The following is a 72,089-nucleotide window of genomic DNA, read 5'->3' as shown; positions in this document are numbered from 1 at the left end:
TGGCCTGGGAAAGCAATAAAAGATGGCCCAAGTGCTTGGGCCCCTGCACCTGCATGAGAAACCTGTAAGAAGCTCTTGGCTCCTTGCTTCGAATCAGCTCAGCTTAGATGTAGACTCTGTGTGTGTGTTTCTCTCTGTTGCATAAATGAAAAGAAATAAATTATATTTTTTTAAAAGCTGAGTGAAAAATATTTTTAAAAATAGAAAGAGGGGGTTGGGCTGGCGCTGTGGTGCAGTAGGTTAATCCTCTACCTGCAGCGCTGGCATCCCATATGGGCGTCACTAGTCCCTGCTGCCCCTCTTCCAATCCAGGTCTCTGCTATGGCCTGGGAAAGCAGCAGCAGATGGCCCAAGTCCTTGGGCTCCTGCACCCACGTGGGAGAGCGGAAGGAAGCACCTGGCTCCTGGCTTTGGATGGGCGCAGCTCGGCCACTGCAGCCATCTGGGGAGTGAACCGACAGAAGGAAGACCTTTCTCTCTGTCTTACCCTCTCACTGTCTGCAACTCTACTTCTCAAATAAATAAATAAAATCTTTAAAAACATAGAAAGAAGGGGAAGAGATATCATACCCCAAGAGGGGCACAAAAATTAAGTAAAAGTCACCTTGCCAAATTCATGGCTTCTTCAAGCACCTTTGTATCTACTGTAAAAAGAAAAATATTACATTTCTGACAAGCTGGGCAGCATATGCTATGGAACAGACATCACATGTATCTATATCACTAATTTTCCCAAAGCTTATGCAGGTATACAAACACACAGTAGAGTGAAGACCAAGCAGCAGTTCTGAAAAGAGCATCTTTGTTTGTAGTGATGCTTTCTTTAGTTTTTGCATTTATATGCTAGAATTTGTCTATCTTTCCTAATACAAACATATATCAATGAATCCATTATTTTTCTGATATGCAAATTATGCCAGAAGGCCCCAACAATGACCTTTAGGTAATTATAATATCATTATAAAAATTTACGGTGGCTGGCACTCCCACTTTCATCATATATCTGATGCTGTGACACTTCCAAGATTTTCAAAAAAGGGCAAGAAAATAGTTGGGGCTGGTACTGTGGTATAGAAGGCTAGGCCTCTAGCCTCAGCCTGAAGTGCCAGCATCTCATGCGGGTGCCAGTTCGGGTTCCGTCTGTTCCACTTCTGATCCAAACCCCTGTTAGTGGCCTGGGAGAGGATGGCCAGTGTTAGGGCCCATGCACCATGTGGGAGATCCAGAAGAAGCTCCTGGCTTCTAACTCCTGGCTTCATCCTGGCCCAGCCTTGGTCAATGTAGCCATCTGGGGAGTGACAAGCAAATGGAACATATCTCTCTCTCTTCCTCTCTTTCTCTCTCCCTCTCTCCCTCCCTATCTCTATCTTTCTCTATATTCCTGCCTTCCAAATAAATAAATCTTTAAAAAAATAAAGAAAATGTATAATACCCAAGGCTTTCTATAAACTCTGCATTTTATGCATATTCAATTAAATCCTACCCCAGACACCACTTTTTATGCCTCAAGATGAGATAAAGAAATGGATAGGATCCTTTCTGAGGGCAACTCTCTCCGGAGCACGCCCTCATTCCTAAAGTGGGCACTTTGAGTTTGCATGCAAATAAATCTTGCTTTTCTGTTGACTTTTACCTACAGCTTGTCTGAATTCCTTACATTATAGTCAATAACCTAGACACAGCAACTCTGCTTTTCAAAAATATAAAATAAATAAATAAACTTTTTTAAAAAATAGGACATGTGTCATTGTTTTACATTTTTGCAAATCTGTGTAATGTGGATAGAAGAAACCTGGATTCTTATGTCTGCTTCTGCTTTCAATCTATAGTGAGAAGTTGTTTCATTCAAAATAAATCTGGCCTCACCCAGCTACTTTATTGGAAAAGGGAAAAGTATCTTAATACATTTTTCTGGTGTTTGTAGATATGTTTATAACTAAAACACTAAAATGTGCAAGTGGTCTTAAAGACCAGTTTCTTAAAGGTTATTTTCAATGAGTGTAATATGGGTATTCTTTTTGCTTCTATTTAATTTTTGATATTTTATTTCAGAATACCTTTAAATTTGCAAATCAGGAATTGTGAAGTAACAATACAAAGAGCTCCCATATCCCCCATGTTCCCATATATCCTCCACTTCCCCTACTATTAACAATCTGTATTAGCATATTTGTCACAACTAATAACCACACCCAACTTCGCTTATTTTTAATCCAAATTCCTTCTGTCCTTCTCATGCCTCCCAGCCTGTTGCAATCAGTATTCTGTCTTAAGATTGAACTTTTTTGTTTGTTTCTTTCTTTAGAAAATTTTCACACTCTTTTATATTAAAATTCATGGTTCAATCTTGCACTTTGAAGGCTTACTTTTGTAACTCTTAGACATTGGCCATGTAGAAAATATTACCTCATTGAATTATGATTTTCTTTTATTATGTTACCAAAAACAAACAAAACCTTTATTAATACAATCACCAATCTCAGCAGAAATCCTAGGAAGTTGTCAAATGCCAGTGGGAAGTAAATGTTTCTTAAATTCTAGTTTTTACTTACAATTTTATTTATTTATTTTAAAAATTTATGCATTTAAAAGGCAGAGTTACAGAGAAAGAGGGAGAGACAGAGAGAAAGATCTTTCATCTGCTGGTTCACTCCCCAAATCGCTGCAACAACCAAGGCTGGGCCAGACCAAAACCAGGAGTCAAGAGCTTCTTCCTTGCCTCCTATATAGGTGCAGGGGCTCAAGCGCTTGGGCCACCTTTTCTTTCTCAGGCATAAGCAGGGAGCTGGATAAAAAGTGGAGTAGATGGGACTTGAACTGATGCCCACATGGGATACCGGCATCACAGGCAGCAGCTTTACCTGCTGTGCCACAACACAAGCCCCATTTCCAGTTTTAGCATTTACTTTGGCAAAAATACTATCAACTGTTTTCCTTGAAGCAGCGAGTTCACTTCATTTACTTTCAAGAAAATGTGTACCAAACATTCAAGTCTGAAAATCTATTGTTTGCTGTCAATCTTTTTTGACGCATAAATTACATTTCACAAAATATGGCCTGTTCAGCAAGCTCAAACAACGGTGCAAGTGCTTGAGATCATCGTCAATCTTCTTTATACAGTTCCGTATAAACATCCGCATCTTATCCACACAGAATTTCACAAAGATATGTTCTTACATTCTGAGAATTAATAATATAAGGACTCATACTGCCTCATCAAAAAAATTCAGGAATAAAATTCACATTTTTTTTTTTTTGTCCTTTGAGTTCTTAGTGATAAGGATTACAAGTGGTGGTGAGGAATACAATGATTAGTCATGCAGTTTGGTGCCACTTCCTTGATTTATTTAAGATGCCGGCATTTTCATCTACCATTGTCACACCATCAGTGCAAATATCTACACAGGGAAAAGGCTACATAGCATCTTATTATTATTATTATGAAAACAACTTTAAATGTCCTGGATTACCTGAAAGTTCTGGGACTACCTGGAGATCTTCAGGCCACACTGAGAGAACAGCTGTTTCAATAAAGAAGTGTGGGGCCTGGCGCTGTGGCTTGGTAGGGTAAGCCTCTGCCTCTGGTGCCAGCATCCTATACGGGTGCCGGGGTGCGTCCAGGCAGCTCAACTTCCAATCCAACTCTCTGCCAATGGCCTGGGAAAGCAGTGGAAGATGGTACACGTGCTTGGACCCCTGACCCACGTGGAAGACCTGGAAGAAGCTCCTGGCTCCTGGTTCCTGGCTTCGTATTGGCCTAGCTCCTGCCGTTGCAGCCACTGGGAAGTGAACTAGCAGATGGAAGATCTCTCTCTCTCTCTCTCTCTCTCTCTCTAGCAGCCTCTCAAATAAATAAATCATTAAAAAACATAATGAAGCATGTCCTCAGCTTGTAGGATAGACATTCACCTATCCAGCAACAAATACAACATGACCATATTATTTTAAAAATCCTTATATTTATTTATTTTGCTATATGTGAGATGTCATGAATTTAGGTGTGGCCACTGCTGCTGTTTCTGACAATTTTCTTTTGCTTCAAGCAGCTTTACTGCCCTCAGCTTTTATCTCTAAGGGCAGATTCCTTCAACTTTCCATGGTTGTATTAGTCAGTGTTCTTTCTCCCAATAACTGTGTTATGAATTATCCCTTTATCAATAACATCTGACCCTTCATATCATGTTAATTAATATTTATTGAAATTCTATTTTATCTGATGTTCTCTTTTCACTCTCTCCTCTCCCTCTGCCCCCACTTTTGTTTGCTTAGTATTATATATTAGCTCAATCATTTACGAATGACTTTTCTGAGTCACATTTAAAGACCTATTTCTATAATAATGAAAACTGAGAATTATACATTATTTTAATAAGTTCTCTTGGTGTATAAAGAGTAAATTAATATATTTTTCTTCTGTTATTCACTAGTTTTTATAGGTATAGCTTGGAATTTTTAGCATGTTTATTTTTGTTAAGATATTTTTAATATTTTGCTTAAATTTTTTATTCAAAAATGATATGACATCCTACTATCTATATACAATTCTATATTTAAATAGATTCATTTTTTACTACATTCACTTCGATGCTGCGGCTTTCTTATTTGAGAGTTGTTTATACTGTTTTATTAATCACTTATCTGGGGCCAGTTCTGCGGCGTATTGGGCTAAGCTTCTGCCTGCAGTGCCAGCATCACAGATGGGCGCCAATTCTGGCCCCAGCTGCTCCTCTTCCCATCCAGCTCTCTGCTATGGCCTGGGAAAGCAGTAGAAGATGGCCCAAGTGCTTGGGTCCTTGCAGCTGCATGGGAGACCTGGCAGAAGCTTCTGGGTCCTGGCTTCGAATTGGTTCAACTCAAGCTGTTGTGGTCATTTGGGTGTTAAACCAATGGATAGAAGACTTTCTCTCTCTCTTGCTATCTCTACCTCTTCCTCTCTGTAACTCTGCCCTTCAGATAAATAAATATATGTTTAAAAATAAATAAATAAATAAATCATTTACCTAAAATGAATATTTCTGAATCTTTTAAAATTTTTATTTACTTTCATGAAAGAGAGAAAGAGAGAGAGAGACAAAGAGAAAAAGAGGTCTTCCATTTGCTGGTTCACTTTTCAAATGCTTCTAGAACTAGGGCTATGCCAGACCAACAGAAGCCAGGGGTGCCAGGTTCCATACAGATCTCCCAGGTGCATGGCAGGGACATAACTACTTTGGTAATCCCTGCTGCCTCCCGGAGTGCACATGATCTGGCAGCTGGAATTAGAAGCAAAGGAGCTGGGACTCAAACTAGCTTTGAAATGGGATGTGGGTGTTACAACCAGAGACTTAACCACTGAACCCAACTCCTATTCCATGTTTCCTTGATGAGACAGAACACAGGCATATTTATAGAATTAACATAACTCAGCTTTCTTGTTTTCTTATATAATAATATCGATTTGAATTAAAAGGACATTGCTTCTTTCCTCACTGTCCTTGCAAAGTTTTGCAGTTATTAATCTAGTATTTTGGCATTCAATGTTCAATAGAAGTTTAAAGCCATAACTAACACTTATTCTTTGTAGTATCTTCCTGAATTCTTGAACAACTTTAGTTTTTAATTATTTTGAAATGCCACCGAGGTATGTGATTTCTTTACTCTCTCTCTGACATGGACTGGATAAGATAATATTTGATTCCTGTTCAGTAGTACAGAAATTGCAGGTTCCCTAAAGCTGAGGGAAGCCCCAGCATGCAAATGTTGACCCTCTGGTTCCAGCAGCAGATGTGGTGAAGCTACTGACGTAAACAGCAATTCCTAACTCTAGTTTGGGATCTACTTTGAGCTATTCCATATTTTAAGCATTCAGCCCCTCTCCTGGAGCTACAAAATGAAACAACTTCAGAGAAAGAACCCTTCAGAGTTCAAGAGACAGAGAGAAACCATATCTCTCCCTGAGTTTCCATTTGATGTGGTTATGTTAGTCCCTGGACATTTTCAAGCAATTATATGGCAAAGTCACATGAAATTTGCTAAAAAGTACATTCTGTAGCCCAAGATCAGAGTTTCTGAATCAGAATGACTGTCTAGAACGAGGAGTCTTCAATGATCTTGTTTTAGGTAACTCTGGAATGATGGAATGGAAAGCAGTGCCCTGAGGCTTCATAATACAAATTATTTGGGGAATCCACATTTCAAAATCTACCTTTATCTCTAGTCCTTTGTTCATGAGATTAAGATATTTACAGGTGTCTGCAAAATTCCATTTTGAATGTGCTTCAGCACCGTACCATTTCCCATTAAAGAGACATCAAAATGACAGGCCTTGGAGTCACTCTTGAATTGTGGCTTATCTACAATCAATAGCTGAGAAATAATTAGAAGGAGCACTTCTTTGACAACACAATTTCCAGTGTCAAAACAGAATTTTTTCTATTTCCTTGTTTCTTTCATCATGATTAGTCAAGGTATGTGTCAGTGGGTCATTAATCTGAACATGAGTGGAAACCTTATTCAAAAATCTTCCCTAATACTGTTCCAAAATTTATAAAGTGGATATTGGTTGATTCCTAAGTGAGATATAACTTTCCATGGAAGATGTTGTTTATATTAACATCAAGCTGTTTCTGTACACCTAGTCTACTCATTTGTTATGTAACCTAAAAAAAATCTAGAGTAACTCTTATTCCATTTCTCACTTATAACACCAAATATTGTCATGACTTCCTTAGCTAACAAGTATTTTTCACACATTACACACCTTGTACATCAATTCTATTTGAGCACTAAAAAAAATCTTATTTTTTGAGGGGGTAGGGCTCAATGACATCTTGATGAGAATAACAAGTCCTGATTGTTGACAGAATCAGATGTTTTATTGTCTTGTTCAGAAAATGCTATGAATGGGATATCTAGAACTCATCTGCAGTATCCCCACAATAAATGGTTTGCGGAGACATCCACCCTCTGTAAATGGTACAGATGTTGTTAAGGATGGAAGGAGCAGGAGAGAAGGAGTGCGGAGAGAAATAGGAGGAGAGGAACTGGGATTCAAAACCTATTGGTTCTGAGGGTAAGGAAGAAAAGTGAAAGCTCCAGGAATGCTCAGTGTCTTGCAGCTTCCCTGGATGTGGTGATAGGCAGTCAGTGAAAACAAAGCTAGAAGCTTGTATTAAAGGCAGGCACTCCGTTACCCAAGTCAAGGGGTGGTAATTTCATTATCACACAAAGTTGCAGCATAAAACAGAAACTTTAAGCCTACATGCAGTTTCAACAGAGAACATTTTAAGCAAAATTGTTTTTCTTCAAATAGTTTTCTTTAACATAAAACAACTGAGAAACAATTGACTGAAAATACATGAGAGGTTTGGAGCTCCAATATAGGACCAATTACTTTTCTGATGGGTAATTGCAGGAAGATATTTTGATAATCTATTTCTGCATAACAGATTACCCCAAAACATAGTGGCTTAAAGCAACTATCACTTTTGCCTACGTTCTCATACCTACAACTTGGACAGGTTTGTGGTAAAGAGCTCGTCTTTGATCTGCTGGGCTCTAGGGGCTATGGGCTATCTGGGACTACAGATCCCTCTGTCACTGCAGTTCTTGCTGTGGGCTAGTTTTCTCCTTCTAACCATGTGCTTAGCCTGGTCTTCATTCAGAGTGCCGTAAGCTCAGCACCGCCAGATGCCTTACCTGCTAGTCGTGCTTCTTCAAAGCACAAACATCAACATTTCTTTGTCTTCTCAAGGCTTACGTGTGGAAGTAGAAAATAATTGCTTCTATTACATTTTAAAGCACATTACAAGGCCAGCCTAGAATCTAGGGGAAGAAAGCCATAAATACTTAGAGACAGTTTATTTGGAAAGCATCCAAATTACAAATAATCCAAAAAACTTCCTTTATATCCAACATATATGGATAACTATGTCACTATCTAAAGTCATGTATATATTAAGAGTATGTCTTTAGAAAGACCTGTTTTCTAGAAATCAGAGTCATCAAAATGCAACTTATATTTGAGTACTACCATAAATTTTCTGCAGAAAGAGTAACAGCAAAGGTTTGATATTGCATTGTGAAAGTCAACAATAGTTTAAAATCAGAGTAGCGGAAATTTAAGGATCATCTTAAATTTGATTCATATATCTCTCAGAGAAGTATAAAGAAAAGTAAGTTGGGCATGGTATAATGGCACAGCTGGTTAAGTCGCTACTTGTAATGCCAGCATCCCATATTGGAGCATCAGTTCTAGTCTCCAGCTGCTCTGTATCCAATCCAGCTCCTTGCTAATGTGTCTGAGAATGCAGTGGATGATAGCCCAAGTACATGGGTCCCATCCACCAAGACTCAGATAAAGTTCCTGGTTCCTGGCTTTGGCCTGGAACAGACCAGTCATTTGGGAAGTGAGCCAGTGGATGGAAGATCTATTTCTCTCTCTCTCTCTCTCTCTCTCTCCTCTCTCTCTCTCTGCCTTTTAAATTAATAAATCACTTTAAAAAAAGATAGTGAGTTGATGAGCTTATGTAGATGACTCTATATAGTATGTACAGTAGTGACCTAAAACGGAATAAAATCTAATATTTATGGATAACCATATACTGACCCTAAGAACATTTTCTTTGTTGCCCATCTATTTATATCTTTGCATTATTTATTAGATTTAATTCACAGGAATATACTTGTATTCTAAAAGAGCATTGACAAAGTATTTTTAAGCTAAGAAAAAATAATCTTAACACATAATTAGAATCTTTTGAAAAAGCATCGAATAATTTTTACATATTTAAGATTAATTACAAAATTGAATATATAGGAAAATAGCCCTGGGACCAGGCTATGTCTTGCTATATGTAAGTTAAAACAGTAATTTAGGGGCTGGAACTGTGGCGTAGCAGGTAAAGCCACAGCCTGCAGTGCCAGAATTCCATATGGGCGCCAATTCAAGTCCCAGCTGCTCCACTTCCGATCCAGCACTTTGCTATGGCCTGGGAAAGCAGTAGAAGATGGCCCAAATCCATGGGCTCCTGCACCCACATGGGAAGACAAGGAGAAAGCTCCTAGCTCCAGCTTCGGATCGGCACAGCACCGGCCGTTGCAGCCAAGTGGGTAGTGAACCAGCGGATGGAAGACCTCTCTCTGTCTCTCTCTGCCTCTCCTTCTCTCTGTGTGTAACTCTGACTTCCAAATAAAATAAATAAATCTTAAAAAAAAAAAAACACAGTAATTTGTTGGCCAGGACTGTGGCATAGTAGGCTAAGCCTCTACCTGCAGTGCTGGCATCCATATGGATGCTGGTTTGTGTCACACCAGCTCATCTTCCAATCCAGCTCTCTACTATGGCCTGGGAAAGCAGTAGAGGATGGTCCAAGTGCTTGGGTCCCTGCACCCTCATGAGATATCCAGAGTAAGCGCCTGTTCCTGGCTTCGGATCTGCTCAGCTCAGGCCATTGCAGCCATTTGTAGAGTGAACCAGCAGATGAAAGACCTTCCTCTCTGTCTCTCCCTTTCTGTCTGTAAATCTGCCTCTCAAATAAATAAAGAAAATATTTTTAAAAAATATTAAAAACAGTAATTTGTAAAGAAATAAAGCTTGTATTTTTAAAGGAAGCAAATACAATTTGTAAATAAATAAAATTTATGCTTTTAAGGAAGCCAAAGTATTGAGTATAGGAAAACATCACTCATATTTGTTGAGAAATAGAGTTTCTACTGAACATTCTGAGTTAAATAACTTGGATGATTCAAAAGGACAAAAATTTTTTGAGTAATCATTCAAAGAATTCAGTCAAACCTAGCTTTCTAATTTGCAAAGCAGTATTGATAATAATGTCTCCATAATCCTTACATCTACTCTGTGGGATAGATATTCCCATTTTAGTTTCGATTAACAAATGACATACTCTCTTAATCTCTTAGAAGCTACAGGGTTACTTCTCCGGTTTAGTGTTCATTCACCAGCATGAAAGCTCATTATATGATTGTTTGCTACAATAGATTTAAAGTATACAAAATGTGTACTGTGTCAGTAGCACGATATTATGTGAAGGTTCTGGGAAGAACTTTCACATAAAAGCAGTATTTTCATGACATAATAGGCCGCTGTCACATTGGCCAGATCTTCTCCCAAGTCCCACATGGCAACAACTGATGAAAGTGGAATGCCAACCATTCCTACTTCGAAATGGTAAATGAACTCTTTAAGGGAAAAGTGAGGACCCTCAAATTACTGAAATTTCACCACTATTCAGGTATATCTAGATATCCTGCCTCATTTTTCCATTTATATCACTTGCTATCGTAGACCTACACATTTTACAGCTCCGATAAGCTGTGTGAGCCTAGCGATTGAAAATTCGGGAACGTAGACAAAAGATTCCATTAGAGTCTACAGTTAGTAGCATCAGAAGATTCTGATGAAGGGTAGGATGGATGTAGACTCTAAGCTCAGAGAAGTCTCCTACGTGCAGCAGGCTTCAGAGCACTGTATCAGTTCGGGATAGGCATTGACATAGAAAGCTGAGTGTTCACAAAAGACAGCATCAGGGCATAAAGATCCCTGGAGAAGGGAGAGCTTCTAAATGGTGTAACAGGTAGAGCCATCGCCCACAGTACCTGCAACCCAACTGGGAGCCAGTTCGAGTCCTGGCTGCTCCACTTCTGATCCAGCTCTCTGCCGTGGCCTGGGAAAGCAGTAGAAGATGGCCCAAGACCTTGGGCCCCTGCACCCACGTGGGAGACCCAGAAGAAGCTCCTGGCTCCTGGCTTCGGACTTGGCACAGCTGCGGCAGTTGCATCATTCTTTCTCTCTACCTCTGCCTTTCAAATAACATAAATCTTAAAGAAAAAAAAAAAGATGAAGAGAGAAAAAGACTGAGTGAAGACCTTAGCTCATTTCTGCAGTCTTGCTGTGGTGGCTGTTATGTGAAATGGATAGCCTGAGCAAGGGGTAAAACTGATCCTGGTGTCTCAAGATTTTCCATGTTACAATTCCAGGTTAGGGAGATTTTATGTAAAGACACACATTATATCACATCACTTTCTATAACCTGCTGCTTCTGGCCATGGAGCTGATAAAGCCATGAGCTATATTTAAATAATTTTAAATACAGTGAGGTCTGAGAATTCATTAGAGTTTTTCTCTGAATTACATTTTCCCTCAAACAAGGATATCATATATATGATTACACAATGGACTTTATAAAAAGACTGATATGTTTCTTTCAGAAGTCAAGATCAACAAGTATTTATTTCTGTGAATGAGCTGACAAACTTCATTCTACCAAGTTTCTGTCAAAATCTTTCATTTTTTGAATCTTGCAACTTTTTTTAATGAACTAGTAGATTTTAAAAACAGATTACAAAAATCTGTCTTGATCTTTCCCTCACTCTTGAAGACCAATTTTTCACCTTAAAGAAGGAAAAATAAATGTATTAGATTGTATATCATAGAACTTTGGAGCTTCGTTGGATGTTAACTCTCTTCTTTAAGTGTAAATAAATCATTTTCATGTTTGTATTACTAAATTTTTCCTGGGGCAATTAATGACCTAAAAAACATGTTTGAATAATCTTCAATGATTATTTAAAATATCTGTCAAATTCCATGTTTGTGGGTTTTTAATGATCAAAGTTTAAAAAAGAAATTACTGGGCAGGCGTTTTGGCATAGCAGGAAAAACTGCTGCCTGAGACACTGGCATTCCTTATGGTTTACAATTACTGTCTAAGATGTTCTATTTTTAACCCAATTCCCTATTAATGGCCTGTGAAAGCAGAAGAAAATGACCCAAGTACTTGAGGCCCTGCCTCTCATGTGGGAGACCTGGAAAAAACTCCTGGCTCCTAACTTCGCCTGGCCTAGCCTTGGCCATTAAGGTCATATGAGGAGTAAACCAGTGGATGGGAGATTTTTCTCTCACTTGTTCTCTGTTTTTCTCTCTCTCCCTCTATAACTCCGACTTTTAAATAAATCAGTTAATCTTTTTTTTTTAAAATAAATTATGTTAGAAATGTGCCAGGGATTCCAATACAATCCCATCAAGGTGGCATGTACCAATGCCATCTCACTAGTTCAAGTGATCAATTTCAGTTCACAATTGATCATACTGATAGGATTAAGAGTCAAGGGGGTCACATAAACAAGACTGGTGTCTGCTACTACTAATTGATAGAATTAAAAAGAGAGAGAACAATCCAACATGGGAAGCAGGATACACAGCAGACTCATAGAATGGCAGATGTCCTAAACAGCACTCTGGCTTCAGAATCAGCCCTTAAGGCATTCAGATCTGGCTGAAGAGCCCATGAGAGTATTTTAGGCATGGAAAGCCAAGACACTCTGGAAGAAAGAAAAAAAAAAAAAAAAAAAAAAAAAAAAAAAAAAAAAAACACCTAAATGAAAGATCTCTGTGAGTGAGATCCCAGTAGAATGAACGGGCCATCAAAGGAGGTACCTTTCTCTGAAGGGAGGAAAGAACTTCCACTTTGACTATGACCTTGTCTAAATAAGATCGGATTTGGCAAACTCAAGAGGCTTCCATAGCCCTGGCAACTCATGACTAGAGCCTAGGGAGATTACTGATGCCATAAACAAGAGTGCCAAATTGTTAAGTCAACAACGGGAGTCACTGTGTACTTACTCTTCATGTGGGATCTGTCCTTAATGTGTTGTCCAATGTGAAGTAATGCTATAACTAGTACTGAAACAGTATTTTACACTTTGTGTTTCTGTGAGGGTGCAAACTGATGAAATCTTTACTTAATATACACTAAATTGATCTTCTGTATATAAAGATAATTGAAAATGAATCTTGATGTGAATGGAATGGGAGAGGGAGCAGGAGATGGGAGGGTTGTGGGTGGGAGGTAAGTTATGGGGGGGGGGAACCATTATAATCCATAACCTGTACTTTTGAAATTTATATTTACTTAATAAAAGCTAAAAAAAAGAAATTATGTGTTATTTATTACTGTTATGGAACCTGTCACTTAATTTCTATTGTTTTTCTATTTGTAATATAAAGTCAAGGGTATCTTTTTCCCTAGATTGTTGAGCATATTCAATTAGATAAATATGTGGAACTCTTTTGTAAACTGCAAAATGATAAGCTAATTTGTTATTATCATTATTCCTTGTAAAGCAAGGAAAACTAACAATATGGCAATTAATATTCAATATTAATTGTAATTTATAAATGCGGATATACAAATATATGAAACAGGCTGAGATTAAAGCAACTTCTTGATGTTAGTATACATAACAATAGTTAAATTCCATAAAGTGCTACTGTATATCTGTCAGTCAAAGAAAGAACGATCTTTGCATAGATGTGTTCTCTGGTCAATAAGCAAATATTAAAACAGCAATAAATAAATATAACTCAGTTTCATTCATCTGCTCGCCTTTTACTCTTCTCCCTCCTCAAAATCATGCTTCTTATAATGGAATTTTAAACATAAATTTGTTTGCTATTTAGTTACCATTTCATTTTTTAAATATTCGTCACCTTTGTCTGAGTCAAAGTTGGCTGTCTTTAATCATAATCCCCTGCACAACTACCAAAAATGCCACTCCATAATAATGCAAGTACCTTGATATGAACTCTGCTAGAAATCATATAAAGAAATGAACATTTAAAGAATTACATTAGATCCCTCCCTGTTTCTCTTCTCTGTAGTAGCAGAAACTCAGACCTGATTTACTGATCTAACTAAAATATGTTTGAGTAGAATATACAGATTTTCATATATGTTTCACTATATTATTTTCAACTAAAAGTAATCTTTTAAAAATGCATTTTACTATCCCAGATGGGAAAGTAGAAATGGAAAATAGGAAAGATATTTCACTTGGTTTTGGAAGGAAAGCACATCAATTAACAGATTTTAAATTATTGGCCTGCTTTCACAAATTAATGTATTTTGAGGCAGTGTGTATATGTAAAAAGGAAGTTTCATAGTATCTGTTACTATTCCTTTAAGAACTGTAACTTCAGTAAGAAAGTAATGAGTTGAAAGAATTAGAAAGACATCAGGAGCCTTCTAACAATTAGAAGAATCTGTTAATTAGCACAGAAAATGAATCTTAACTTGCCTTGCTCATCAAATCATTTATTTTAATGAAGCAACGTTGATCAGAAAGCTTACTAACACAAAAAATTAAAAGAGAAATATTAAATAAGCAAAATCCTTATACAAAATACAATCCAGTACTACCATACACAGACTCACTTTAGATTATTGTGTCATGTATTTTCCTCATGAGGGTTCTGTCAGAATTAATTAATTGAAATTCAGTTTTGAAATATGAAGGGACAGTGTGTCCACCTTACCAAAAATGGCACAAATGTCTCATTAGTCCTGCCATTTCTTTAAAAAAAGTTTGAAAAAGGAATTTGAACAGGATCATAAAATGGGAATTTGAGAGTTCATGATTATTGTGAAGAAATAAGAATACTAAATCACCAGCTATTTAAAATTCATAGATTGATATTTCTCTAGATTTTAAAGCATGGAATGGAAAAACAATTGAAGAAGTTTTAGTGATTGCAACAAAAGCTCAGAAAAATATGTGATGGAGCAGAATGCATTTGTTTGAGAGGAAATGAATTGTAATTCCCAATAACAATACTTTTCAAACATTCTCCATACCAAGAAGTGTAATGGTTGTTCTTGTCATTTCTGTTATCCACCATCATATAATTTAAATGGACAATTCATATTTCTAATAGAAACTAGATACTGAAGGGGTAGTCATTGTGGCACAGAGGATTTAAGCCACTGCCTATTATATGGCATCCCATAAGGGTGCTAGCTCATGTCCTGATCCAGATTTCTGTTCATGCACCTGGGAAAGGCAGCTATAGATGGCACAAGTAGTTAGGTCCCTACCACCCCAGTGGGAGACCAAGATAAAATCTCAGCTCCTGGCTTTGGCCTGTCTCAGTCCTGGCCATTGAAGCCATCTCCCTCTCTCCCTCTCCATATTTCCTTCTCTGTAGCTCTTACTTTCAAATAAATAAAATAAACTTTTAAAAAAATCAGGTATTCAAACTTGATGTAGAGAGACACAAGTTCAAATATTAATGCTAAATAATAACTATTGACCATTTACTGTGTCAAGCTTTTGTTGCTTTGTGACATTAGCCTCAATAAACAGCATGAGGTAATGGTTATTACAAATAAACTTTTAAAAAGGGGAACTGAAGTCTAAAGACATTGAAGAGATCTACAGAATCCAACCATGTTAGTCCTCAATTAGGATTATAGGAAAAGCACATAAAATTTTATCATTCAACTTTTTGTTGGGATCCTCAATGCATGTTATTTCAAAATTATAACTTTTTAACCTGTAAGTATCTCTTCCTCTAAAGAATTACATTAAAAAGTTTAATCCTGAAGAAAAGTTAAGGGGCCGGCACCATGGCATAGTAGGTTAATCCTCCACCTGCGGTGCCGGCACCCCATAGGGCGCCGGTTCTAGTCCCAGATGCTCCTCATCCAATCCAGCTCTCTGCTGTGGCCTGGGAAAGCAGTAGAAGATAGCCCACTTGCTTGGGTCCCTGCACCCACGTGGGAGACTAGGAAGAAGCACCTGGCCCTGGCTTTGGATCAGCTCAGCTTCAGTCGTTGCCATTTGGGGAGTGAACCAACCAAAGGAAGACATTTTTCTCTGTCTCTGTCTCTCTGTCTGTAACTCTACCTCTCAAATCAATAAATAAAATCTTAAAAAAAAAAAAAGTTAAAAGCATTGAAAATTCAAGCTGCTGATGACAGATAATAAGTTCCCAAAGAAGCTGCTGCTGGGGAAGTGTATTCACTTATATGAGGTGTATCATGTTTAAGAAAACAAACAGGCCAGCGCCGCGGCTCACTAGGCTAATCCTCCACCTTGCGACGCCTGCATACCGGGTTCTAGTCCCGGTCGGGGCGCCAGATTCTGTCCCAGTTGCCCCTCTTCCAGGCCAGCTCTCTGCTGTGGCCCGGGAAGGCAGTGGAGGATGGCCCAAGTGCTTGGACCCTGCACCCCATGGGAGACCAGGAAAAGCACCTGGCTCCTGCCATCGGATCAGCGTGGTGCGGCGGCAGCAGCGCGCAGGCCTCGGTGGCCATTGGAGGGTGAACCAATGGCAAAGGAAGACCTTTCTCTCTGTCTCTCTCTCACTGTCCACTCTGCCTGTCAAAAAAAAAAAAAAAAAAAAAAGAAGAAGAAGAAAGAAAACAAACAAGTATTTTAAGTCAAGGTAACAATTATTAAACTAAACATTTACAAAAATGAAAGAGTAAGTTGACTGATAAATCTTTCTTGTAGGGCTTGCTAACTTACAGAAAGAATTATCAAAAAGCAAGCAAGTGTGAATTATTCTGACAGGCTTTGTAAAAAAAAATTCCAAAAGTTTCAGTCTAAGGGCAAACTTCTGAAATGATAAATGGTGGTAGAGGGAATTGATTTAGTGAGATAAGGATAAAATCAATAAAGTAGATTAAGACACTTTCTAAATTGTAAAATCTATGAATTTTCTCCCTTTAAAGATTTAGTGATCTATCCTAAACTTTTGTATAATATAATTACAGAATATTTTAAGGTAAAAACTGGCTAAATTGATAGATCCTGACCTGTTTTTACAAAAATCATGGTGTACTAAGGTGACAGTATCTAAGAAAAAAAAAACTAAGAGATTACAAAAGTGATTTTAGAAGTGAAAAGGAAAGAGTATCTCAAAGCTATAAAAATCACTCTTGACAAATATTTATAGCTTGGTAACTCTAAGGAATTTAATGTCTTCTATATTTTTCTAACAAATTTTAGCCTAAAATAAATTAAATCCCTGGTGGGCCCTGCTATGGTCTGCATGCTGCTGAGCAGTCATCAAAGTTATCCAGGAATCTAAGGGTTAGATCTATTATCATGTCCCAATGATTAGGTCAAATCAGTTGGGTTGGAATCCTCATTAGGAATGACAAAGGTCTCTAGGCCACTGCCTCTTGAAGACTTACAATACAGACATGCTGTCGGTATTTAATCAACTTAGAAGCTGCACCTTTGTGGCAGTCCTCTTTCCCCTAAGCACAGCACGTACCTCTGCAAGACCCCTGCCTGGGAGCCATATCTAAATCCTAAACAGAACACAGACTTCTCTTCTGAAAGTATCTCCTAACCAGCTGGCCAAGAAGATTCACATAGAACTACTGGAAGATAAATATACAGAAGCATGATTGGCCTGCAATGTAGGACATACAGTATTACTTTTAGGTTCCCGCATGACATGTCTCTTCTGGGAACCCCATGTATACAAGAAGAGTTACAGATAATCTTACCAAATGCTATTTATTTGTGAAGAAGTAGAGAAGGTAAGCCAACTTTTAAGTGCACAGTCTATCCACCTACCAGCTTTTCGCTGAGGTCTTTATTCTCATTGTGGGTTCAATTTCCATATCCCACAGAAACCCATTATCTCATCATTATTTATCATATCAAAAACCTCTTTTTAATTTTAACTTCAATAGATTTCTTTCTATTTTTTTTTTTTTTTGGTGGAGTGGGGGAGTTACCCTCCCCTTCCACTTTCCTGCTATCTATTTTTATAAAGATATTTACAACCTTTGGGAGAAAAGAAAATTGTTTACACATATAATTGCAGCTAAAAATCACACTACTAATTCAGTGTAAACTGTTTGATCCAGAACATTGTTAGAAATTTAATTACTTGTCAGAAAAGTAAAAATACTTTTATAGTTCCGAGTCCACTAAACAAGCCAGTTCTGCTAGCAAAACATGGAAAACGGAGGGTTTGATGGCAGTAGAATTTTGACAGATTGATACTTAAAGAAAGAAAATGTTCAAGTACCAAAGTAATTCTGCAATGGCTGATGGCTTTTACTGAAAGTTAACTGGTGTACAGAGGGAAGATTGTGTTGAATTTCCTATAAGATTAAAGCTAAAATCTTTATCCTTGAATCAATGGTTTTAAGAAAATGTACCCTTTATTACATAAGACACAGAAATTGCACACACTTGAAGTGCATCACAGTCCTAACTGAAAGAGCTAAAAAACTTATACAATTGTTGTAAGAAACCCTAGAAGTAAATCTTGTAGCCTTGGATATGGTAAAGTCTTCTGAACCATGACATCAAAAGCACAAAAGAAAATGGAAAATAAAATTATTTTAGCAAAGTTAAAAAAATTTTGTGCTTAAAAATGACACCATCAAGAAAGGGAAAAATCACAGATTTGAGGTGAAAATTTACATATTATATATATGTATATATATGCATAAATAAATTTTTGGTTGGACAGAAGAACTGAAGAAGATGTACAAATAGGCACATGAAAGAGATAATCAGCATAAGTAAACATTAGGAAAACAGAGTGAGATATTACCTCACACAAACTAAGCTGGCTATAAGCAAAATGAAAGATAACAAGAAATGTTAGTGAAGGTGTGGAGAAATTGGAAACTTCATATACTGTGAAATGTTGCAACTACACTTTACAAATTGTTTGACAGTTCCTGAAAATGTTAACCACAGATCAGATGACCCCGTAATTCCATCCCTCAGTAAATACCCAAAAGAAATGCAACTACAGCTCCACACAAAAATTTGAAGGCATATGTTCATAGCAGAATGATTCATAATAGCAAAAAGTGGATATAATCCAGTTGTCATCAACTATTGAACAACAAGTAAAATGTGAGCTATATGGTCAATTTATACTATATGTCCAGAATAGGTAAATCTGTAGGGCAGAAGTAGATTACTGATGATTTGGGCTGGTGGACAAAGGTGGGTAAGTGGAAATGTGCTGTGACTGCTAAGGATACAATGTGTCTTTGTGGGATTCTGAAAATACATTAAATGGACTGCAGTCATGATTACAAAACTAAGACTATTCCAAAAACATTAAATTAGGCACTAAAGTATATATCTCAAAAACAGGTGCTAAAATAAAATTCAGTTGTAGAAGCATATTAAGGAGCTACAAATTTCATGGAAATTTTTTTTCTTCTTAATATTTGTTGAATTCTTAGTGGAGGATTAAACTCATCATTTTAAAATAAGCAGAACTTATATCATTGTAAAAATTAGAAGAAAGACTAGGAAAGGAAGGAAGAGAGCGTGGGAAGGAAGGAGGGCAAGGTGGAAATATCACTATGCTCCTAAATCTGTATACATGGAATACATGAAATTTGTTCACTATATTTATATAAATAAAAATTATTTAAAAGAAGAGGAAAATGAGTAGATAAGTTCATTTTGGTGAAAAAAAAAATTGAAATCATGGAGAGATTCCCCACAAACTTTTGGAAATCATGATACAAAAGACTGTACTAGGCATATCTATGTGGTGCTGTAGAAACACAATGAGAAAAACAATTCCAAGTTATTTTCTATACCACCTAGTTCTCATACTGCCTGGGTCATCATAATGTGTGTGTGTGTGACAATGTGTATGTGTGTGCACATTTGTGTTTATTACAGAATGTCCTGGCTAAATTTGAATATCTCTGGTCTGTGCAGTACTACAGTATCACAGTCATGCAGTTACCTCTTTATACTCATGGTCTGGCACAGGATGTACTCTGTGGTGTGACAGAGATAGCTAGTATCAGCTCCAGACAGCCGAAAGTAGGCATGACTTTCTAATTCCTTGTACATGTTGGTACCCAGAAATTGGCCATGATAGGAATATTTACCCATGAAAATCAGCAAATGCTACAAATCAGGTCTTGCTTCCCTCCAGATTGCTGGTGTTAAGCATTTGCCAACATACCACTGGGTCTAACAGTTCTTTTGGAAAATGTCTTACACTCTATCATGTATGGGATTCAGATTCACTTGTGAATGAATACCTACAAAATTGAAGAAGCCATTCAGACGCCAAGTTGCCTGGCAGCACCATTGTGTCTCTGAGGAGGAATCTGTCACAATGAAGTCCAGGATCTGGCATCCTGATCCTGACCAACAGAAGCTGAGAATCTGCAAGACTCAAGTGTTCTGGGTATAACTCAAAGGCACATCAGCCCCTTGGAAGGAAACAGATTTGGAGAAGACTCAAAGGTGCTAGACACAAAATTCTGGAACGATTCAATATTCAAGTACTCCTCTTGCTGATTCTTTGTAAGACACAGAGGAAAGTCTCTTCAGGAAGATAGCCCTGTACTCTCAAAGCCTTAAGGCTGCATGGGATTGCAGAGATCAGCAACAACGCAGCGCAGCCTGCCCCTCAGCTCCAAGGGACTAGGAGCTGAGCTGAGTATCAATGTTGTCACAGTGGCAAGCGGGGGATTTGTTGGGAAGTTTGTGTTTAACAAGTTCCCAAGTCTTTTGCTCTTATCCCCTTATCTCTCTGCTCCCATGTCTCTCCCTATGTCAATCAGTGTCATGGTAACCAACAGGTCCATTTGCTTGACTACCTAGCTACCCATAAGTCTATTATGTAATGGTTTGGCTATTGTCTGTAAGCCCATAAAAGCAACTTGGGGGCATGACTAGATGCAGCTGCTTCTGCATGGATATGGACATGTGTAGGTGGCTATTGGTAGGTGTGTGGCTGTATGTAGATGTTGCTGTGTGTGTGTCTGACTGCCACCATGGACACAAATGCAGATATCTCTTGTGGTTCCACTGCTGTGGGGGGGGGGGGGGGGAATGAAAGTTTAGGCTTTTCTCACTACCAATGTGAGTGAAGGAGATATAAATACACAAATGGTTCCAAGTTGACCTCTAACCTGTCAGAATCTGGACCTGTTTGTCCTAATTCTAAGCCCCGAGTAAAGGGACAAATAGAGCTGGGTTTTCAGAAGAATGGCTGTGCTTAGGGAGGCAGAAGTCACAGCAGCAATGTGTTCACTGTAGAAGGAATTAAGGTAGGGGAACCATTAAGTTATGTGTGAGCTCTGGCTCACTCCTCCTTGGAGAAACCAAGATATTTGATGATGGGAGGACCTCCCACAACAGTCCAAGCTAGTGGGGAAGAAGCTGTCACTGTAAAAACTTGATCACACAACTATCATAAAAATCATACTGTATGTTAGAATTATTTATCTTTCTTTATCTCATTTATAATATATTGTGACTCCAGTAGGGAATAATTTATTTTATTCTATCCTAATTCTCATGGCAATAATCATAAGGCATATGTGAGCAGTCATATTTGTTATTAGTAAGAGCTGATGACGAGTTTTTATAGCATTTACTATGTGCCAAGCAATATTTAGAGAATTTTACATAAACTCATTTGCAGTTTCTAAGAAGGTATTAGTACTTTCACTATTTTCCCAATTAAAATTAGTCAAGCACAGAAAAAATAAGTACTTACTCAAGGTTACTTGTCTGTCAGATACATGACATGTTAAAACAGGGAGACAAACTATAGAAAGGTAGCATAGATATACAACATGATAGATTGATGTATAGGCCATTCAGAGAACTTGGCTTCTAATTCAGTTTCTGCTATTTTTGATAATATTTTTTCAAACTACAAAAAGAATACCTTTATTGGTAATGAAATCAATTTAATGGATAATAACTAGAATCTTTTGGTGCATAGGATAGCATGGGATCAAAGTGCATCACATATAATGAGAGTGAGTTGTGCTATAAAACCACTGGTTGCATAAGTATGAAAGTGTGTTTGTGTGTACTGGTTTTATTTTCTATTGTGGTGTGCTGTCAGGATTTATGAAATGTTAATCTAAATTATATTATCAATATCTCGAGTATTTATTTCATCTAAGTTTTCTATTAAAATCATCTAAGGTTATCTACAATAGGAATGCAATTTTCAATAAAATAAGTATTCTCCATGGCAAATAAAGTGCAGTTTATAGGTTTGAATCTTTCTTACACAATTAAAATTTTGTAAAAAAAAATAAATTAATTAGCTACAGTATTAAACAAATAACACCATGATCAATGTATCTTTCCAAAAGATATGTTATAGACATGGGAGAAATGACTCTCATCTAACTCCACTCCTCCCACCCCCTCAAAAATACAACTAAAACTGCTGAGATCTTTAAAGAGGAAAAATAAATAAATTGTCCAAGCACAAGACTGAAAACAGCATTAGTGTGTGACCATTGCCTAAAATTGTCTGGGATGAAAAAATGTGGATGGATTATGTGACTGTTATTGTCTCATGCTTTCCTGACATTCTGTACCCACCATTTATTATAAAAGAGCAAGAATCATCTATAACACAATGACAGGACTCAGCTCTTACCATTGCATGTTGCTTAAACAAGCATCTGCATTTAGTTGTTTAATAGATTGTAATCTTTATGTTAATATTATTTATTAACTAGAAAATTATTTCCATAAGATGTGCATTCTTTTGTTTTAAATTTTGCTTTCAGTTGTCAGCAATTCTCATGAATTAAAATAGAACCCTGACACAATAAATGCAGTCTAGTTAAAAAAGTAGGAATCCAGTATTAATTGCATAACTTAGGAATTTTGTATATCTTATCTCATTGAAGTTTCATATCATCTGTAAAATAAGAATTATCTTGATTTTAGGAAAGGAATAAGTAGCTATTCAGTTAATAAATTGATAAGTCAAGTTCCATTCTGATGCCTTTATGTTTCCAAAGTCCACAGCCCCTCCATGACAGAGACGAGCAGTGAAACCATCAAACTAAAGGAGGGGGAGAGAAGCATAGATACCATCGCTTCATAAAACACAGCCTTGGGATATTTTGCTCTGTTTTCAGAAGCGATGTATTATCACAGTGAGAGGGGCTGATCCATAAATAGGAGACATTTAGGCACTCGAGTGACATTTCTTTCATTATTTCATTTCATGTCATTTGCCACATGTTTGTCTCTAATCCCGTGCATGTTCCTGTACCTATGTAATATTCAGTGTGAAATTCTGTGTCAGTATATTTAAACTTCCAAAAGTCAGTAAGTTCAGAGTTGTGATTCCCATAGCAACCATAATTCCACCCCTTTGTTTTTATATAGCATTTGTAGAACTGGGGAAGTTGTTAAGTTTTATATCTTAATATAAATATGCAGTCATGTTGAGTGTCTTTTTATAGTTTCTGTGGGAACCACAATTTCAAGTTTTCTGATTTTCTTTGCATTTCAATTCCCAATCAGATTATTGCAATCACCGTCATTCCTCTAATTTTATTGAAGAAGTGGAAATGCAGAAAAGGAATAGTAATTTTATTATAAATTCCCGTAGTTTTTATTTTAAGATACTACTTCACTGCCAAGGGTAAAGTTTTATAAAAAAAAAAAAAAAAGGAGGAAAGAGACATGGCGTTTTTTAAAAGAAAATGGTGAAAAGTGGGACTACTATGACAAATAAATGTAAAGTATTTTAATATTTGTAAATCCTCAAATATTTGAAAATTTTATATTTTCTTTTGGTCAACAGAATAATAAAGGTTAAAAATAGAGATCTATGAAATTGTTAGAACTCTTAATAAGTATCAGTGTGCATGTTACCAGTGAAAAGTTACTTGAATGTATGTGGTTGTGTACTATGTGGACATAAGGCATTTCTGTTTCAACTCAAAGTAAGAATTTAGTAAAATTAACCTCAGTAGACACGATATTTGCACTTGATTCCATACTCTTAAAAGTTCTTTTGAACTATAATGTGAGTGTTTGTTGAAAGCATAAGAAGTTATTGTTTAATAAGAGCTTACAAAATTCAAAAATAAAAGTGTAGATGCTCAGATTGGAAAACGTAGTCTGATTTCAGGATGGAAATGTAGGCAAATGAGATAACCAAACAAATCATAACACTACCTTTCCAACAGCAGCCCCAGTGAGTTTCTGCAGCATTTCCAAAACTCCACAAATCGCAATTTAAAAATCATTGAGACAGACACACTCTCATGATAGAAAATAAGTCAAACTACATGATATGGAAGTATACTCATATTTATTGAAGTCTTCTAGATAGTATCTCTGAGGTCATGAAGATGATATTTATAATAATACTTTGAGTTTATTTAAAATCAGACAGATGAAGGGGTTGAGAAGGATAATGTCTCACAACTGATTTTAAGAAAAGGTTTTATGAATTAAAAATTCATGTACCTTCCCTGTGAAATTCTCTCCATGAACACATAAATAAACAGCTCACTTGAGACAATAGTGACTTATTTGGGAAATATTACACCTACCAGTATAACAGACACTCTTTAAAATAGGAAATCATTCTGTCCACAGCAATCATTGTGGCACTTGCATCCATATCAGAGTGCCAATTCAAGCCCTGGTTGTCTGCTTCTCATCTAGCTTCCTGCTAATGTGCCTGGAAAGGCAATGGATGGCCCAAGTGTTTGGGTCCCTGCTACCTACATGGGAGACTACCAGGGAGTTTTGGACTCCCAGTTTTGGCCTGAGTCAGCCCTCACTGTTGTTGGCATTTAGGAGGTGAACCAGTGGATGAAAGATGGCTCTCTCTCCTTAAAGCATAAAAATATATAAATAAACATTGAAAAGGAAGAGAAAAGAATAAAGACACTATCTAAACAGTCATAATTCTGGACACATTGAAAATTCTGAACATACTGAGAAGTGCAATATAGCATCTATTTCACAAACCCCACCAGCTTGGATACACGGACCATTCTAGAAATACTTATTATACTTTAAAGACCCATACCAACTTCCATGACAAGTACTTTGGCAAACTCTTAACATATCTAAAATCTAGATTAAAATAACTAAATTGGGATTTCTAGATGTCATAATAGGCTACATCCTGCCGTCTGTCATATAAAATTCATAAGCATGCCATGTTTTTCATGATTCAGCTAAGCATAAAATTCTCAAATGCTCATTTGATCAATGTACACAAAAGAATTCATGAACAAATGAAAATTAAGCCTGTGTTCTAGAAGTTTATCTGCCTCATGCGCTCTCCCTGGCTCATTTGACAGAAACACGGCATCAGGTGGGTGGTGATCGGTGATGAGAACTACGACCAGGGCTCACGCAGCGCTGGAGCCGCGTCACCTCGGGGGCCAGGCCATCATCACCAAGAGCTTCGCCAGGATCCTATAGGTAGAAGTTAATACAAACATAAGCATTATAATGTTACTTTTTAAATGTATAATTTTGTCATATATGCAAAATACAAAGAGACGTTTTCACACAAATGTGTTTGGTGAATGCTTTCAAACATATTCTATGTCTCTTTTCTTAAAACATTACTTGAGAGGCAAAGAGATGGGAGGATGGAGATAAGAGTTCCTATCTGCTGGTTCCATCCTCAAATAACTGCACACATTGAGGCTGGGCCAAGGCCAAACCTGGGAGCAAGGAACTCAATTCAGGATTCCCATATGAGTAGACAAAGACCCAAATTCTTTATCCAACATTGCTCTTTCCCAGGGTTTGCCTTAGCAGGATGCTGGAATCAGGAAGTAGACCTGAAAATAAAACTCTGATTATGGAATCCAAGTGTTTTAGCTGGCATCTTAACTGCTATACTAAAGAACCACCCCTCTTTCCTGTTTTTGCCTGACTTCCCCATGTTAACAGTTCTACTTGTGTGGCCTGTATTATATTCTCACCTTTACTATATTCCATGGCGCTATGCTGGAATAGCAGCGATCAATAGCACTGAAAATATAACTGAGTAACAATTAAGATAAATCTAGACATTTGTTACCCTTTGGGAATTTGAAAATGATGTTTCTTAGACTGGTATGATGAGTATCCTAAATCTTCTCTTACAATCTAGAATGAAAGTTGTTAGAGTAGGACCAGACCATCGAGGGTGTGACTGGGCCTTGGAGTGAGATTATCTGTATAATTACATGAAATGGCTTATTTGGATAAACATGGAAATGGTAAGAGTCTCAGCATTTCAAGAAAAAGATAATAAATACTATTTTTAATTTTCCAGTATTAGAACAACCAGGGACATGGAAGAGAAATGTCCAAAGTAAGAGAACCTAGGCTTTTGACATGCTTATAATTGCTGTTTCCAAAAGGTGGGGATACCATTACTGTCAAATAGAACAGACTGCGATAGGGAATGGTGTCCACTCGGAAAACTCTGCCGTGGAATGATAATTTTATACCGTTTTATGAGAATTGTTGCTCTGAGGCAGGAGACCTTATTGCTACTAAAGCACAACCTGTCAAAGACGATGCCATTAGACCCTGGAGTGTGGCTGATTGGAGGGGCCAGTTCAGCTTGAAATGTAAACACTTCTATCTTCATGTTTCCTATTCCATCTTGGGGCACAATTTAAACTGATTGATAGACACAAGAAAAACACTTTCACTCTAAGAAAGCTTAATAATAAAAACAAAGGTAAAATCCCTCATCAATAAAACACCTACAAAAATAATAAGATGGACTCTGTCAAGCAGAAGCCTTGGTGCCGTTTCCCATTTACTTGTATTTACCTGTCATTCTTGTACTTGTACTTTTCTTTCTTTCTTTCTTTTAGCACATTTAAATATATATTAGGAATCAAACCATTGTAGGAAAGTGTTCATGCTTATTGGGATCAGGATCAACAGTATGTTATTAGTAGATTTTGAGATTTGTAAGAGGCATCTTAAAATCAAAACATTTACTCTCTGCTATTTGTAGCTTTTTCCAGGTTAATTTCATAATTATTTCACTTTGTTTCTTTTGTGAGACTTTTTAAAAAAATATATATTTATTTATTTGAAAGACAGTTACACAGAGAGAGAGACAGAGAGAGACAGAGAGAGAGAGGGAGAGAGAGGGAGAATGTCTCATCTGTTGTTTGACTAACCCAAATGACCTCAATGGCCGGAGCTGGCTCAGTCCAAAGCCAGGAGCCAGGGGATTTTCTAGTTGTCCACATGGATGCAGGAGCCCAAGTACCTGGGCCACCCTCTGCTGCATTCCCACGCGCATTAGCAGGGAGCTAAATCAGAAGTGAAGCAGGGCCTGCGCTGTGGCGCAGTGGGTTAACGCCCTGGCCTGAAGCGCCAGCATTCCAAATGGGCACCAGTTCTAGTCCTGGCTGCTTCTCTTCAGAACCAGCTCTCTGCTATGGCCTGAGAAAGCAGTGGAAGATGGCCGGAGCCCTTGGGCCCCTGCACCCACGTGGGAGACCCAGAAGAAGCTCAGATGGAAGACCTCTCTCTCTACCTCTCTCTGTAACTCTTTCATATAAATATAGTAAATCTTTAAAAAAAAAAAAAAAAAAAAGTGGAGCAGCCAGAAATTGAACTGGTGCCCATACAGCAAGACATGCAGTGGCTTTGCCCACTATGCCTCAATGCTGGCCCCTGTGAGACTTTTTCTTCTTCCATTGAGCTCGCTGGTAACTGCTCAGTCAGGACTATACTATCTCAATTGAAATGAATTTATTATTTCCTGGTCCTAAACAGTGATGCAGAAAGGAGAGACAGAGAGAAGAGACAAGTCATTAAAGGCAGAAGAAATCATGCAGATTCACTAACTTCACCTTGGACATCTCCTAAAGGCTATACGGTGTCCTCTGAAATGTGGACTCAGAGATGGCTGCAATTCTAGCAAGAAATGCCAGCACAGACAGACGACCTGAGATTTTCAGTTATTTATGACTACGTTTCCTTCTATTACTTTAGGAAATTGGCCGTTTACTATGTGCCATCATCTCTACCAACATTGCTTAGCCTTCACATTCATATGAATAGAGTCATTCTCCATGTATTATGTCAATAAGAATTTCTGATTTTATATACCCCTCAATCTTCAGCATGCCTAAAAAGTTGATGACTGAAAACGAGATGTAAAGATTCATTCACTCACTCATTGATTCAAAAGGATTTATAAAGCGCATCTTATCAAAACTCTACTAGTAACATAAGTCACATCTATTTAAAAAGAGGTGTGATTCTCGTATTGTGTTATTATAATCTATTGTACCAGAAATGAGAAAGATTAACAAATACAGAATATATATATAGTGAAATCAATCTCTCTCACTCTAACTCTCACTCTCCAATATAAAGACATGATCATGAAAGAAGGAAAATTGAGAGCATTTCTTGGGTCTCTCTCAAGATGGTCCATTTTTTCCTCTTCTTGCTGTTGATATTAGGATGGAGATTTCATTAGACATCTATGTTATAATACAAATTTTGTGCAAAATTTAACAGTTTGAAAATGTGTAATTTCTCTACCACTTTATTTGAAAGGCAGAAAAGGAAGAGAGAGACAGAGACAGTGGAGACGACAGAGAGAGAGAGAAAGAGAGAGAGAGAGAAGGAGAGAATCACTCTCAAAAAGTCCACGACATCCTGGCCTGAGACAGGTGCCTGGAAGTCTAGCCAGATCTCCCTTATGTATAACAGGGACACAGAGACCCACGTTCTTGTGCCATCATCTCTCACTTCCCAGGATGCGTCTTATCAGGAATCTGAAATCCAAAGCAGAAGCAAGAAACGAACCCAGTTACTCACAAATGGGACACAGGCATCCCAAGTGATATCTTAACCACTGCACAAAATGTTTGGCTCAGAATTTATCAGTCAAAAGCAACAACCACACATTATCTTGGTGAGAGCAGTGAATCTGGGAGCAGTTTGAGTGAGTGGTTTTAAGTGGCCTCCACTCTTCAACATGTGAACTCTCCATAGGCTCACTCAAGATGGCCTGTGTGAGTGAATCAAGATAGAGAGTATAATTGAGACAGAAGCTGCAGGGCCTTTGCAACTTAACATTGAAAGTATTTTTCATCACTTTTGCCCCACTGATTGGTCACACGAATCATCCTTAGTACAGCGTGGTGGGAAACTAGACAGCACACTCCACCCAATGTTTTATATTTCTTGTTGCAAAAGGTAAAATGCCTCTTGAAGGGCTTGGGACATCAATTTAGAGGGGGAAAGTGGTGGCTTGAGGTTAATTTATATGCTTTAAATAAGCTTCAATAATACTAGGAACTCCCATTCTTCTTTTTTCTTATTTTACCTCAATGGGACGTGATTTAAGGAACAGAATTAGGCAATCGTAGATCCTTTCTTTAAAACTCATCATAAGCCAGAGAAACCGCTGCCCTGCATGAGAATGACAGAGAGATTTAATTCTAACCAATATTCACTGACTAAATACTCAATAGCTACCTATCGTGCCCCAGAACTTTTCTGAGTGCCTATAATAAAAGTGAATGAGCAAACAAAAATTCCTTTCTTCCTGGTTCTTACATTATATTTGAGGGAATCAGACACACACAAGAAACTGATAAATCATATATTGTGTTAGAAGGTAAGGGCTATGAAAAATAGAACAGTGTAAAGGGAATTGAGAGTGCTGAAGAGAGGGAAACATCATTTTTAAAAGAAGAGGTAAAGACTATCCTGGTCTAACAGTACACATTTGAACAAACCCATAAATGAAGAGAGAAAGCCACATATTTATCTGGAAGAAGGGTTTTCAGGAGAGGGATAATTCCAGTCTAAAGGCCAGTGGGGAATATCCCATGCACTAGACCTGAGTGCTGTAAGAAACAGTAGAGGTAACAGGGAATGAGATGAGACAGTTTAGAGAAAATGGGTTTTGAGAGGGTTATGTGCCATTTATACTGTTGGGTTTTAGTTTGGGTAAAATAGGGATACACTAGATAGCTATTTGAACGGAGGAAAGTATATAAAAATTAAGCTAATAACAAAATGAGGACATACATCAATCAGAAATAAGTTAATACAGGAACAGGTTTTCACTGTTTTGATGTCTAGTGGTGCTTTTGTGTCTTATCGGATGGTATCTAAGCACAATCAATACTACTCCTCCTGCAATATGACACCCACATTTCAACCTTTGAAATTCATCACAGATATCACCAAATAGTTTGCTTGGGAAAGGAGCCCTTACTGGTAATGTAAACAACTTATGTGATAGAAATATTTGCTGCATGGTAGATTTCCAAGATGGCTGATCAGTCAGATCAGTCACTGGTTCTTGGAAGTTTATGTTAGCTCTGAGAGCCTGGACAAAACAGCTCCAGCATGACACTACACAGTAAACACCAAACACAGTGACTTTTATCATAGACATTAAATAAACGTCTCACATATTAATAATAAGAATTACTAGATTCTATTCTTATTTTATGTGAGGCACATATTTCATTCTTTATCAATCATTTCTTATGATACCTCAAAGTTATACAGAGATGCTAACTTATTTTCACATTATAGAATAATGTACTGATGCTCATGGAAGTGAAATAACTTACCCAAATTGACTAGCTCATGCAAATTTCAAAAACTTCTTAGAAAAATGAATTAAAGGATAAATTTATTTTAGTGCAACATTGAAATTCATGCATATAAGGGACCTTCACGAATTTCATGAAAAATACATCTTATTGGGTCAGCTGTTTAGCCTAGCAATTAAGACATCCATATCTTGTATTACAGTACCTGTATTCCATTGCAGTTCCAGCTCCTAACTTCAGCTTCTCAGCAATGCAGACTGTAGGAGGAAATAGTGAAGGGCCAAGTAATTGGGGTACCACCTCCTATGTGAAAGACCTGGATTCAATTACTGGCTCTTAGCTTTGAACTGGCCCACATCCAGCTGTTCTGGGCATTTGGGGAATCATTCAGCAGAATGGGAGTAATCTCTCACTCTTTCTGTATATTTCTCTGCCTCTAAAATAAATATTTTCTTTCAAAACACAAAAAATCCAGTAAACAGTTGATGACATCTGGGTTGATTCCATATCTTAGTTATTGTTATTAGTTAACTAGTTATTAGTTATTGAGCTGCAATAAACATGAGGGTAGTGATAATTCTTTCACATGCTGAATTCATTTCATTTGAGTAAATTCTCAGGGATGGGATTTCTGGGTTATATGGTATATCTAATTTTGCTTTCTGAGAGAAATTGTATAGAGAAAGAGAGAAGGATTGGTTATGGAATACTCTCAGCCATAAACAAAAAGTGAAATCCTGTCATGGATGCAACTGGAAACCATTATATTTAGTGAAACAAGCCAATCCCCAAAAGATCAATACCATATGGTCTACCTGATTGTGGTAACTAAAAGAGTACCCAAAATATAATATAAATGAGTGAAGTTTACTTTTTCAAATGTGATGATTATTTACAGCCCTTGTCTCTGCTGTGGAGAAACAGTGGTTTTTTTTTTATTTCTTCTTAATATTTGTTGAATTCTTTACTTGGGGTAGGATTAGTCTTCATAGTATAAAATAAAATGAAAGTAGATCATTGTGAAAATTAAAAGAAAGAATAAGAAAGGAAGAGGCAGAGTGGGAGCATGGTCAGGAGGGAGGCTAGGGCAACACGTATTAGAGTGATCCTAAATCTGTTTATATGAAATTGTTCACTTTAAAAAAATTAAAATTTAGAAAACAACTCATATTTAAAAAAAAAAACTGCAGTGAGATATCACCTCACCCCTGTTAGAATGGCTATATGCAAAAGACAGAGAATAGCAAATGCTGGCAAGGATGTGGAGAAAAAAGTACTCTGATACACTGTTGGTAGGAATGTACATTAGTGCAGACACATGGGAACAGTGTGGGGACTTCTTCCAAAACTTGAAACAGAACTTTCATATTACCCAATAATCCCACTACTGGGTACATATCCAAAAATACACGAAATCATTGTTTCAAGAACATGACTGTTCCACCATGTGTATTGTAGCACTGTTCACAACTGCCAAGATATTGAATCATTTCATCATAATAAGATGAATGGATGAAGCAAATGTGGCATCTATACACAATGGAATACTCTTCAGCCATAAAAAGACTGAAATCCTATCATTTGCAGCAAAATGGATGAACTTGAGGACATCATGTTAAGTAAAAATAAGTCAGACACACAAAGCTTCATATTCTCCTTCATGTGTGGGATCTTAAAAAACTCAGTAAGAATCCAGAATGTTGATTATAGGAGGCATGAAATGGACAGAATGAATCTGGACTTAAAAATAAGGGAAGCTTGATGTGCTTCACTAATTGTAACTAAGATATTAAAATAAGATCTTAACAGCTGGGCGGGCTGTGTGTTGGGAACACTATAATTGCACAATTTTTGTAACTATAAAATTATTTGAAATAATAAGTTAAAAATAAATAAAGAAATAAAGGAAATAAATGATAAAATAAGTGATAAAAATGAGAGAAAAATCCATTTGATGAAAAACCTATGCACAGATTTCAAGCTTTTTATACCAAAAAAAAAAACTTATTTTGATTCTATTTTCCACAAATTTTTGAAGTGCCCCCATATGTGATAATCATGATTGATTTGAACCCCAAATTATACTAAATGAATTATTTTAATCTGTAAATAATAATATAAGTAGTCACTATCTATCCAATATTTAAGCTTTCTTCATTATAAAATTATTTGTTGACAAAATGTGGCATTTATAATTGACTTCCACAAGATACATAAGTTTATCTTACATCATCCTGTTGATATAAAATGGATTCAGCTCAAGCTTCCTCTATACCAAAAACATTTTTATATCATCCTCTGCACAACCCTCCTCAGAATGAGAATGGCATTGTGGCCCAAAAGATGTCATTTCAAGTATCAGTGAATACGTCCAGCATCACACTGAATCACATTGTGATGTGGCAATATTTCAGTTTGTTTCTCTTTTCTACACTAGAATAAGAATGGTTTTAGTAGAAAGGATTGCATCTAACTCATGTTTCTGTTCCCAGCACCAAGTATTAGATACAAAATGATTTTTGATTGACAAAATGAATGATTAAACAAATGATTGCAGGATTCAGGCAAACATCATTTTATAGTTTGATTTTTCTTTTTTATTGTGATTAATTCCATAATGTCACAAATATATACTAGTTTTTTAAAGATTATGTATTTCAAAAACCAGGATAAAGTAGTGGTTAAATGCTCAGGTTCTACAGTGATATTACCTGGGCTTAGCTTTTAGTTTCACTTTTTACTGCCTGGAAAATCAATTTCATATTTCAAAGCCTCATTTTCTTCATCTGTAAAACAGATATGATTGATATAATTGCTAAATAAATTAATCCATACAAAGTACATAGAAGAAGTAGCAAGACTCAAATAAGCATTAAATGTCACCTTATTGGTAAATATAAAATATACTTAGTTGTTTAAGGCATGACATGCGTTAATGGCCAGGAAAATTGATAATTATTTTGCTTAATAAGAGATTACCATTTGTAGTAAAAATAATAATTACCACCACTAATTTCCCCCAATAGACATGCAACACCAAAGTCTAACTTCACTTTCTTTATCCATTCTGTAAGGAAGCTAACAAGCAAATTTAATGCTAATCACAGGTTGAGTTTGTTCTATTAACTGTCTACCCTTTTCAGACATGGGAGATATATGAGAATTGGCATTTCTTTTTCAGCCGTGGATTACGCCACACTCCCAGTTCTGAAAACCAAGGTCTCCATTTCACAGTGTGGGAGGAAAGAAGGGAATATTTTAGTTCAGAAAAATAAGCTAATTATATCCCACCATATTTCACCTTTTGCTGAAATCATTGGACTGATAGCCACTGTTTACAAACACGACATTTTTTTAAGGCTTTTATTTTACACCTTCTTTTATCTAGTCCCATGTAAACTGCAGCATAAAAATAATAATGTCAATGACAACAAATAAATGTCATCCTCTAATTCTGTATTTAATTACCTTATTTTCACAGATAAAACATACTTTATCTAACTTGGCTTAGTTTCTACAGTTTGTTGTTTCAGTTGGAAAATTGCTTTGGCTCAGCTGTTCTTTCTTCTATTTTCTTGAATGAAATTTCATGTTTTCATGTGAATCATGACTCTAAACTATAGTAATTGTATTTTGTGTTCATAATTTTTAGAGCAAAAATTTCTGTGAGAAAATCTTGCATAATACTTTCAAAATTGGCTGTATCTTAAAAGTTGGTAATTTCTTGAAAGCCTCTAAAAGATAATTCTGACAACCAACCTCACAGATTCTGAATTATTTTTCCCTTTGTGTGGATACATTTATATGTGAACCTCCCAGATAACTAACCGAATACTATATACACAGAAGAAAATTTGGTCTGCATAACATAATAAAAGTTTCACACTTAGAACTTAGGTCAAGTGTATCTATTGATGTTTATCTATTTCTTCTGACATGCAGTTCTCAAAACCAGACTTAATGATTACTCATTACAAAACATATCAAAAATCAGAAATACAAACAAGAAATTTAAAAAATCCTGGGTTTTCTGTTTCCTGAATTCATAGTAACTTTACATGCTCATTTTATAAAAACATTTAAATAAGACATTAACTTGCTTCCTTCCTGACCTGTAGACCCCAAGCTGATTAATCCCATTTGTATACTATTTCTTTTGCAATATGTGTTGTCAGGCCTTTGTTAATGGCCTGCTGAAAGGGAGTGATGAGTAATAGAAAAAAGGAAATATTTGCTTCCATTAATCTCCAACAAAAGGAAAGTTGCTTATGGGGAAAATGGGAAGTTCTGCAATATTCCAGTTTCATTGGAATTCTATAGTAAGGCTCACTTAAAGCACTGTTTAATAGAATTTAGCTTTGAGACCTGTGTCTGAACGGGCAAACTTGTTGAGAAAAACACTTTGTGCTCAGCTCATGGGCCTGCTTCTCTACTATCCTTGCCATTGGCTTTGCACTGGATGTGTGCTGTCACATTAATAGAAGACATCAAGCCTAATAGAGACGTGCTGGGGTTCTGCAGAGTGTGAATTATTAACTCAGGTATATGGGAGAGTATTAAATGAACCTGGGAGACAGAAGGCATTGGTTAATGCTCTGTTTGTATCTTACTCTTTTTTGTTTTCATACACCGATGGAAACCAGGTAGGAATGCTAACAAGAAATTTCAAACAGATAAGAGAGAATTTTAAACTGTTGCCATCAGTCTCAGCTTCTGTCAGTGCATGAAGTAAACAACTTCAAATGAATTAGGCAACAATGAGACAGACAAAGCACACTGCAGAAAGGGGAATCAGTATCAGTATTATTCCTTCCAGTCATTATCAAGACTCAATTAACTAAGTTTCAAATTCTTGTGATAGAGGTCTCCCAGCTCCTTTTTATTTCTATATCACTTGGACAGAAATCTGAGGATGTAGCAAAGGAACTGGCTTGAAAAATATTGACCAATATTTTGATAGTAACATTTTTCTCCTTAAGTACAAATTTCTTTACAAAGCACCTTATTCTTATGGTAGAAATAGAAAGGAAACATGAATAACACAGAAAACAGCATTCGTACTGAGTAAATTATGGTCAGTCGGAGTATTTACATTGTATTTACATTGGAAAGTTACTTAAGCCAGGGATATGCAAAGCTAACTCACATATATCTTAAACATCTTTAGCATTTCACCTTAAAACAAACAAAAAAAATAATGCATGAGAGTTTGTCAGGCTTGTGTGTGTGTGTGTGTGTGTGTGTGTGTGGCGAGGGGGAAGGGGCAAGAATCTTTGTTTCTTTCTTATATCATGGGTCTATCCATAAAATATTTTCCACTATTTTCAGGAATCTACATCAGCAGTTTTGAAGTGGAATAAGGATTTATGTTTTCTTAAGAGTTATTTAGTTATTTGAAAGAATACATAGAGAGATGGAGAGAGAAAAACACAAAGAAAGATCTTCCATATACTGTTTGACTCCCCAGATGACGGCAAAGGCCAGGGCTGAGCCAAGCCAAAGCCAGGAGCCAGGAACTCCATCTGCTTCATGGGTGCCAAGTTCTCAGACCATCTTAATCTGCTGTATCCCAAGTAGAATAAAGATATAAGCATACATAGAGCAAGCAGAATCACAATTTTCTTTTTTTAATGTTATTTAAGATACACAAGTTTCATGTATTTCATAAATGCAGATATAGGGACATAGTAATATTTCTGGGAGCCGGCACCATGGCTCACTTGGTTATTCCTTCACCTGCAGCACTGGCATCCCATGTGGGTGGTGAGTTCTAGTCCTGGTTGCTCCTCTTCCAGTCCAGCTCTCTGCTGTGGCCTGGGAAAGCAGTAGAAGATGGCCCAAGTCCTTGAGCCCCTGCACCCGCATGGGAGACTGGGAAGAGGCACCTGGCTCCTGGCTTTGGATCGGCATAGCACAGGCCGTAGCGGCCATTAGAGGAGTGAACCAACAGAAAGAAGACCTTTCTCTCTCTCTCTCTCTCTCTCACTGTCAAAAAAAAAAAAAAAGAATAATAATAAGAAGAAGGCCTCTCTCTGTCCCTGCCTCTCTCTATAACTCTTTCAAATAAATAAAATAAATCTTTAAAAAAAAAATACTTCCCACCCCCCACTCCTTCCCACCCCCCACTCCTGCCCATGCTCAAACACTTCCTCCTCTATCTCCCATTCCCACTCTTACCTTTTACAAAGATCTATTTTCAGTTATTTAAAACTTGTTAACTCTACACTAAGAGTTCAACAAATAGTAAGAAAAAAATGCTACTCAAGAGTATAGTAACTGTACCAGTTGGGTACCACTCATGCCCTGCTAATTCTTAAAAGTTTATAACATCAACTTTGCTTGAAAACAGTATGAGTAAATGGTTCATCCGGATTTGCAGTATCTTTCTATATTATTCTACAAACATATCTATATTTAACTGCAGTTTTAACAATTTATCTTTGTCAAATCCTTTCAAAATTGTCACCTGTTTTCACAGAAGCACCTCTGTATATTTCCATGTAATCTATAGTGAAACAGTTAATTAAATATTATATCTACAGCTGGCGCCGTGGCTAAACAGGCTAATCCTCTGCCTGCGGCACCAGCACACCAGGTTCTAATCCCGGTTGGGGCGCCGGATTCTGTCCCAGTTGCTCCTCTTCCAGTCCAGTTCTCTGCTGTGGCCTGGGAGTGCAGTGGAGGATGGCCTGAGTCCTTGGGCCCTGCACCCGTGTGGGAGACCAGGAGAAGCACCTGGCTCCTGGTTTCAGATCAGCATGGTGTGCTGGCCACAGCAGCCACTGGGGCATGAACCAACAGAAAAGGAAGACCTTTCTCTCTGTCTGTCTCTCTCACTGTCCACTCTGCCTGTTCAAAAAAAAAAAAAAAAAAAAAACAGAAAAAGAAAAGAATAGTATATCTACAATATAACTAGGACAACCATTGGAAAAAGTTTGAGAAGAAGCCACTGACTATGGGCAAGTACACAATTAAACTTTAGAAGTTTTGAGGTCAGTGTTGTGGAAATAGCTGATAAAGTCACCACCCACAATGCAAGCATCCTATATGGGTGCCAGTTTGTGTCCTGACTGTTCCACTTGCAACCCCGCTCACTGCTAATGGTCTGAGGAAAGCAGCAGCAGATGGCCCACTGCCACTCACATGGGAGATCCAGTTGAAGCTCCTGGCTCATGGCTTCAGCCTGGCCCAGCCCTGTCCACTGTGGCCATCTGGGGAGTCGACCGGCAGAGGGAAAAATCTCTCTCTATCTCTCTCGAAATATACATACAATGCACGATGCAAGCACCCAATAAGTCACAGGCCATACTCAATCAATGTCACAGAAGAATGAGAAAATATCAATTAATCCCAAGGACCCGTAAACTAAGATTCATAAATACAAAGACAAAAATACTTCATATACTGGCACATAATGTAATTAGATTATAAACCCCTAATAATAGGGAAATTAAAGAATGTGATTATCTTCTCCCTTGACTCTACGATATTTGTTTCATACAACTGCAGACATTAAATTATAATACGGATTCCCAGGGCAGAGTTGTGGAGAAGTTTGAAGTGGAAATTGTGCACAAGGAGAAGGATGTGTGGAGTAGGGTTGAAGGTGATGATGCACAGCTGTGAGCACAAAATCCACACACAATCCCCACAGCTGGGAACTGGAGAAGAAGCCAGCTTTGGAGAGTGAAATGGGAGCAGAATACAGCAGTCCATGACACTGGTGATATTGCCTAAGGGAGAGCTTTGTGGACCACACTGTCTTTGAATCTGGCATGGAGTCTTAGCAGGGGCTGGGTACCCACCCAATCCAGATAAAGAAAAGCATGTTTCTTTCTCCTCATTGCTCCACAAGGGTGCCCAGTAACTGACCTGGAGAAGGCATGGACAGAACAGGCTAGTGAGGCAGAGAAGATCCTTTGCACACCATGGCCATGAGAGTCTTCTATGCTGTGACAATGGCCCAGGGTGTAGCTGGGTCTTGGTGCAATCACTTTGTCTGGCATCAGAGTCTCAGACAGTCCCTGACTGTCTTGTGTGGGTCACTGCAGAGGGTTCTGTACAAACACTGAGAACTCCTCAGATCCTTGTGCAGGTCATGTGGAATCATGGGGAAGAGTTGTTCCCACTGTGGGCTAACCCCGAGCATTGATCACCTTGGAAGAGAGGAAGTGAGAGTGTGACTACACCAACAAAGGTGATCAGATCCTCCCCACTGCTGACAATAGAGGAAACCTACCATGCTCAACTTGGGAGTCAGCTGGGATAGTAGCCCCACCCTGAAGTAATGACCAGAGCTCCCAGGCCACACCAAGCACATGCCTGTGGGTATTCACTGAAAAAGTAGACACTCCACTAAGCTACAGAGGAAAAGTTCAAAGATAAAATCCATCAGAGGAAGAAACCAACAAATATTTGCACAAATGTATAAAAATAAAAGCAGAAATTCAAGAAACATGAATAAGGAAGACAACACAACTCTACTCCCAAAGGAACACAACAACTCTTCAATATTAGAATATGAACATTAAGAGATTGATGAAATGCCTGAAAAGGAAATAAAAAAATTGATCATAGGATTACTCAGAAGCAATGAGAAGCAAATTCATGAGTTAAAGAAATCCATACATAACAGAGATGAAACATATTCCTATGAGATAGAAATTTTGAAGAGAAATCAAATTGAATTATTAAAAATCAAGAATTCAATGTATCAAATAAAAATACAGAGGAAAGGTATAATGACAGACTTAGCAAGGCAGAAGAAAGAATATCCAAGGTAGAAGACAAATCTTTGGAAATAGACCAAAACCAAAACAAAACTAAACAACAACAACAACAACAACAAAAAGGAAGACAGCAATGCTTTGCCAGATCTGACCTAGAGAAACTGTGAGATAGTAAAATTGTGCAGTTTAGTCTGTTAATTTTGCTGTAGTGACTTACGTGGCAATAAAAAGGTAATAAAACACTTTAATTTGGGGGGATTCTAGATTTTAACACACATATTGATGACCTGTGACTGGAAATCTGCAGCAAAAATAAAAATATTTATTCATTTCCCCACTATTTCTAAGAGGAACAGATCTCAAAGTTCTTTTCAGCAAGAGGTAATCAGTATAAAAATTAAAGACTTAAAATACAGTGAGAGAAGACATCTTTGCATGAGAAAGAAAGAAATGGGAGAGAGGCAGGGGAGAGCTTCTTCAGTGTTGTTGGAGAGGAACAGTTTAGACCTTGGGAGAAAGAGTTGAATATAGGACGATTCAGAAACTATCAGCCACATTGGAAAGCGATGGTTGGTGCCAATGGCTACTGTCAAAGAGAACTCTTTATTACGTTGTCTGCAAAGTGTTCAGCAACCTCAATCCTTCTCTTTATCGTCTCTTTAAAATACTCAGTAGAATCTGCATCAATTGGCACACCTTATCCAGTCATTATCTCCAGGGGTTGGTAAAATGCTACATTTATCTTTTATATTATCCTGTCTTGCATACATTTTCTCTAAGAAACATGTATTACTTTCATAATCAAAAAGCATAAAATGTAGTTTCATAAACAACTACATTGTTTAATTATAGTGGAGTGGCATTGCTTTTCTAGGGAAACAATGAAGTGCTAAGTGCCGCCTTGGGGTGGCCTGTTAAAAAAAAAAAAGGATATTTCTGGATGGCTGTTCACATGTGCCTTATGCTTGTACACAGACACAAAATTAGCCCCTGACTTCCAAATCTGGAACTTTCTTTATTAATGATCAAATTTTCTATATTCTACCAGAACAGCAGAAAATAAAATTTGACATAATAACTGGTAATATAATTTAAGGAGCTGATTCTACTATGGTCTGAACGTGTCTTCTAAAAAGCATGTGTTGGAAAGTCAACCCCCAGAGCAACAGCTTTGCAAGGTGGAATCTAATGGAAAGTGTTTGAGTCACAGGTTTCCACACTCATGTGAAGTTTTTTTCTATTCTAGAATGTAGATTTGATATTGTCTATAGGATAAACCTACATAAAATACTGTGTTTAAAGTGACATATTTGCAAAAAAATTAATTCTACAATAAGAAAATTTAGTAGTTTGGTGAACAACTTCTCATCACCTTTCTCATCACAGGAATGTCTCATTCTGTTTTCTTGATGTCCTTTTGAAAGCAAACAGCTTCCAGAGGCATAATGAAAATACTTTCCTTAAATAAATCCACTCATAAAGAGCATGGGATTTCTAAAGTCATTTTGCATGTGCATTAGCACAGATTTGTGGCTATCCTTTCTTAAAGATACAGACTATTGCAATAAAATATATTCTACCAGAACCTACAGCAGTTCATATCACCACAAGAGTCTTATGGACCCATTAATTACGAGGGAAAAAAGATAGAAGATAAAATGTGTATGGAACATAAATGTTTAACCACCACATAGAGTTTGAATAATTAATGGGATGATACCCTTTAGTGCAGAGCCCCATATCTTTAAAATATAGGGGAATATAAGTGCACTATTTCAATATTTAAGACAAAGTAAGTGATGTAGCTTCTGCATGTGAACTACTTGTCAGGGCAATGGATTGAACAAATGCTTCATAATAATAAAACGGCTTTTAAATGTGAATTGGTCTCATAAGGTATAAGGATTTCCCTAACCATCACAATTTATTCAGAGTAAGATTAGCAAAGACAATTTTTGAAGCTATAATATTCATTACCTCTACATTTTGTAATATTGCTGGTTCAGTATTTCTGAAGTGGTCCAGTGTGTTTAGGATGAACTTTCATCACGTCTAAACAGCTTAACTGATAGTTACTTGATAACTCTTTTATGAAGCAATTTTTAATAATGCTTTCATATTTCTGGTTTATGATGCCATTAAAGTCATCATTTGTCACATTAGTAATAGAGAGATTCCTAAAATATCCCTAGCAGCAATTCAGGGTGGCTTTTAATGTCAGCATAAATCCAGATATTACTAAACTAGCTATTTGAAATATTAACAGTGTTGTTTGCAATTTCAAAATATATGTGACAACCAAAGCACATAACATAGATTCCATAGGTTTGTTGGGAACCAATTAGAAAAAATTTTAAATAATGCTTAAATGGACCGCCTTGACCTTGTAATCTGACTTAACAACAAAAATAAAACAAATTGCCTTTGAATATGAAATGGATCAATGAAGTTTTTGCTATAGAAGTCTTTATTTTCCATACACTGGGCAATTTAAAATGGAGAGACAAAGGGAAAAACAATCTCAATAGTCCATAAGGCTATTTTATTATGACTCCATCTGGGTTCAAACTCATAGTAGTCCTCAATTCTTTTTTTAGAAGCTAAAATAGTACGTGCATGATCCATGCTCCCATTAGCACTCACATCTCATCCAGACATGGGGAATTTTTCTAGAGGGTCCTGGTTGAGGCTATAAAATTAGACTGGAGCAGCTGTGCATAGATACTTTGCTGCTGTGGGCTCGTGTGCATGTGTAACACCAGTCCATCACGCTGTCAGCTGCTCCATTCTTGGAAACAAACCGAGGATTAACATCCATGAATCCTGCTGTTGGATTTCTTGGGAGGAAGGCTAATTCACATGATGTGCAGTTGTACTCTGTGTCTGCCTCACCACTGATATAAAGAATGGGTCCCTTTTTTCCTTCATTATTGTATGCGGCCAACAGAGCCCATTCTCTAACAGGAGTTTCTCCTCACAGAGGCAGCTCATATTTTCTGGCCACCTCAAAAGGCCAATCCATGTGCTAACGACTATAAGATAGGATTGTATTTGTCAATAGAAACACTAATAGGAAAGGACAATTTGCTAAGGGAAATGGCTTACAGTTAAACTCCACTCTCATTTCTTGGACTGTAGAGTACTGCACAATTTTGTATTGCTCTTGGAACTTGTATTCTTCAATCATGGAGGCCACAGTAGTCACATGATAAATACAGTACTGCAATGATATTCAGAAAGCTGCCCTTTCTAAACACAACCACATCCCTTAGGAGTGACATCCACTTGAGTAAAACTTACAATCTTGATGAACCTCATTCTCCTTGTTTCTGTAATTTCTAGAATATCAATTTATCTACTGCAACCAGTTGTATAAATTACTTGGGATGGAAGATAGATGAAAGCAGGATTTTAACCAAACTGCATTTCAAAATGTCAGTTTATTAATGTAGTTGTTTTTCCTTGAAATTAACCATTTTCAATCATAGATAATTAGTGGATTCTTCTCCATTTTTAACAAATTTACTTTTGAATGTCCTTTGAATATGACATGAAGACAGGAAAAGAGCACCACATTCTAAACTTGTGTGTCTGATTATATCAACTTATTCCTCACTCCTTTTTAAAAAGATTTATTCATTTCATTTGAAAGGCAGAGCTACAAAGAGAGGGAGATACACACAGAAAGAGAGATATTACATCCATTGGGTGACTTCCCAAGTGTCTGATGTGGTAGGCTTAGGCCAGGCCAAAGTTAGGAGCCAGAAACTCCATCCTGGTCTCCCACATGTGTACTTGTTCTTGGGCAATCTCCTTCTGCCTTCCCAGGTTCATCAGCAGAAAGCTGGATCAGAACTGAAATAACTGGGATTCCAACCAGTGCTCAAACAGGTTGCTAGCATTGCAGGTGGTAGCTTAACACACTACACCACAATTTCAGCCTCAAATTATTTCTCATTCTCTAAGTTTGTTATAAAGTGTTAACTACTGTCACTGAGAGCAGAACCTGAAAATTTTTATGGAAAAATAATTTGTGCACTGGAAATTTATCGTAACTTCCACTGGCATAAGACATGCCCTAGCTACAGGTATAGACTAGATTCATGAAGAATATGGTTTTCATGACTAAGAAACCAAGTAACTATCAGCAAAAAGAGAAAATGCTCATCAATATTTCCAATCCATCTGATTAATTCAGGGCCAACAGAGAAACAGAACAAATAGGTATTTTTTGTGTGTCTACAATCATGTCTCTTAACAAGGAACATTCTGATAAATGCATCATTAAGCAACTTCATCATTGTATGAACACCATAGGGTATACTTTGCACAAGCCTAGATGATATAGACAAGCACCTGCCCATACTACATGATATAGCCATGGCTCCTAGGCTACAAACCTCTATAGTGTCTTGCTGTGCTGAATACTGTAAGCAACTGTAATGCAATGGTATTTATATATCTAAACATATGCATATGGAAAAATACAGTAAATATATAGTACAAAAGATAAAACATGATATACCTGTGCAAGACACTTACCTTGAATAGAGCTTACAGAACAGGAAGTTGGCCGGCACCGTGGCTCACTAGGCTAATCCTCCGCCTAGCGGCGCCGGCATACCGGGTTCTAGTCCCGGTTGGGGCGCCGGATTCTGTCCCGGTTGCCCCTCTTCCAGGCCAGCTCTCTGCTGTGGCCAGGGAGTGCAGTGGAGGATGGCCCAGGTGCTTGGGCCCTGCACCCCATGGGAGACCAGGAAAAGCACCTGGCTCCTGGCTACTGCCATCGGATCAGCGCGGTGCGCCGGCCGCAGCGCGCCGGCCAAGGCGGCCATTGGAGGGTGAACCAACGGCAAAGGAAGACCTTTCTCTCTGTCTCTCTCTCTCACTGTCCACTCTGCCTGTCCAAAAAAAAAAAAAAAAACAGGAAGTTGTCCTGTATGACTCAGTGAGTAAGTGGAGAATGAATGTGAAGTTCTAGCATATTACTATACTACTATGGACTTTATATGCACTGGACACTTAGGCTACACTAAATTCATCTTTAAAGTCCTCAGTAATCTACTAATATTTGCTTACTAAATAAAACATTTTATTTCACAAGGTTTTTATTTTTTTAACTTTTCAACTGGAATAGCTTAAAACATCAACATTTTACAAGCATACTAAACATTTTATTTCTTTATATTCTTATTCTACAAGCTGTTTTTTGTTTAAAAGACTTATTTTTAACTGTCTAAGCTTCTTTGTTAAAAACTAAGATACAAACACACATTAGCCTAAGCCTACACAGGGTCAGAATCATCAGTACAGTGTCTCCTTCCTCAGTATCCTGCCCACTGGAAGGTCATTACGGGGTAATATCATGCATAGAGCTGTCATATCATATGACAGCAAAGCTTTCTTCTGGAACATCTCCTGAAGAATCTGCCTGAGGCTTTTCTTGAGGATGTGTCACTGCTTTCAGAAAAGTGTCCATGGTGGTTTGCTTGGTTTCTTTCTTTTCAGAATGGAGTTGTTTGTAATATGATAATGAAGTATGAACATTCATCTCTATTAACGGAAACCTCTTAATGTTGAGGTTCATGTTTTCAAACATTTTAAGGATCATGCTGAAGTCGGAAAACCTTCTATTAAATACTTTGAATTTTCTTGAAGATTTTATTTCTCTTCTGCAGTTTCCTTTTCTGTTGCCTCTTTTTCAGCTATGTATCCTACAGATAACAGGAATTTTTCAAATCCAATATAATCTGATGTGACCACTGTTGTATATGAAGACCATCAATGAACAAAATATTGTTACACAGCTAAGGAATAATAACCCTCCCACAAAAACTTCAGAAAGTTTATGAGAAATGGAATTAAGAGATGTTTATTTGGATGCACACAAATTATAAATATAATTTTTTTCCTGTGAATTTTTCAAAAATTTTGAGGACTCCTTATATGCATAGATTTCAAAATCTTTTTCCAATGCACCAAGTTCCCTCTCTTTATAACAGGACATTTTTTTTTCTATTCAGTCCTTCAATTGATTGGATAAATGCTATCCAAATTAGTGAGGCAGAATTCATATGCTAATATAATCCAAAAACACACCCAAAAGAATGTTTGGCCAAATCTCTAAGCATCGCATGACCTAGTCAACTTGACACCTAAAATTAACTATCACGGGATCAGAGCTTACAGATGTGAAGTCCTTATTTAAATAGAAATGTTCCTTGATAGATCTGTATATAGCACTCAATGGAATGGGGCCTATCTCAACACATCAAAGTAATTTTAAGAACTAGTTAAAATTATCCAAAAGTAGTAAAATTAACATCCCATAATTCTACAGGCCAGTGCAAATGTCCTCTGTTGGAACAACAGGTTGAAGGTCTTTTACTGCATCTGCTTAACATTGGTCCTGAACTTTGTAAACTGTGGTTTCTCTAATTAGGAGCCAGTGAAAATCCTTTTCTCCTGTGCTGAACCTGTTGAATAGAGGGTGAGGTGAGAATTTTAACTGGGTGCTGCACACTCCTCTTTTCCTGCCGTGACCTGTGTTGCCTAACTTCCCCTCATTCCCAGCTTGCACCTTGAGTCTGCTTCACATCAGTCCATGAACTTCTGCCCAAAGTAAACAAATGTCCTCAAGATGATTCTATTTAAAATCTATTGAGCTTATAATGGTATGAAAGTGATGTGCTTCCAGCAGAAACTGTACATCACATTTTGACTTTTGACCTTTTCCAGAACTAACAATATGTGGTAGACAACACTCTATCATGATGCTTAGTGGTGTCAGTGAGCCAAAACTTCCAGTCACCGCAGGATCACAAAGAGAAACAACTGATACTCTACAGTATGCTCGGTTGCTCAGCTAGGATGTTTGGCAGCTTAAGGATATTAAATTCATTTTGACATAATATTTTCAACTTATGATTGTTTATCAGGAGGTAGCCCTATTGTAAGTCAAGGAGCACCTATTGATTCAGCTTAGACTACTTTGTTTCTTTCACTGTATATCCGCTAAATATACACTAAATTTTCTGAGTCCATCACACCAAGAATTTGCGTTGTGCCATACATATTTAGTAAAACACAGACTCTGTTTCATCTGTTAGATAGGAATGCTTCCCAGTATATTAGTAAGAATTTCCTTTCTGATACATGATTAATCTGCCAATGTAAGAATATTTTAGAAAACTTGTTTAATGTATGTTTAATGACTCTTAGTAATATTACAATGAATACTATACTAAATACCATTTTCAAGCAATAATTTAACACAAGTTTTTCTTAATGACCACTACATTAAAAATATTATTCTGAGATTCTGACAACATTATTATTCTTTTCATGAAACATATAAAGGAAATTGTGATATTTCATTAATATTTATCTTTATCTTTAACTTGCAACTAATAAAAATATTTAGATAAATACATTGATTCAGATATGAGTATATATTATGTAATACTGGAAAAAAATGGTATGACATTTGTAACATTTTCAGTTTTTTTTAATTTTTATTAATGTAAAGAGAGCAGATTGCTTGTTTTTCATAGACATGATTCTAAGAAAATGATCATACTTAGCTCTCTCAACCCTCCATTCTTTCTATTTTTCTTTTTTCCTTTAACTATTGCAATAACATATTTTCATTTTACTTTATAATCACAGAATTAATGTGCCTCTGACCACAATGTTCAACAAATAAAAAGTAAAAAGACCACTGTTCCATAGGAATATCTTCAATGGTTATACAATAATCAAATCATAAGATGTACATTTAATCCATTTACTATTTTTGGGTTCTATATTAGCTACCACATATCAGAGAAATCATGTGATATTTGTCTTTTTGAGACTGGATTATTTCTTTTTCTTTTCTTTTTTTTTTTTTTTTTTTTTTGAAAGGCAGAGTTAGACAGTGAGAGAGAGAGAGAGAGAGAGAAAGGTCTTCCTTCCATTGGTTCGCCCCCCAAATGGTCGCTATGGCCAGCGCGCTGCACCAATCCGAAGGCAGGAGCCAGGTGCTTCCTCCTGGTCTCCCATGCGGGTGCAGGGCCCAAGCACTTGGGCCGTCTTCCACTGCCTTCCCGAGCCACAGCAGAGAGCTGGACTGGAAAAGGAGCAACCAGGACAGAATCCAGTGCCCTAACCGGGACTAGAACCCAGGGTGCTGGTGCCGCAGGCATAATGGCCTGCAGTAGCATGCATTTAGTAGCAAAAGACAGGATTCCATTCTTTTTATGGCTGAGTAATATTCCATCATTTATATATACCACACTTACTTTATCCAGTCATCAGTTGATGGGCATCTGGATTGATTCCATATATTAGCCATTGTAAATTGAGCTTCAGTAAGCATGGGGGTACAAATAGCTCTTTAATATACTGATTTAATTTCTTTTGCATAAATTCTCAAGAGTGGAATGGCTAGGTCATATGGTGGATATATTGTTAGATTTCTGAGGTCCAAGACCCCACTGCTCCACTTCCAATCCAGCTCTCCACTTTGGCCTGGGAAAGCAATGGAAGATGGCCCAAGTCCTTGGGCCTCTGCACCCACATGGGAGACCTGGAGGAAGCTCCTGGCTCCTGGCTTTAGATTGGCACAGCTCTAGCCGTTTCAGCCAATTGGGGAGTGAACCATCGGATGGAAGACCTCTCTCTCTCTGTCTTGCCTTCTCTCTCTGTTGAACTCTAATTTCAAATAAATAAATAAATCTTTAAAAAACAATAATCCTTTTAGGTGCTCAGTTAGTTGTCAACATATGATATTTGTCCCTTTAGGACTGGCTTATTTCACTCAGCATGATGTTTTCCAGATTCCTCCATTTTGTTGCAAATGACCGGATTTTTTTTTTTTACCACTATGTTGTCAAGGGCTATAAAAGAATGTGAGGTAGAAATGTCCTGGAAAGATCTTTACTTGTTACAAGCTGTTTTTGTACCAGTAGCTGCAGGGAATGGTCTTTCTCTTATGCAGTAAGATTTTAAAATTTACTTTCATAACTTTCTTCACATTGAATAACATACTCTGACCTTTCATTGTCTGCAAAATTAATATAAATAATTATTTAACACCATAACCTAATACAATTAATTTGTATTCTCATTTATTGTGAAATTCCAACATATTAATATATACGATTATATAAAATTAATATATATTAATATATTTTATATTAATATATAATAATAATTAGTTAACATAATTATAATTCTATAATTATCATCATATGATTATATATAAATTATATAATTATATATAAATATATAATTATTTATAGATGTATAACTATAATATATAATTATATAATTATAATTTTATTATTAATATAAAATATATTAATATATACAATTAATAAAAAGTAAGAAAATCATTCTCTTAGCTTTTACTAAAGCTACAGAGTTAAACAATGTGTCAAAATAAAGAGAAAAGGGCCAGTGTTGTGGTATAGTAGGTAAAACTACAGTCTGTGATACCAGCATCCCATATGGGTGCTAGTTTACATCCCAGTGGCTCCACTTTTGATCCAGATCCCTGTTAATAGCCTAGGAAAACAGCAGAAGATGGTCCAAGTATTTGGGCCGCTGCTTATCACATGAGAGACCCACATGGAGTTCCTGGCTCCTGGCTTTGGCCTGACCCTGACCTAGTTATTACAGTCATTTGGTGAGTGAACCAGAAGATATCTCTCTCTCTCTAATGCTCTCTCTCTCTCTCTCTCTCTCTGTCCTCCCTCCCTCTTTGTTGCCCTGATTTTCAAATAAATAAACAAACAAATAAATAAATCTTTGTTTAAGATATAAGGGGAGAGTTAGAATGGAGTGAAATAAATTTTAGTAAAGAGTGTGCAGAAACCAGAACTGAATAAAAATTTGAGGTAATTTCTGTATGATTTAATCAAAATAGCATGCCCCCCCCCTCCAAAAAAAGCTTAGAAATGGAGTACCACAGGGAAGACAAAGTATGGTTCTCAGATGAGCATTAGACATGATTTCTTCTGTGCTTAATGCATTTGAAACTTCTAGAATCTTCATCGTATTTAATGTCATCAGTGCTTTGTCCAAAAAAAAAAAAAAAAGAATTGACAAATTTTCTCCATTGGATGCAGACAGTCATACCAAGTAGACAATTTACTTTCATGTTTGTCTAAAAATTCTATGTCTCTGTATTGATTAAGCAATAAGAAATCCATGGTATAAAAGCATAAACACTTTTTAAATATATTTTTGTGACTCTCTCCCAAATGCAAACCTGCTATTTTCAACAAGTTAAGTATCCCAAGTCTTCTACTGTGTAACCTTACGAAGACAGAAAACATGATAGAAATATTGAAATTAATATAGGGAGACATGAATGCATGAAAATATTCTCTTTATGGGATTTTCTCCATAACTCTTTTTCTGTGTTCCTAAGCCATCTTTCTGTGATTTTTCTCTCTGATATATTCATGACACTTACTAGCATTAGAGATGAAAGAATAAATACTTTACCAAACATATTTTCATTTGTTCTGAACTTCCAAAATGAAGTATTTTGAAAATTCAAAGATCTGTTTCTATAAGAAATATTCAAAATTTATCTATAGTTTTAAATATCTCCATAGATCAAATTTTAATACCATCCTATGGGAGACTAGAACTCCGTAGTATTGGAATTGCAATAGACCTATATCTTTCAATTCATAGGATTCAAAACAGACACATTTAAAAACTAAATAAAAATGAAAATGTGTGCACACATGTTTGCACTTGTTCCTAACTTTGCCCAATGAGAGAGCCTGTGCAGAAAGATATCCCAATACATAAGAACAGCTAATGTCTATGTCTTGGTTTACAAATATCATTTTCCACTGAAAGAATTCAAAACTTCTTGGAGAAATAACTATTCCCAGGTCTGGAATAGAAGAATAAATCATGACCCTGAAATAGCTCATTGTAGCAGCAGTAAGTACGTACTCAAATAACAATAAAAAGAAAAGAATAGGGAAAAAAAAGAAGCCACTAACAAAATAAATAAATCATAAAAGCAGAGGGCAGCTTGAAACAGGTCCCACATTGGGCACAACTTAAGAATGAAAGGAATCCATGACAGTATCCTACATCACATTTCACAAAACAGAAAAATATGAGTTCATGTTCACAAAAAAAATTTGATAAATAGCAACATTTATTTTTAATTTTTATTTGTATCTATTTATTACATTTGAAATACAAAGAGACACTAGAACCATCAGGAGATAAATCTTCCAACTGCTAGTTTACTCCCAAAATACCCACAACACCCCAGATTTTGCCAAGTTGAAGCCAAGAGCCTGAAGCTCATTACAGGTACCCCATTTAGGAGGCAAGAATCCAATTACTTGGCTGCCTTCCACAGTCTGAAGTGGTATGCATTGGTAGGAAGCCGGTTTGGAAGCAGAGTAGCCAAGATTCAAACTAGGCACTCAGAAAGAAATTGTAGGCAGCAGCAAGTTTAACACTATGCCAAATTTGCAAAACCCACTTTTGAAAATTTACAATTTATTTATATAATCTCAAAGTGCCATGAAAACTTTAATTAATTATAATTGTTTGACTTTACAAGGGGGAAGCCTGGAAGGCACCATTTTAAGCAAAGGATCAAATTTAATTTCATTAAAAAATGTCAGTATCATATATCACCAGATAGATTGCAATGAGGAAATTAACAGGCAAATGCAAATTGATGGACCCTTGACAAAATACCTAGTTAATAACTTCAAAATCTCAATGTAAGAAATTTATAGGAGACTGAAAAAGGCCCCCATATATATTCAAATTTTAATTCCTGAAACAATGTGGTCAAAGGTACTTTTTAGGTGTAATTAAGTGAAAGATCTTAAGGTGATGTTAGCCTGTGTTATCCCATGGGCTCTATGTAAATAAATAATTCCTGTAAGAGGGACACAGGAGACATCAGAGTCAGAGAGGACTATGAAGACAGAGTAAACATAGAGCAGTGATGTGTTTTGATGATGGAAGAAGAGGCCATAAGCCAAGGCATACAGGCAGCCACTAGAATCTGAAAAAAATCAAACAGACACTCCCCTCAAATCCTCCAGTCTTGCCAACACCTTGATTTGAGTCCACTGAAACTGATCTCAGGATTCTGACTTCTAGGGTTATAAGAGAATACATCCATATTATTTAGTCACTCAGTTTGTGGTAATTTGTTATAGAAGCAAACGGGAATTAATGTAAGTTATAGCTACAAATGAAACAAGGCATAACAAGAAATCACCAAGAAACTGTTTCTTTTTTATCCCAAAGAAATCTTTTATTTAAGAAACACAAACTTCATGCATTTCAAAAGTACCACTTTAGGAATATAGTTATTCTTCCCACTATACCATCCTTCCCATCCACATTTTCACCCCTCCCCTTCCTCCCTCTCCTTCCTCTCCCATTCCCATTCGCAGCCCCATTCTCTACTAAGATCCACTTTCAATTAACTTTATACACAGAAGACCAACTCTACATGAAGTAAAAGGTTCAATAATTTGCACGACAAAAAAAACTATTCTTCAACAGTCAAGACAAGGGCTGTGCAAAGTCATTGCATCTTGAAGTTAATTTCACTTTTTTTTTTTTTTTGAGAAACATTTTTTTTTTTTTTTTTTTTGACAGGCAGAGTGGACAGTGAGAGACAGAGAGAAAGGTCTTCCTTTGCCGTTGGTTCATGGAAACATATTTAACTTTAAGGAAGCATCCAAGAATGGTATGTCTTGAGTGAGAAATTAGACATAACTATAACTAATGAGACACAAGAATACCCTTCATTAAAATGTTAAAGTAAGTCTTTGAGAGTAAGTTTTACCATAAATGAAGGAGGCACCTAAGAAAAGAAGCAAGTGAGTTGGACACTTAGGCATAACTAAGACTTATGAGACAAAAGAATATACTCCTCTTAATACACTAAAATGAAATAAATCTTTCAGAACAAGATTTACTGTTAACACTGATAATACAACTCTTTGAGGACAGAAGTCCTTCATGGGAAGTTAGTGCACAGTGATTCCTGCTGTGAATTTAACAGTTAACACTGTTATGTATGACATCCATGATCACCTGAGGCTCTTGAAATGAGTTGCCTAGTCTATAGAAGCCTTTTGAATTCACAAACTCTATCAGTATTTAGATAAGGCCATGAGGAAATTAGATGTCCCCTCCTCCCTTCAGAGAAAGTACATCCTTCTTTGATGATTTCTTTCCACTGGCGTCTCACCCACTGAGGTCCTTCATGTAGGACATTTTTTGCCACAGTGTCTTGGATTTCCATTCCTAAAATTCTCTTGTGGGGTTTCCAGCCAGACCAAAATGACTTAAGGGCTGATTCTAAGGTCAGTGTGCTGCTTAAAGCGATTGTCATTGTATGAGTCTGCTGTATGGGCTGCTTCCCATGTTGGAGCATTCATACCTTTTTAATTATATCTATTATTGTTACCATATACTTTGTGCTATTTATATGATTATGTTAACACTTAATCCTATCAGTATGATCACTTTATTACTTAAAATGCTATTTTTATAACCCAGTTTAAGGGACCTTGGGGGTCCCCTTTTAATCTGTACCCTTAGAAGTAACTCTGTAGGCATGTATACAGAACTACATGACTTTACAGTTACAAACTTCATGCACTTCATAATTACAACTTTAGGAACACGGTGATTCTTCCCACTATGCCCACCTTCCCACCCACACTCCCACCCCCCCCTCTTCCTCCTTGCTTTCTTATTCACACTGTTGTTTTATACTAAGATCTATTTTCAAGTAACTTCATGCACTTATGTTAACTCTATGTTAAGCAAAGAGTTCAACAAATATTATGTAAAGAATTCTTCCTCAATGGTCAAGACAAGGGCTGTTCAAAGTCATTGCTTCTCAAAGTGTCAATTTCACTTCTACAGATTGCTTTTTAGGTGCTCTTTTAGTTATCACAGATCAAGAGAACATATGGTATTTGTCCCTTTGGGATTGGCTTATTTCACTAAGTATAATGTCTTACAGTTTCATCCATTTTGTTGCAAATGATTGGATTCATGGGTTTTTTCTTGCTTGCTTTTTACTGCTGTGTAGTATTCCATGGTGTACATATCCCATGATTTCTTTGTCCAGTCTTCATTTGATGGGCATTTGGGTTTATTCCATTTCTTAGCTAATGTGAATTAAACCGCAAAGAACATGAGGATATGACCCAACCATCCCACTCCTGGATGTTTACCCAAGAGAAGTGAAATCAGCAAATAAAAGACTTATTTGTACCCCCCAAGTTTATTGCAGCTTAATTCACAAGAAAACATTTCAAGTGAGTTATGAATCAAGGTCAAGAAAGCTAAATGCAGCTTTTGATAAGAACTGGATCTTTTTTTTTTTTTTTGTAAATAGCATTATTAAAACAACCATATACATGAATGTTCTCTAAGGATTACTGGTAATGTAATACTTTGATTTTGATGATTGTACACTGTGGTTGTGAGGGAAAGTAGGCTTGTTTATAGGAACTACACAATAATGTGCTTGGGGTAATAGAGCATCAAGTTGGCAAGTTACTTGGAAGTGGTTCAGAAAAAAATAATTTTTAAACAAGGAAATGGTTTAAGATGACATAGACTTTCACATCTGCTCTATATAGGTTGTTGGAAAAATACATGTTAGGCACTTCCTGGTATATTAGTCTTGAACTCACATGTTAGAGAGTGAAGGAAGCAGACCTAGGCAGAGGGAGAAGCTCAGTTCTGACACAGTAGCACTAATGACCTCATTCAATGATATGTGGAGCTCTGAAGTTGGGATTAAGAAATGCTTCAAATTAAGACTAGGAATCTAGGCCTTTATACTTCTATATTAACCAATCGTTTGATATAGGCTTCCCCTTGGAAGGTGGTGAAACCCTGATTTCATCTTTTCCCTTTGACCATGGACAATGTATACAAATCCTCACCATCCTGGCCTCCTAGTACCTGAGAAAATGCTTATCACAGTATTCAAGGGAAAGTGGCCAGTGCTTTGCAACATCCTCTATAACTTCTGATGGAAACTTAGTACCCTTTTATAGGTACAAACAGAAAATGAGGAAGAGCCATACTATGGTAATGTTGCTTGTGTACATCAGTGGGCCAGCAGCTCCCAAGAACTGAAGTCTGAGAAGACAAAACAAATTGACTCAAAAAGATTGAACAAGAGACAGCAAAATCCAGGCTGCAACTGTACTTCTCTGTTCTAAATGTGGTTTGGGGGTATATGAGGACAGCATGGCAAAGCTTTGCACTATGAAAAAAGAAAGGAAGTATATGCATTTCAGTAGCCCCTAGAATGAATAATTGAGGATCAAGGAATAAACCTACAGACCAGAAGAGTCTGGGGGTCAAACAGATATGAGAAGTAGGATAGGCCTCATAACAAACAAGTACATCCAAGAAAAATGACCTCAAACAAGGGTACCAATAAACACTGAAACCTTGGGGTATATCCAGAATATCTACAATACACAACAGATTAGCTGATAACTAGGGACAGTATCCACTCAAAGCTTACTGATGCCTACTGGGAATTATTGATGATTAATAATGCCATGTGGAAATTTAAGATTCTATAGTATTTAGTATGCAATCATCTCAACAAATAAATATTTAAGGACAATTTTATCCACTAGAAATACATTAATGAGGAAAGTTAATTTTTTAAACTTTTGGCTTCATGGAGCATACCTTTTATTGAAAGAAATAAAGAAATCAAGTAATTGATTTTATTATGTATTATGAAGATAAGACTAAAATAAATTATTGAGGGATTGGAAATGGAAAGCTAAAAGAGAGAGATCAATAGTGACTTAAAAGAAAATAATGGTGCTCCATTTCTTTTAGATTTTCCAATCTGTTGGCATATTGCTCTGAGTAGTAATTCCTAGTGATTATTCTTATTTCTGGAGTATTTGTTGTTATGTTTCCTTTTTCATCTCTGATTTAATTAATTTGGATCCTTTTCCTCTTATTTTTTGATTGGTTGATCTAACAGTGTATCAATTTTGTTCATTTAAAAAAATCTTTTCATTTCACTGAATATCTTAATTGCTTTTTTAATTTCAATTTTGTTTATTTCTTCTCAAATTTCATGAGCACATATGATCTACCAAAATTGAGTCAGGAAGACATAGAAAACATAAACAAACCAATAACCAAAATGGTGATTGAATCAGTAATAAAAACCCTATCAACAACGGAAAGCCCAGGATTGCATGGCTTCACTGCTGATTTCTAACCAGACTTTTAAAGAAGAACCAATTCCAATTCTTCTCGAGAATTCAAAACAATTGAAAGGGAGAGAATACTCCCAAACTCATTCTACAAAGCCAGCATCATATTAATTGCTAAACTAGAAAAAGATACCACAGAAAAATAAAATTATAGACCAATATCCCTAATAAACATAGACGTAAAAATATTTAACAAAAAACTAGCTAATAGAATCCAACAACTCATCAGAAAGATCATTCACAAGGACCAAGGGGGATTTACCTCTGGTAAGCAGGAATGGTTTAACAGTCACAAATTAATAAATGTGATACATCACATAAGCAAACTGAAGAATAAAAATTATATGATTATTTCAACAGATGCAGAGAAAATATTTCATAAAACACAACATCCTTTCATGATGAAAAAATCAAGCAAATTAGGTACAGAATAACATTTCTCAACAAAATCAAGGTAATTTACAAAAAACCCACAGCTAGTATCATATTTAATGGGGAAAAGTTGATAGAAATTCCACTAAGACCCAGAACCAGAAAACGATGTCCAGTTTCACAATTACTATTCAACACAGTCCTGGATTCTTTAGCCAGTGTTATTAGGTAAGAAAAAGAAATAAAAGGATACAAATTGGAAAGCGAGAAGTCAAATTATCTCTATTTGCACATGGCGTGACTCTATAAATATGGGAATCAAAGGACTCCACTAAGGGACTATTGGGGCTGGCGCCGTGGCTCAATAGGCTAATCCTCCACCTTGCGGCACCGGCACACTTGGTTCTAGTCCCGGTCGGGGCGCCAGATTCTGTCCTGGTTGCCCCTCTTCCAGTCCAAGCTCTCTGCTGTGGCCCGGGAGTGCAGTGGAGGATGGCCCAAGTCCTTGGGCCCTGCACCCGCATGGGAGACCAAGAGAAGCACCTGGCTCCCGGCTTTGGATCAGCGTGGTGCGCCGGCCGCAGCGTGCCAGCCGCAGCGGCCATTGGAGGGTGAACCAACAGTAAAGGAAGACCTTTCTCTCTGTCTCTCTCTCACTGTCCACTCTGCCTGTCAAAAAGAAAAAAAAAAGGAGAGAGAGAGAGACTGTTGGACCTCGTAAATGAATGTGGTAAAGTGATATCATATAAAAGTAACACACAAAAATCCATAGCCTTTGTATATACAGACAATGCCACAGCTAAGAAAGAGCTTCTAAAATCAATCCCATTCACAATACATACAGGAAAAATTAAATACCTTGGAAGACATTTAACCAAGGAGGTGAAAGATCTCTATGATGAAAGTTATAAAACATCACAGAAAAAATTGGAGACACAAGAAAATGGGAAAATATTTCATGTTCATGGATTGGAAGAATTAATATCATTAACAGGTCCATACTACCCAAATGAATTTACAAATTCAATCTGATCCCAATCAAAATACCAATGATATTCTCAGATCTAGAAAAAAATGATACTAAAATTCACATGGAAACATAAGAGATCTAGTTTAAAGACATATTTCAGAGCAGTTATTATCAAAAGAGCGTGGTACTGGCACAAAAATAGATATATACCAGTGGATCAGAATAGAAACTCCAGGAATCAATCCATACATCTACAAAAGAGCTAAAATCAACCCCTGGAGAAAGGACAGTCTCTTTAACAAATAGTGCTGGGGAAATTGGATCTCCACATGCAGAGTGTGGAACAAGACCCCTGCCTCTATACTTTTCACAAAAATCAACTAAAAATGCATCAAGGATCTAAACCTGTGACCTGATACCATCAGATTCCTAGAAGAGAACATTGGGGAAACTCTGCAAGACATTGGCATAGGAAAAGACTTCTTGAAAAGAATCCAGAAGCACAGGCATCTTGAAGCCAAAATAGACAATGGGGTTACATCAAGCTGAGGTTCTGCACTGCAAAAGAAAAACTCAGCAAAGAGGCAACCAAAAGAATGGGAGGAATTATTTGCAAACTATGCAACTGATAAAGGATTACTATGCAGCATCTATAAAGAACTCAAGAAACTCAACAACAGTGAAGCAAACAATCCAGTTAAGAAATGGCAAAGTTCTTGAACAGGCATTTTTAAAAAGAGGAAATTCAAATGGCCAATAGACACATGAAAAATGCTCAAGATCACTAGCTATCTGGGAAATGCAAACCAAAATCACAGTGAGGTTTCACTTCACCCCAATTAGAATGACTCTCATACAGAAATCAACAAACAACAAATGTTGACAAGAATGTTGGGAAAATGATACCCTAATCCATTGTTGATGAGACGATAAACTAGTACAACCATTGTGCAAGACAATATGGAGATACCTCAGAAAGCTTAAGCTAAATCTACCATATAACCCAGCAATCCCACTCTTGAGAATTTATCCAAAAGAAGTGAAATCAGCATTAAAAGAATTGCAACTCAATTCACAATTGCTAAGATATAGAATCAACCCAGATGTACATCCACTGATGACTGGATAAAGAAATTGTGGTATTATGCACAATGGAATACTGCTCAGCCATAAAAAAGAATGAAATCCTGTCTTTTGCAACAAAATGGATGAAACTGGAAACCATTGTATTTAGTGAAATAGCCAGCCCTCAAAAGACAAATAGTTTTATGTTTTTCCTGATATTTGGTAACTAATATAGTACCAAAAATATAATTTATATGAATGGAATTCACATTTTAAAATTTGATGATTTTATAGCCCTTATCTCTACTGTTGAGGATCAGTATTTCTTTTTTCCTCTTACTATTTATTGAACTCATTACTTAGTGTTGGGTTAAAGTAGATCATTATAAATATTAAGAGAGTAAATAAGAGAAGAAGGAAGATGAAGGGTGGGAGTGTAGACAGGAGGGAGTGCAGTGCATAAAGTAATTCTGTAGGTATGAAATGAATGAAATTTTTATACTATAAATAAAATTTTAAAAAATATATATATCACAAAATAGAAATTAAATATGCTCCATAGGGGCCAGCATTATGGAGAAATGGATTAAGCTGACACTACCTTCTATGCCAACATCCCATATAAGTACCAGTTCAAGTCTCAGCTCCTCCATTTCTGATCAAGCTCCCTACTGATACACCTGGAAAGCAGCAGAAGATGGCCCAAGTGCCTGGGCCCCTGACACATATGTGGAGGGTCCTAGATGGAGTTCCAGTTTCCTGGCTTTGGTCCAAGTCAGCCCCAGCCATTGAAGCCATTTGAGAAGTAAACCAGTGAAAGGAAGATCTCTCTCTCTCTCTCTCTCTCTGTGTGTGTGTGTGTGTGTTTAACTCTGGTGCTCAGTAATGAATAGCAATGTGGATAAATTTCAAACAATTTCTTAGTAAAAGAAATAAGAAAATAAATGAGAATTATCTATGCAACTCTTTGTTAATTTTATGTACCGACTTGACTTGTTTAAGTGAAGTTCACAAAGTTGGTAAAACATCTGAGTGTGTCTGCAAATATCTTTTTGAAAAGAACAGCGCTTGAATCACTAAACTGGGTAAACAAGCTTGTCTGTAGCAACATATTAAGACCCTGCATGAAGTAAAAGTGTGTGGAAGAGGTGAATCTTTTTAACTTAAACTGGCCTTGAGACATTGGCACTTCTGGTTCTCGGGACTTGGACCAGCACTTACATTTGGCTTCTTCGATTCTCGGACCTTTGGGTTTGAACTAGAATCACACCACTGGCTTTCCTGAACCTCTTGCTTTCACACACTGGATCACTGATTCTGTTTCTCCGGAGAAACCTTACGATACAGATACCATTTTATGAATCTAAAATATGAACTAGTCTACAGTTACAAAAAGCAGGTAAGTGACAGAAGGCAGATTAAGAATGAGTGGGAAGAAGGGATTGCAAAAGACACAAGGAAGTGCATGGAGATGATGAATTTATCCACTTGGTTCTTAATGGCAATAGTTTCATAGATATGATGGCTAAGTTTACATGTCAACTTGACAGGGCTGCAAAGTGCCCAGATGTTTGATTAAATATTATTCTGGGTGTTGTCTGAATAATGTCTGGATAGTGTTTTGATATGAGCTTAATGTTAGAATTGGTTTAACTGAGTAAAGTAAATTGGGAGAAAGGGTTTGAGGGGGTCAATCTGTTGTGATCCTGAATAGAACAAAAAGGTTCGGTAAAGGATAATTCACTCTCTGCCTGAATGTCTTTCAGCCGGGACATTGATCTTCCTCTGCCTTTGGATTCTGACAGGAATTTATACCATCAGCTCCCGTGGTTCTTAGGCCTTTACACTTATTCTAGAACTATTCCATTGATTCTCATGGGCCTGTAGCTTGCTGACAACAGGCCCATCAAACTAATCCTGCCCTGGAACTAAAACTGAAATACCAGCTCTTCTTTAATTTCATGTTTACAGCCTCTCAGACTACAGCCACACCATTGCTCTCCTAGATCCACAGTTTTCCAACTACAGATCATGGGAATTGCCCGAAACCATAACAAGAAACCCAATTCCTGATAATCTCTCTCCCTCCTCTATACATACATTGTGTGAAACTAAAAGGACGAATTTTTATGTACCAAGATTGGGAAAACCACCAATGGAACAAGTTTGGGAAAGGAAGGGTTCAGATTGAGATATTTTATGTTAAAGGCTGAGAACAGGTTATTTATTTAGAATTTGGGAAAAGGAATAGAGAATAAGAGACATTTAAAGGTGTGCTCAATGAGGGAAAGAAGAAACCAAGAGAATGTCCTATAAAGCAATAAAAGGAAATATAGATGATGATGATGATGATGATGATAGATAGATAGAGCAAAGCCAGCAAATGTTGTGACTGATGTAGATTAAAGAGAATGCATAAGGAGTTACTAAAGACAAAGTACCAGTGACTCTTTGGGGATTTTAAATTAGAAGTTATCCAGGGAGTGATATCCAGTCAAAAATTATTTTCTTTTCAATATGAGAATGACATACATTTGATGCTGGTGGGAATGATACAGTGAAGACAAAAACATCATAATTAAGAATGGATAGAGAGAATTTCCAAGCACATATTTAGAGTAAATGAAAGGGGATGGAATCTAGTAGCCAAGGAGAGGGATACACCTTAGAAAGCAATAAGGTAGGTTCAAACATAATAGAAGTAAAATACAGAAGATGAACGGAGATACAGGAAGAAGGAAAATGTGGTTCTCTTCTTTTTATATTTTCTTTCAGAAAAATGAGAAGCAGTATCTTTAGCTCAGAGTGATAAATGACAGGGTATGTTGCAGATCTGAGGAGAGAAGAGAGAGTATTTATGATACAGTCATTTAGAGTCATGAACACAACAAGAAAATTCACTATAATTGCAGAATAATACAAGAAGCCTATGTGAGATCAATGGCCATGGATTGAAGTTCACTGTTGTGGCCATGCGCTTTTACCTAGTAAAATTTTATTGCATAGATATAGACACAGAGTAGTTAGGGAACATATATTAAACAGATTTTTGTGTTTTACCAAATAAGTACCACAAAGACACCAGTCAGCATGACTGCATCACACATCAGAACTCCTGGTTTTGTTCACCAGCTTTGGATTTAAATTCCAAATTCTGGATAATGCATATCCTGGAAGGTACCTGACACCTACATAAGAGATGCAGATTGAGTTCTTAGCTCTTGGTTTTGTCATAGTTCAGTTCCTGCTATTGCAGATATTTGAAGAGTGAAACAATGGTTGAGAGCTCTCTCTTTGTCAATCTCTCCTCCTCCTCCTCCTCCTCCTCCTCCTCCTCCAACTCCACCTCTTCCTCCTCCTCTACTTCTTTTCCTCCTCCACCTCCTCCTCCTTCTTCTTCTCTCTTTAAAATAAGAAAATAAAAATTTTAAATAAAATAAAATTCATTAAATTAAAAAGAGGCTGAGAAAGTAACCAAAATAGAGCAGTGAGAGAGGGAATGAACTAAAATGAAATAGGATAACAGAATGTATGTCCTGGTACTGTAGGAGCCAATATAGAGAGTGGGCTAAAAAGATAGGGTCTTGTGGACAGAAAATGGCATGGTCAACATTGATATTCTGGAGTGGTTAGTTATCGGTAATAAGACCTGTATTTTAATATGCAAGTGATTTGGAGCAAAATCTTTAACACTGAGAGGAAATGACATAGAAAATACTAAATGATGATAACATGACAAGGTAGACGGTAGTATAATCCAGTGATGTACAGTTCTAAGTTGTGGATTTTTTAGAAGGTAGGGTGAGAGAATTGTCTAGAAATGGAACTAAGAATAACTATATGGGGGCCAGTGCTGTGGTGTAGCAGGTAAAGCCTCCGCCTGCAGTGCCAGCATTCCATATATATGCCGGTTCCAGTCCTGGCTGCTCCACTTCTGATCCAGCTCTCTGCTATGTCCTGGGAAAGCAGTGGAAGATGTTCCAAGTGCTTGAGCCCCTGCACCTGTGAGGGAGGCCCTGAAAGAAGCTCCAGGCTCCTGGCTTTGGATCGGCACATCTCTAGCTGTTGCTACCATTTGGAGAGTGAACCAGCAGATGGATGACCTCTCTCTCTGCCTCTGACTCTCTGTAAGTCCAACTTTCAAATAAATAAATAAATCTTTTAATAAAAACAGAATAACTATAAGATCATTAAGTAAACTGAAAATAGATCTTTAAAAAGTAAGAGTGGGAAGGGTTGGAGCATGGTGGGAGGGAGGTTGGGTGCAGGGGGAAAGTATTACTATATTCCTAAATTGATATATATGAAATACATGAAACAGATAAGAGTTTGAGTATAGAAGGGTTTTCGTGATAGGAGGAGGACACAGCAGAAGTATTTCAGGGATTGATGAGGGTGAGAGATGCCCTCAGACAAGGAGATAAAATGGGCATATGTGGGAGAGAATAATGTAAGAATTGTCTTCACCAGACTAATGGTGAAATGCACACAAAGATATTAATCTTTGATCAATATTAGGAGATGAGACCAAGTCACTGATTTGTGGTGAGATGGAGGATCTATGAGTAATCCACAAGTAGCAGGTGGAGTTCTGGGGCCACTTTTGTGAAGGAACTATGTATATGGATGAGGGGTGCAGACTTCAAGAAAGTGTATAAAGAACACTCTTTAAAGAGATTTTAAACGTTGAATTAATTGAATAGTGATCTGGAAGTGCCTTGGAAAGCAGAAGAAACTGAATTACCCTCATAATTTTAAATTTATGCTTTATTTAACCAACCATAAAAATGAGGGCACATAAAAACTTTATTTCAGTTATATCCTATCAACTGCTTTTTCTCTTAATGAATACATGAAAAGTAATGGTTACATTTTAGTCACTTATTTGTGAGGACTCCTAAAAAATTCCTAAAATTTTGTTTGCAGGAAATGTCTTTATCTCACATAGTTGCAAACCACAGCAAGGATAAAAACACAAGACCTGTTAGGAAATTACAGAATTAATCTAGGCAAAAGACTTTGCTGGATCTGACTTGAATTTCATATCAGAAGAAGCTAGATGCTAATCTATATATATTTTGATGATTTTGATGGTAGATTCAATAGAATTTGCCAGTAGACTCTAAAAAGGAGTCAGAGATCGTGGAGACAGAAATCTGAACCCTCCAAGGTTTTCACCCTGAGGAACTGGGTGCATGGACTTGCCACATTGTGAGTTATGAAAGACAACTGGAAGATCAAGCTTGGAGAAAGCTGAAGCATGATCAAGAGCTCAATTACAAACATGCCAAGTCTGACACGCCAATTGAATATTGAAGTGGAGATGCTAAACTGGTAGTAGATATGCACATTTTAGAGAAAGATCTGGGCTGGAGATACTACTTTGGGTGTCACTGGCATATATGAGTATAAGAGTATATACAATCATATACAGCCAAGAATCACTTAACAAGAATACATTGTCAAAAAATTGTTAGACAACTTAATCATTATGTGATCATCATAGAGTATACTTATACAAACTTATATGTCATAGCCTATTACATACCTAGGCTACATGGCATATACCATCTCATATGTGGTCCATCCATTGATTGACATGCCATTATGCAATACAAGTCTCTATGTATAAAGTGTGTAAAGAAATTGAGGTAATGCAAAGTTTGAGTGAGAAGGAAAGGAAAGATCAAGTCCTCAATCTTAGGACAAAGTTCTGATAATCTCTTCACCTCTCAGTCATGGAAGATATACCCAGTTATCAGAGTATCCCTTAGCTGCAAGATGAAGTACAGAGTGAAGGTAGGAAGTGAGAGAGTACAGTTTTCAAGTTAGGGAAAAAGGGCAGAGAGAAAACTTATATGGTATACTCATATATTAAGCAAACTATAGGCACATTTGAAGAGGAGATCACTGGTGTGGAAAATAATCCTATTACAATATGAAGATATAATACTAGAGAAAAAAAGGATAAAAAATTATATGTACAGTATAAGTCCAGTCATGTTTGTATATGTATGTATATACATAAATATGTGTATATATGTATGTTTCCAGTATACATATATATGTATACAATATGACTTACACACATCTAAATATGAAATTTATATATTAATTTTGCTCTCAGAAATAAATTCCTTTTTGGGCCCTCATTCTTGAATAGAAGAAAAATTGAAGTATGCTATTTCCTGGTATCCTAGTTACTTATAATTTAAAATTTGTCTCTGAAATAATATTTTATTATAACTTTATTATTCTTATTATTATACTCAGTTGTTATTTAGTAATCTTCTACTCTTCTACACACTGCCAAAAATAACCTTCCCCAAGTTTCCTGGGAAATTTTTGTGATATAATATTATGTAATTTTAACAATCAAGAAAAATCTTTGGAAAGAGTGAAAATTCTTGCCAAAATTATCTTAGAGATGTTCTTATGGGAATCAAAGTGATGATGAGTTCAACATTTTGGAAAACTCATTTTTTCAGCTTGTTTGAATGTACAAATCACTTCAATTTGCAGTTACCTTTCAAAGAAGATTATCCATATTGTACATATTTGGTGTTTATTTGTGAAAATATACTTCTGTGAAGCAAAGTACGTCTCTTCACATATGACCAATTTAAAAATGTGGAATGTCTCTCACAGAATAACTGTTTCAGAAATTCTCTGAATCAAGGACACAGTGTATGAAGTTTAAAATGATTACAAAGGATACTGATAGAAGGCTCAAGTCCCTACCTACCAGGTTAGGAATGACTTCTCTCTGTTATATACATTTTATTATTGGATCAAATTAGGTTACCAGAAGGAAACTTGATTGATCAGTATTCTCTCAGTCTGTAAAAGTGCCTGTATGTCATATGATTTCATTTTATATCAGTGTTGCCCTGATAAAGAGCCATCAAGAGATAATTCTGCATCTGCTGTAAGACTGCTCATTACTTTGTGACTTTACGGAATACTTTTTAATATAATAGTGGAAACAGTAAGCATTCCTCTCCCTAGAATTTAGGGCCAAAAATGTTTGTCTCCACTGAGGTGTCAGTCTTTTTCCATTTATCAGACATTAATAGCTAGATAATCCATCATCTGTACATCCTTACTTTGACCTCCAGAGGGTCAGATTAAATCCCAGGCTCAATTACGGAAATGTCACATAATTTCTTTTCCACTCTTGCTGTATATGTTTCCCCTTAGATCATTTATATCACGTTGAATCTTTTAATATTCATTTAGCAAGCCAGTTTTATAAGACTTTTTCAAGAGAATTTTTGAAATAATAGAGGAGTATAAATTATAAATAAAAATTAGGAAAGATTGAGGCCAAGAGAATCTCAGGAAAATGAGTGAAGCAAATGGGAAATGAAGCAAAGGTTACAACACCAGTGAACCATGGGCCACTTGGGAATGAGACATCAAGCAAGAGAAGGATGAAAGTAAGCAAAGAGGATACGATAGGAAGTTGACCAGAGAAATTGTGATTAAATAATCTACTGAGAAAGGAAATAAAGAATGCCACAGCATAGTAACCCTAGAAGTAATGTCTGAAATTTTCCCAGAGAGAAAAGATATTTCAGCAAAGTCTATCTGATTGTCCCTGGAAACTGAATATGCACTCAGCAGTGTTCCCTGGAGGAATAGGAGGCCTACTGAGTACACAAGGAGACCTGTCCCAAACAATCCACATCAGTATGTCCTTAGAGCACCTGAGGACCACTCACATGCAAAGTACTTCTCAGTGGAACTACACCAAGCATCAGCCTGGGAGCAGGTAACATTTAAGGGTCCATTTAGAGAACTCAGAAATGTATAAAAATGAAGCAATGTGTTTCTGCAAAATCAGAGGTTCACTATTTTTTTTTTTTTTTTTTTTTTTGGACAGGCAGAGTTAGACAGTGAGAGAGAAACAGAGAGAAAGCTCTTCCTTTTCCATTGGTTCACCCCCAATGGCCGCTGCAGCCGGCACACCGTGCTGATCCGAAGGCAGGAGCCAGGTGCTTCTCCTGGTCTCCCATGCGGGTGCAGGACTCAAGCACTTGGGCCCTCCTCCACTGCCTTCCCGGGCCATATCAGAGAGCTGGCCTGGAAGAGGGGCAACCAGGACAGAATCCGGCGCCCTGACGGGGACTAAAACCCGGGGTGCCGGCACCGTAAGGCGGAGGATTAGCCTATTGAGCCGCGGCGCCAGCCAAGGTTCACTATTTTTTAAAGCCAGGAGCAATTATAAATTTAGATCCTTTTCCGATACAGTAATAAGGTTTGAATACTTTAGTTTCCTTTAAGTTTGCCTAATCATTCTGTGCATTTGGTATATCTCTGGTCGCTCTCAGGAAGCTTGTCTGTGTGCAATACCTGTGACATTACCATGTAATGGGATTCCTTGGTTAAGTGTCTATTAATTAGTTCTAGTGAACTTTATTTCTGAAAAGAGGTTGACAGACACACAATGTTCTCATCTCCTCAACTCCTGATATGGAACTCTAAAATACCATAAAGGCCTTAGAAAACTCTAGTATTTAATAGACTTATAATAGACTGGACATGTTACCATTTTCATTTGACAATGCCCAAAATTCTAAATGTCCTTTCCTATGACTCCAGATCACTAGAGAGTTCTATGAATATTACACTTTAAAGTTATTTACTTTTTTTAAAAAAAGATTTTATTTATTTATTTGAGAGGTAGAGTTACAGACAGTGAGAGAGAGAGAAGAGAGAGAAAGGTCTTCTTTCCGTTGGTTCACTCCCCAACTGGCCGCAATGGCCGGAGCTGTGCTGATCCAAAGCCAGGAGCCAGGAGCTTCTTCCTGGTCTCCCATGCGGGTGCAGGGCCCAGGCACTTGGGCCATCCTCCACTGCACTCCCGGGCGACAGCAGAGAGCTGGACAGGAAGACAAACAATAGGGACTAGAACTGGCGCCAATATGGGATGCCAGCACCACAGGTGGAGGATTAACCTAGTGTAACACCATGGCACCGGTCCCAACTTTTATTTTTATGATAAATTAAATTCTGTAGATTAGTGTGATATTGAAGTTATTTATATAGTATATTTTGCCTCAAAAAAGAGAAAGTTCCTACTTTTGTATCCAAGACCATTGCAAAAGAGGAAAATCAACAGTTATACACAATAAAAATTCAGAAATTGCTTATTTAAAGAAAATTGTAGCAAGTTTTAGTGATAGCAGATGCATTGTCTTTTTATTATGGTTTTTGGATAGATTTTATTGTTAGTAAATAGAAACCTAAAAGAGAAGTAGCAAATGTAGGACACAAATATTTACCTTCAAAACACAAAACTGACACACAAAATAGATCACATAACCTTATGTACATGTGTATCTGGCTTTATTTTAAAATTTGGTCAGACTGTTGTTGCAATTACAGAATGTGGGAATAACTCAATGCCATTGCACAGGAAACCCTTATTCAACGCTTTGCTTTGCTCTCGCTTTTCTTTGAGTAAATCTGACATTATAAGCATAACTGGCTCTCTGTGGACCTCTTAAATAATTTAAAGATGCTGAGCCTCATATTCTACAGCCCAAAGATGCTGACATTATTTTAAATTAGGTTTTTACACTTAAAACGTATTGAAGTGCATTTGGGGGAGATGAAGTTTTGCTACCTGTGCTTTTTTTTTTTTTATTTCTGTGCGAACAGTGTTCAGCAAGGAAAGAATAAAATAGTATCTCCATGGTTTGTTTTTCATTTTGTACCTCCCATCAAATAATATGAGGTAGGGTAACACAAATATGACAACCTGGTAATTTCAAAATAAATTCCAAATACAAAAACTTTATTCATATAAAGTGGAAATAAAGGATCCTAAACATTTTCTAAGAAGAGCAATAGAGTGCCCTTATGGTTTGCCTCACTGTTTGATGGATTTGAGTTTAACAATTCAAAGGATGATTATGGCACACAAAGCCATATAGAAAGGATTTCTGAAATTCTGAAATGAAGCCACTCCTTTGCCCTTTCACTGCAGTTTTGATGGAGTTCACATGCCTAAATAATCCCAAATGCAAGAGATGTGCTCTCCCGGTCGGCCCCTTCATTTCTTTCTATACATAGGCAGAAAATCAGCTCCATTCCGTTCCCATGTAGAACCGCCACATGCGCTGTTTAAGTCCCTAGGTTGTATATATCTGGGTCAGAGGCAAAGCTCAAAGTTGAGCTAGGGATTAATACACGGCTTGGCCTCAATCAGAATTTTCCTTATGTGATCAGGCGTGTTCCCAGTTGCCATGCAATGCAAGTTGGCAAGGGAGAAAGGGAGCAAAAAAAAAAAAAAGAAAGAAAGAAAAAAGAAAAAGGAAAAAAAAATCAAGAGATGGGCAACTTGCCAAGTTTCATAGAGTGAAAAATTGGAGCTCCTGAGAGAAGCAAATGTTTGGAACTGCTAACCCTTCTGCCCTATCACATTCCAAGTCAGTCAGATGGTCACAGCCGTCTCTGCCAGAATATGCCATGTTATAAGCGCAGAGACAGGTTTCCAGCCTCATAGGATGCGGTGTCATGTGCTGGGGATTCATGAACTCTCATGAAAGACTCTTTTCTGCCTGTACCTGATGCTTGGATTTCTAGAGTTTCCTTTTCTTTTTTCTTGTCCTGACCCTTCTGTAGATTTCATTTCCCAGAAGAATAATAGATTGTATGCTCTCCTGATTTTATTTATTATATTTTACTTCCATGAGTCAAGTTCATTGTCACTAATATTCAATATTCTAATCAGGGTAGAAAAGAGGGACAATCCTCTCAATAGGAAGAAAAAAATTAAATCATGTAAAAGGTCTTAAAATCTGCTCAGATTAGGTGTTAGACTTTACTGGATGTAGATGGGAATCATCTTGGAAAAAACCAAGTCAGCCAGAAGTGGTGGGAAAACACTGAATTAAGATTTTCTTTCGAAATGAACACAGTATGTCAAAGAGGTATCTGTACTCTCAGGTTCACTATACCACTATCCACAAAAGAAAAGAAATAGAATCAACCTCAGTGTCCATCCAGGGATTAACAGACTTTAAAAATGTAGTATATATACACAATGGAATACCTGTATTAGTCACTTAGAAAAGAAGAAAATCCTGGGGCCAGTGGGTTAAAGCCTCAGACTGCAGTTTTTGTATCCCACAGGGGCGCCGGTTCTATCCCTAGCTGCTCCTTTTCTGATCCAGCTCTCTACTATGTCCTGGGAAAGCAGCAGAAGATGGCCCAATTCTTTGGGCCTCTGCACGTGCCTGGGAGATCTGGAAGAAGCTCCTGGCTCCTGGCTTCAGATCTGCACTGCTCTGACCCTTTCGGTCATTTGGAGAGTGAACCAGTGCAATGGAAGACCTCTCTCTCTGTCTCTGTCTCTACCTCTCTCTGTAACTCTGTCTTTCAAATAAATAAAATAATTCTTTTAAAAAAAAGAGAAGGAAATCATGTTCATTGCAATAATAAGGATGAACTGGAACAACATGGTAAGTGAAATAAACAAGGCACAGAAAGACAAATAGCACATAATCTACTGTGGAATCTAAAATCATTAAAGAGAGCAGAGGATAGAATGGTTATCATCAGGGGGCTGGGGTGAGAGTGGGAGGTATTTGGGTGATGTTGGGCAAAAGATGCAAAATTTCAGTTTGATGGAAGAAATAAGTTGAAGAGATCTATTGTAAACATGATGCAGTAGCTAATAATAATGTGTTGCATTCTTGCAAACAATTAAAAGAGTAGATTTTAAGTATTCATACCACCAAAAATAAGTATGAGAAGAAATACAAGTAGTCTTCCTAACATTCATAGAAAATGCATATTATCATGCATAGTTTTCAAAAGCTTTTGCACCAAAATAGGCTTTTCTTAAATTCTGTATCAATGATTTTTTTAAAAATGCCCTCATACCCACATTATTTATATACATTGGTTCACTTCATTTAGCCATCCTACAATATATACAAATTTCAAAATATGTTTCATGTGACAAATATATACAATTTTCAGGTAAATATTAATTAAAATCAAAGTATGTGTCTTTTATTTTTTAAGATGTATTTATTTATTTATTTATTTGAGAGGCAGAGTTATAGACAAACAGAGATACAGAGAAAGGTCTTCCATCCCCTGGTTCACTTCCCAAATGGCCACAATATCCAGGGCTGGGCAGATCTTAACCCAGGATCCTGGAGCTTCCTCCAGGTCATGCAAATAGGTGCAGGGGCCCAAGCACTAGGGCCATCTTCTGCTGCTTGCCCAGGCCATCTGCAGGGAGCTGGATTGGAGTGGAGCAGCCAGGACTTGAACCAACACCCATATTGGAGGCTGGCACCGCAAGCGTAGACTTAACCTATTATGTTGCAGCACTGGCCCCAAAGTATGTGTCTCAGAGCAGAAAAAACAAATTTTCGGTTTGCTAGAGATACGACAATGGGAAAACCAGTTAATCTGTTAGAACTATTGATCCGCCAATGTGTACCTTAATGGTTAATATGTACAAATTAACAAACTGAGAAGAATCAACTGAGATGACTTATAGGAAATTATGTTTTGGGAAAACTGTATGAAAGTAAAGTCCTTTCATTTGCTTTTTTTTTTTTTTTTTTTTTTTTTTTTTTTTTTTTTTTTGACTGCAGAGTGGACAGTGAGAGAGAGAGACAGAGAGAAAGGAGAAAGGTCTTCCTTTGCCATTGGTTCACCCTCAATGGCCGGCACGGACGGAGCTCTGCGGCGGCGCACCGCGCTGATCCGAAGCCAGGAGCCAGGTACTTATCCTGGTCTCCCATGGGGTGCAGGGCCCAAGCACCTGGGCCATCCTCCACTGCACTCCCTGGACACAGCAGAGAGCTGGCCTGGAAGAGGGGCAACCGGGACAGACTCTGGCGCCCCGACCGGGACTAGAACCCGGTGTGCCGGAGGCGCAAGGCGGAGGATTAGCCTAGTGAGCCGCAGCGCCGGCTTCCATTTGCTTTTTTCTAATGTATCCACAAATCACATGGGATTGATTCCAGGGGTAGTTTGCCACAAAACAGTACAACTAGTGCTTAATATAAAATTTTTCACAAGTTGATGATTTGGGATGTTTGAAATGACTGCTTTAACAGGTTTATTGACATATAACTCCTATATCTATTTTCATCCATTTAAAATGTGTGGGTCAAACTTCTTTCTTATATTCACAGGATTGTGCAAATGTCACTACAATTTCATTTCAGAATATTTTTTAAACCTGCAAAAAAAAAAAAAAGATCAATTTGCAATCACTCCCTGTTCCTTTCCAACAAACCCTCAGCTCTATATAGCCACTAATAAATAATACAGTCACCTATTCTGGATAATTCATATAGACGGTATCATAGAATATACAGTCTTTTGGGACTGGCTTCTTTCATCTTGCATTCAAGGTTCTAAGTTGTAGTGTATATTAGTACTGTATAAATTTCTATGGCTAGATAGTATTTCAATGTATGGACAAACAATCTTTACCCATCGTTCATAAGTTGATGGACATTTGGGTGGTTTCAATACTCCATATAGATGAAGTTGCTATAAATATTCATATACAAGGCTATGTATACATACTTATTTGTTTATTTATTAGAAGTGTATATATATAGAGACAGAAGAGCTGAATTGTTCAATGACTTTATCTTTCAGTTTTTAAGGAATTACCAGATGGTTTCTCAACCAGTTACACCATTTTACATTCCTACCAGCAATATGAGGGTTGCAATATCTCTACATATCTTTTATTAAGGTTTATTTATTACATATTTGTCTCTTATATTATACTAGTGGGTATAGTGTCATCAGATTTTGACTAGCATTTTCCATTTGTTGAGCATGACTTTAAGTGCAAATAAGCAATTTGTATATCTTCTCTGGAAATATATTTACCCAAGGCCGGCGCCGCGGCTCACTAGGCTAATCCTCCGCCTAGCGGCGCCGGCACACCGGGTTCTAGTCCCGGTCGGGGCGCCGGATTCTGTCCCGGTTGCCCCTCTTCCAGGCCAGCTCTCTGCTGTGGCCAGGGAGTGCAGTGGAGGATGGCCCAGGTGCTTGGGCCCTGCACCCCATGGGAGACCAGGAAAAGCACCTGGCTCCTGGCTCCTGCCATCGGATCAGCGCGGTGCGCCGGCCGCAGCGCGCTGGCCGCGGCGGCCATTGGAGGGTGAACCAACGGCAAAGGAAGACCTTTCTCTCTGTCTCTCTCTCTCACTGTCCACTCTGCCTGTCAAATAAAAATATATATATATATATATATTTACCCAAATCTTTTGGCCATTGGTTAACTGGATTATTCTTTTTATTTTTAAATTTAGTTGTTAAAGTTCTTTGTTTTGGGTAAAGTTTTTTTTATCAGTTTTATTATTTGTAAATATGTTACCCCATTCTATGGACTTTTCTTTTACTTTCTTCATAGCATTTGCAATGCAAAAATTGATAATTTGATGTGGTCCTAATGAATTTCTCTTTTGTTGCTTGTGATTTTTATAGTTAAATCTAAGAACCCTAACAATATCAAGAAGGTAGATTCTTGGGT

The sequence above is a fragment of the Oryctolagus cuniculus genome, chromosome 1, assembly GCF_964237555.1.
Source record: "Oryctolagus cuniculus chromosome 1, mOryCun1.1, whole genome shotgun sequence".
NCBI classification, from domain to species: Eukaryota; Metazoa; Chordata; class Mammalia; order Lagomorpha; family Leporidae; genus Oryctolagus; species Oryctolagus cuniculus.
Note: the sequence above shows the minus strand (reverse complement) of the source record.